This window comes from Diospyros lotus, chromosome 8, assembly GCF_014633365.1.
Source record: "Diospyros lotus cultivar Yz01 chromosome 8, ASM1463336v1, whole genome shotgun sequence".
Lineage (NCBI taxonomy): Eukaryota > Viridiplantae > Streptophyta > Magnoliopsida > Ericales > Ebenaceae > Diospyros > Diospyros lotus.
This window is the reverse complement of record NC_068345.1, coordinates 37,664,251-37,727,901: the sequence shown is the minus strand read 5'-3', so window position 1 is coordinate 37,727,901 and position 63,651 is coordinate 37,664,251. Positions and strand designations below refer to the sequence as shown.

At 35.9% G+C, this 63,651-nt stretch overlaps 6 protein-coding genes across 16 annotated transcripts in view; 4 read left to right on the top strand and 2 right to left on the bottom strand.

The window, feature by feature from the left end:
* Nucleotides 1-53: 53 nt before the first annotated feature.
* Nucleotides 54-1,630, top strand: LOC127808328 (PLASMODESMATA CALLOSE-BINDING PROTEIN 3-like; the record flags this gene model as incomplete). Its single annotated transcript, XM_052346830.1, is given in 3 exon segments — nucleotides 54-533; nucleotides 722-818; nucleotides 915-1,630. Coding segments are annotated over 3 exon segments (734 nt in total), but the record flags the coding sequence as incomplete, so codon positions are not given.
* A 2,267-nt stretch (nucleotides 1,631-3,897) lies between these two features.
* LOC127807977 (pre-mRNA-processing factor 39-2) lies at nucleotides 3,898-21,857 on the top strand. 3 transcript variants are annotated; one of them, XM_052346258.1, is made up of 12 exons: nucleotides 3,898-4,096; nucleotides 4,882-4,979; nucleotides 5,945-6,174; nucleotides 7,113-7,280; nucleotides 9,888-10,248; nucleotides 10,339-10,482; nucleotides 12,784-12,936; nucleotides 13,011-13,127; nucleotides 16,208-16,288; nucleotides 17,095-17,197; nucleotides 19,147-21,183; nucleotides 21,415-21,857. In XM_052346258.1, exons 1-11 carry the CDS (start codon nucleotides 4,036-4,038, stop codon nucleotides 21,159-21,161), a joined length of 3,531 nt encoding a protein of 1,176 aa, XP_052202218.1. In that variant the 5' UTR covers nucleotides 3,898-4,035; the 3' UTR covers nucleotides 21,162-21,183; nucleotides 21,415-21,857. The 3 variants fall into 3 exon arrangements, with proteins under 3 accessions (XP_052202218.1, XP_052202217.1, XP_052202221.1); XM_052346257.1 differs by having other exon boundaries at nucleotides 17,095-17,244; nucleotides 19,125-21,183; XM_052346261.1 differs by lacking the exon at nucleotides 4,882-4,979 and having other exon boundaries at nucleotides 3,963-4,096; nucleotides 17,095-17,244; nucleotides 19,125-21,183.
* Nucleotides 21,858-25,261: 3,404 nt separating this feature from the next.
* LOC127808767 (uncharacterized) lies at nucleotides 25,262-38,253 on the bottom strand. Of its 2 annotated transcripts, none has more exons than XM_052347372.1 (8): nucleotides 38,099-38,253; nucleotides 34,724-34,975; nucleotides 34,471-34,610; nucleotides 32,659-32,761; nucleotides 30,763-31,305; nucleotides 30,240-30,577; nucleotides 29,692-29,836; nucleotides 25,262-25,722 (listed from the first exon to the last, which is right to left on the bottom strand). In XM_052347372.1, the coding sequence occupies exons 2-8, from the start codon at nucleotides 34,890-34,892 to the stop codon at nucleotides 25,616-25,618; spliced, it is 1,545 nt and encodes a 514-aa protein (XP_052203332.1). In that variant the 5' UTR covers nucleotides 34,893-34,975; nucleotides 38,099-38,253; the 3' UTR covers nucleotides 25,262-25,615. The 2 variants fall into 2 exon arrangements, with proteins under 2 accessions (XP_052203332.1, XP_052203333.1); XM_052347373.1 differs by having other exon boundaries at nucleotides 34,724-34,999; nucleotides 38,099-38,243.
* Nucleotides 38,254-40,047: 1,794 nt separating this feature from the next.
* LOC127808764 (phytochrome E) lies at nucleotides 40,048-46,055 on the top strand. 2 transcript variants are annotated; one of them, XM_052347364.1, is made up of 4 exons: nucleotides 40,048-42,649; nucleotides 43,203-44,004; nucleotides 44,376-44,666; nucleotides 44,863-46,055. In XM_052347364.1, the coding sequence occupies exons 1-4, from the start codon at nucleotides 40,627-40,629 to the stop codon at nucleotides 45,086-45,088; spliced, it is 3,342 nt and encodes a 1,113-aa protein (XP_052203324.1). In that variant the 5' UTR covers nucleotides 40,048-40,626; the 3' UTR covers nucleotides 45,089-46,055. The 2 variants fall into 2 exon arrangements, with proteins under 2 accessions (XP_052203324.1, XP_052203323.1); XM_052347363.1 differs by having other exon boundaries at nucleotides 44,373-44,666.
* Nucleotides 46,056-46,164: 109 nt separating this feature from the next.
* On the bottom strand, nucleotides 46,165-55,606 carry LOC127808766 (protein MEI2-like 5). Of its 6 annotated transcripts, none has more exons than XM_052347367.1 (14): nucleotides 55,569-55,606; nucleotides 55,073-55,473; nucleotides 54,086-54,128; nucleotides 53,846-53,983; nucleotides 53,293-53,759; nucleotides 51,732-51,890; nucleotides 51,503-51,619; nucleotides 51,217-51,368; nucleotides 49,004-49,095; nucleotides 47,993-48,902; nucleotides 47,823-47,907; nucleotides 47,686-47,754; nucleotides 47,304-47,483; nucleotides 46,165-46,877 (listed from the first exon to the last, which is right to left on the bottom strand). In XM_052347367.1, exons 3-14 carry the CDS (start codon nucleotides 54,114-54,116, stop codon nucleotides 46,740-46,742), a joined length of 2,538 nt encoding a protein of 845 aa, XP_052203327.1. In that variant the 5' UTR covers nucleotides 54,117-54,128; nucleotides 55,073-55,473; nucleotides 55,569-55,606; the 3' UTR covers nucleotides 46,165-46,739. The 6 variants fall into 6 exon arrangements, with proteins under 6 accessions (XP_052203327.1, XP_052203328.1, XP_052203329.1 ...); XM_052347368.1 differs by having other exon boundaries at nucleotides 55,545-55,605; XM_052347369.1 differs by having other exon boundaries at nucleotides 55,073-55,220; nucleotides 55,474-55,600.
* Nucleotides 55,607-58,370: 2,764 nt separating this feature from the next.
* Nucleotides 58,371-63,651, top strand: part of LOC127808346 (uncharacterized) — a 15,918-nt gene continuing 10,637 nt past the window's right edge. The window contains exons 1-6 of one of the 2 annotated variants that reach the window (XM_052346853.1): nucleotides 58,371-58,532; nucleotides 59,360-59,496; nucleotides 59,598-59,732; nucleotides 60,146-60,256; nucleotides 60,675-60,941; nucleotides 63,253-63,452. In XM_052346853.1, the coding sequence (XP_052202813.1) occupies nucleotides 58,409-58,532; nucleotides 59,360-59,496; nucleotides 59,598-59,732; nucleotides 60,146-60,256; nucleotides 60,675-60,941; nucleotides 63,253-63,452 (974 nt within the window). In that variant the 5' untranslated portion in view covers nucleotides 58,371-58,408. The remainder of the gene's footprint in view (nucleotides 58,533-59,359; nucleotides 59,497-59,597; nucleotides 59,733-60,145; nucleotides 60,257-60,674; nucleotides 60,942-63,252; nucleotides 63,453-63,651) is intronic. The other variant, XM_052346855.1, reaches the window with a different exon arrangement.

Here is a 63,651-nt window from a genome sequence, read left to right as displayed (position 1 = left end):
GTGAAAAAAGCAAAGGGGAGTGAATAACTTATCTCGATTCTGCATTTCTTCAGATTCAAGCGTTGCAGAGAAACTTCCCCTCCAAGCGATCCAGCAATATCAAAAGCAGCCTGTCCCCGCAGAGAGCCAAGTGGATTCCTCACCTTCATTGTATGGTACTGAACTGGATGCCATTCCCATTGTAAACCCCAATTCTCCAACTACAGCAACTCCAATTGTAATACCTGAAAGCCCGCCAGCACCAACCACCACAACTCCGGCAGGTCCAACCACCACGTCCCCAACGTCATCAGGCGGAGCCTGGTGTGTCGCCAACCCAACCGCATCCCCTACAGCTTTGCAGGTGGCTCTGGACTATGCGTGCGGCTACGGAGGAGCAGACTGCTCAGCTATTCAATCAGGTGCAGCTTGTTATAACCCAAATACTGTCAAAGATCACGCCTCATATGCTTTCAACGACTACTACCAGAAGAACCCGATCCCAACTAGCTGTGTTTTCGGGGGAGCAGCACAGCTCACCAACGCTGATCCGAGTAAGAAACGTTCACACTTAAACTCATCAACCTTTAATTTCACAATTTCTCTAGATTAATTCCAATTTTCCTAATGATATATACACACACGCACACGCACACACACACATATATATCCTTGCTAATAAACAGCTTCAAATTTCTTACTCCATGACACAGTAGAAAAACAATGCTCTTGGCAATTGCAGGTTCTGGAAACTGTCATTATGCATCACCTAGGACATCGACACCAACACAGCCACCGCCAACAGCCGTGCCAACGCTGCCATCGCCGCCGCCACCCAGGTTACTTCCACACAAACCACTTCTAATTGAAAAGTTCTCCCGTCAAAAAACGGTGTGGTGATTGACAGAATATATATTTCATGTCTGCCATTACAGCACTACTTCGTCGGTGAATCCTTACACCCCCGGTGCGCCATCAGACTACGGTTTAGAACCAACAGGAAGCCCCAACTCAGCTTATCCCGTGCTACACCACCCCGCACTGCTCTTCGCCACGATTAGTTTCTCGTTTCTTGCATCCAAATATCTCTAGCAAATGAGACCGAAGCTATTGCTATATATGCTCTCTCCACGTCGAGATGGTGATCGATCAATTGCAATTTTCTCGACACCAAGTTCTGAGAGAGCACTGGAATTAAATTTGGGATACAAATCTCAAAGCCTTTTTCTGATAAAAAAAGATCATAGCTATACTTCATCTTTTTCTGCATTTTAGTTCAGCTAAGAAGTGGGAGGAAAGGAACAAGATAGTGGGATCTCTACAGCTACAAGCTATACTCTTTCTACAGTTAGGAAATAAGTATTCAGATGAGAAGAGTTGGTTATAGGACTGTTTCAAACAGAGACATTTATGCTAGCTTTAGATTGACTCGATGTCGACGATCAGAAGAGTAATAATCTACTGTATTCTGCATTCTGCATCAGAAACATAAACACAAACATAGCTTCTTATGATTATATTTATTGTTGCTGATGATTAACCAAACAAGAAACGGTGGTATCCGAATAACTGCAACCGATTTTGACAACTATATCACGTAATGTATAAAGGGTGTCCCGACGTACGGGACTTCTTGGTTTTTGTACACAACTTTATCATGTTCCTATATAGTGCCTGAGGTTGAAACGTAAAAAATGGGCCCGAATCGTAATAGTGTTCATTTAATTTTTTTTTAATAAAATATAAAAAAATATTTATATCATATCAAAATAAAAAAAAAAATTTCTACATGATCAATTAAAAACTACTCTGCTTACAGTTTTGGAGGCAAAATATCAATCAAATTTAATTTTTAAACTTAAGCAATAATAATATTAAACTTAAATTTTAAATTATAATCCAACAAATCAATAAAAATTTACAAATAAATTAGTGATTAATATGGGAGCAAAATGATCAATTTGACAGAGAAACAAAATAGTAATTTTTTTTTCAAATTTATAAGCCCCTAAATTGGCATAATTATAAGTTCTGAGACAATAGACTCTTTGATTTATCTATAGGTCCCGGCCTGTTCCTATAACTCAAAATCATAATCTGTCAGCGCACAAACAAATAATTTTATCTTTATTTATTAAAGCTCCACTTCATAATCGCAAATGCATGAACCTAAAAGATGGAATTTCTGCATCAAGTTAGCACTACAAGACTATAAAAGAAGTGTGAAAACTTCAATCACCACCAAAAAGCTTGACAGTTATTTCCATTTCTTGGGTTTTAATCATTTATTTAAATTTAGAATAAATATTAAAATTGAGATCCAATGGTAATTATTGGAACTTGTTGAGGGGTCTCTCATTGCCATCCCTGCCTCTGGATAAAAGGGATGGTAGAGGGCGATCAACGATAGCCGAGTTTTGAGAAGAAACAAAAGCCATTAATTTTATTGTTTGCAATAAATATAAGATATACCTTATATATATATATATATATTAAGAACAATGGTTAACGATAGTAAGTACATATTATTTTTGTCCTCAAATCATAGGTTGAGCGGTCAGGCAAACAATATGTCGATAGGGATGTGCATTTTTCCGGTTTAACTAAACTGACCAAACTAGTCAGTTCGATTAGGTTAATTAAGTAGTTAAAAGTCGATTCGATTATATTTATAAAAAAATTCAAATATTTCGATTAACCGAAATAACCGAATTTGTTATTTACTGCCCATTGTTTTCCCTTAATTATTGCCCATGGTTTCCCCCACACCCAAATTGTTCTCTCTCTTTCTCTCACGCCACACTGCCCATTGTTTACTCTCCCTTCCCAACACTCACGCGACCTTGGTCTCTAACACTCTGGTTCCCTCAACTCCTTCCCAAAAAAAATTTCTCTCTCCCTTACCCCAAACTTCTCAGCTTTATGACGTCAACAGACGTCCTCTCTCTCTCTTTCTCTCTTGTGCGTGCTAGTTAGTCTGTTGCCCCTTCTCTTCGACCTCACCAGTGATCCATTGCTTCCCTCTTGCCTATCGGCCTCTCAATTCTCATTCTCAAGACCCCTATCTCTTTTTCTTTCTCTCTCTCTCTTGATATCAATCTCACTGCCTTACCTTCGTCGCCTTCCTTTTGCCACCTCATGAACTTCGTCTGCCTCCCACCACCTCACGAACGTCGCCTCCTTCCCACTACCTTATGACAATCTCTCTCTCTATCTCATGGCTACATGACATTTGAAGATGAAGGGCCATTTGGGCCTCTAGCTAAGCGAAGGGCTGAATCGAATAAGGGCTGGTCATGCGTCTTTGTCTCCAGCGTTTCATTTTTTTCCTATGCAGAGGCCGACACCACCCTAGCTACATCTCTCTCCTTCCGATCATGCTTGCCCATTCGGTAAGTTTTAGTGAAGTTCGGTTATACCTCTTATTTCGATTTCGATTTTTTGATTAGTGTATCCTATCGATTTGGTTCGGCTTTGTTAGTGGGCTATGATCAATTCGGTTTGGTTGGTAAAAAAGTTAACAGTTCGGTCGATTATAACTGAATGCTCTCTCCTATATGTCGATATTAATTTGGTGGGTCACGAGTTCGATTCTCACCTTGTGTAGTGAGATGAAATCTCATACTTACAATTTATTTATTTGACGTAATCAATGACACAAGTATCGGAGATCGTGCAATAGCGATCATCCCAAAATACATATTATTTTTAGTTAACGTGTATTTATTATAGTTTATTTTTACTATTTAAATAATTTTATTAGTTGATAATAAATATATTATATTTTAAAATAAATAAATAATTATTTATTTAAATACTACAAATAAAGTACAATATCTTGATTTTCGCATAAAAGTTTTTTAAAAAATAAAATATATTTAAAAATTTTGTACATGTCTCGGGTCTGTCGACTGTCTCTCACTCTCTCCCCAAAGGAAACAAAGAAAGGAAAACCCTTCCTGATTCTCCTGCCAACTCTGTATCTATCTCTCTATCTATCTATCTATCTATACGTATATATTTGTGACGACGCCAAAGGTACTTTGGTTTGTAGCGATGGAGCTGCAGCTGTATCCTGCTGGAACGGGCCGTCGGGCCACAGCAACGACGTCTCAAGGTGAGGGCCACGCTTTCATTGTTTCTACTGATTATGCAGTTCGTTATGCGATTGATTCAGTGAAATTCGATTGCTAGATGAGAACTGAATCTGAACTGCGTTTACTCTCTCCCTCGTTTGATTCGGTACGAAACAATTGCATTGATAATGTTTGCCTCTCTTCTTGTAGAGGATTGATAATAGTTAAAAGCTTGTGGTCACTTGAAATTCGCGTGAAACTCGAGACTAAGATAAGAATTGAATTAGAATCTAGCGATATTTCTCGCTTGGTAGCAAAAAAGAAAAAATAAGTCATTGATAACTAGAGGAAATTGTTTATGCATTGTGTCATGGAAATTTGGTGCGTGTGTGTGAGAAACTGAAGGTGGATGCTTGGATTTTGAATTTAGGGCAAGAAGTGGCTCTGTTTGTCACGCCTTTTGGCAACCGAAGAAGATAACATTGCTTGATAAAAAGAGAAAAGATTACGCGGTGTTTTTTCTTAGAAGGTAGATAGGAAGTTGCAGCTTTGCAGACTAAATTTGCTATTTATTTCGAGTCCAAAAAGTTGGAATGATCTTTGCGTTGCCATTTCATTATAAATTTACAATCTTGCATTCGTTATGGATTGCTCCCCCCAACTCCCCAAAACAGGAGTCACTTCCGGTCTTTTGGGTTTGTTGGTGCTTATAACTTTGATTGTTGATGGAGCTTATTTCTTTTTAATTGTTTTCTGTCTTCTTCACAAAGTGAAATCAGCATCTTTGAAATTAACTAGGATATAATCTGTTGGCACTTTTGAACAGTTGGCTTTGACGAGCTTCTTCAGGAGTTGATTAGTAAGGGCTCATTAGACTTTAATACTTGGACTTCAATTATTTCAAAGATTGAGAAAATATATCCAGTAAGTTTTCATTTCCTTGTGTATTTCATCTTGGAATTTTCATGGCTAATCTTACAAATATGATTGTCTTTTGCTGTTAATGCCACATAGTTCATGTCATTCTGGATCAAATTGGCTGAGTCTTAGATAATGCTCGTCTTTTAAATGTTATTTGCTATTACTAATTAACTACTTTGTGATACTAACAAGAAAAAACTACTTTGTGATTATAGTCTTTTTCTCTGCATTAGCATAAAGGAAAAGAGTTCTTTCAGTCAATTGGAAACCCTAGGGGACACCAGAACGTACAAATTTTTAATATTTCCAGTATGATAATCATTAAAAGTGAGATTTTACTGCACCCCTTGGCCATGTTGTAGTCTGCTATCATTCAATCATTTGAGCTAGCAAGCAGTTCCAAGAAAGGTCTAATCAAGGATATGTTTAACTGAAATAGAGAATTTTTGTCAAGATGGCAAACGATAGGAACTTCTCTACTTGTATTGCTTCTTTGTTCCTATTTTTTTTTTTTATCTAAATGCACATAGGGTTATTATCTAAGAAAAATGAACAGATACTTGGATTTTGTGGTTGGTGCTACCTTGGGATGTGCGGTTTTTGAGCCCAAACTCTTTGCATTTTTTTAAAAGTAATTTGCTTGTTGACTAGAGTCAAGCCAAGCCGGGCCGGGCCGGGCCTTGCCTTGCATTGTTCTTCTTTATGACCATACTGGAATAAGGAATATGTAATGTTAGCCTTTTTGGTAAACGTTCTTTGAATTTGCCTTTGTACACAAGGACTTGACAACAAAGTCTTGTGGCTGCAGACACAATCTGGCAAATTGTCTTTCTTATTTACTGGACATAGACACTGGCAAAATTTGTTTTGCTTATTTACTGCTTGGCCAAATTTTTCTATAAAGTTAATCTTCTAAATTCTGGCAGGTAGATGAGATGCTGACAAACTCTTTGTCGTAATTACTGCAGGATAGTATTGAGAAGATCTGTTCAGTGTATGATTCCTTTTTGTTGGAGTTCCCTTTGTGCCAGGGATACTGGAGAAAGTATGCTGCTCACAAGGCACGTTTATGCACCATTGACAAGGTTGTTGAAGTCTTTGAACGAGCTGTGCAATCTGCTACATTCTGTGTTGGTGTTTGGGTTGATTATTGTACCTTTGCTGTGTCAGCATATGAGGATCCATCTGATGTTAGAAGGTAATTTGTATATTTGAAAGCTAGTTTTTAATACAGAGACAGCACTGTAGTGGTGCCATGCATGCAGGATGGAGACTTCCCTTGTGACTTCTTGTAGCAGGGCTGCGGGACTGGGTCATGGGTCGGGCTTGACAAGAAGCATTAAGTTGGAAATGGATAAGCAACGAACAATAACATATCAAATCTTTATCCACTATGTGGGGTTGACTACATGAATTCTAGCTTGCCTATTGTTTTTTCCTAGAGCCTTATACTCTATAAGAGAGATATAGTTACTTTTAATAATTGCCTTATATAACTATTGTGAAGTGTCCTTTTTCTGGGAAATGCTAGTTGTATGCCGTATAGCATCCTTACAACAAGAACTGTACAAAACTACTTCTACATGGCCAAGTAATACATGTGTAAAAAATAACACCAGCCTCCTTTACTCTTACTAGGTGGAGTTGGATGCATGGATTCTAGCTCACCAGTTTTCTTTTTCTATATATTTTGTATTTATTATATCTGATATCATGGCTAAGACTTTTCCACCAAGTTTTCTATATTTTTCCTTTACATATTTCGCTACAAACTTCTTCCATCCATCCACTCTCCCCACAATTGCACCTATTACTCTTTTTCTCACATGTCCAAACTATTTTAAATGTGTCTCACATACCTTATCTTTGATTGGCAATAGTAATGTATTCAACATCTCATAAAAGAAAAAAAAGAAGTAAAGGCAGCAATTTGATTTGAAAAGATTGCTAATAACTTGACTATCATCTATGCTTGAGTCTTGAACTAATTGGAATGGACCTATTTGTGTTGCATAATTTGTGGATGAAATTTAATTTTCCTTTTCAACATTACTGTTACAAATAATGTGGTGCTTTTGTGGTTGAAGTCTTTCCTGCTTTACCTTAGTCACTAATCCTTCACCAAATATAATACAGGTTGTTTAAAAGAGCAATGTCCTTTGTTGGAAAGGACTACTTATGTTATCACCTGTGGAATAAGTATATTGAGTTTGAGGTTTCTCAGCAGCAATGGACTAACCTTGCTCGGATTTATGTACAAAATATGAAGTTTCCAACCAAAAGTTTGCATCGATACTATGAGAAGTATGTTCCTTCCTGCAAAAATTCATTAGAAGTCTAGCTTTCAGTATGCAGATTGTTTCTTTATTTAGTACTGTTTCTTCTCATTGTTGTCTATTTTTATCTTTTTCCTCCCCCCCCCCCAATATGCTAGGGGAGCTTGCACACTTGATGCATGTGATATCTTTTTTATAGATATTATAATTGAGCTAAAAATTAACTGAGCTGACATTGTAATTGTTAGGAAATATATTAGAATAGTGAGCCTTTTAGTTAATTAAAAATAGAATAGTGTTTGCATGAAGTGTTTTTTGAAATTCAAAAGTTTGATTGGGCTTCTCATACCAAACTTAGAGACTTTTAATAATAAAAAAGGGCGCCCCTAATGCACTAGGGTTGTATTTGTATGTAGCCTCTCCCTTGCTTTTTTTTTTTTTCCTTTTTGGCAAAGAGACTGTTTGCACACATGATGTATTTCTTTTAATAATATAGATATAATATATCTTATATGATAGGATGAAATTTCCATAGAGTTTCTATCTGGTTAGGTAATGAGTGAAGGAAAACCAAAAACAAAGAGACCTTACTAGCACTTCATGAAATGAAAGCCTTGGAACTCTTTCTCACACTTGGTTATTTTGTAAAGTGGGATATTGAAACATACAGCTTAGACTTGTTTCCTTAAGCAATATGATAATCTATCCAAGTGTAGCAGTTGATGTTAAACTTGCAAAGTAATAGAGCATATATTTTTCAAGGTCTTATCATGTACTTAAAGCAGCAGATGACTAAAAGCCTTTATTTTCCAATCAAAATCTTTTCCTAGTAGAATTCAAGCCTATCTCTGCAAGTAATTTAGGTGACTGGATGCCCATTTGTGATCCATGGTCGACATTAGTCCTGCAGTCGCTTATTTGATTTTCTAAGCTTTCTTTAATAAAAAATCTGGCTGTGGTTGGTTTTATTATTGTATAGAATGTAAAATTGATCATTTATTAAAGGTTTTATTATCAGACTAGTTTTAATTTGTTATTGAAGCTGTATTTATTATTTGCAAGTTAATGTTATTTTAGTTATGTAAACGTAACTTACTTTAATCAATGTTGGGGGGGGGGGGGTGAAAATAAGTAATCAAATGCTAGAATGATAAATTTATCTTTTACCAGGATATGTTAGGCAACTAGATCAATTTATTTTTGCTTTCATGAAATCTGTTAGTTCACTAACAAATTATAATTGAAAGGAGAATCTACATGTTCTAAAAAATAAGGATCTCCTATAGTTTTAGAATGCTTGGAGTAATTTCTGATGGAAACTTAAGCCTTAGGGTGGTCTACATAGTTTACCAATTTATATTATTTCAATTTTTGAACACCACGTGATCAACCAAAAGTGCTAGCTGAAGTTAACTTTTGAGTTTATGGGACCAAGTAATATCCCAAGACCTCCCTAGTAGACTACCTTGTGATTGGGTTATAACAACTCCCCTCCTTTGGCAACCTCATTAGGCTAGAAATTCCACTTCTCAATCTGACCTAGGTCATTCTCAAACACTACCCTGAGCTGCATCCATTCAGTAGGGGTCCTAGGTTGGCTTGAACCACTTCTAATACAATGGGTCCTTACCCAAAAATGTTAGCTGAAGTTAACTTTTGGGTGTATGGGACCAAATGATACACCTAAGACCTTCCTAGCAGAATAATTTTATACCTAATCTAGCTCCTCAATATTTGCAACCATCTCGCCATTTGATATCAACTCATTACTTTTTTCCTGATTGGATATAATTTATTGGATTTTCTATCTCTTTTTAGTGCATCAGCAGTGCCAGTGCCAGTGCCATCAGATTTGTCTCCATGAAAATTAATCAAATTCCACCAACTTCTGGTAATATTTTGATCTTTGTTATTAATTAACTGGAAATCTGCCATCAATTGGTGAAACAAAAGCAGCTGCTATGCTCAAGGGACTGAAATTTGGAATCTATTGAATCATCTAGATCTTATTTCCTTTTCAACTTGGTGGACCATTGCCAGGGTGAAGTTGGATGAACAAATTGAAGTGGTTAACCTGTACAGAAGCAAGCTATCTGACTCTTAAGTGAATGTGCCTCACAATGTTGTTCTAAACCTTCTTAGTTGACATTTTGTTTTAACTCCCATCTGGAAGTGGTGCTTCTTTTAAGACATTGACATGGTGCTGCTTGTCAGGTCTATCAGCAAAACCCTGTAGTAGGCCTGTCTTGTTAATTTTAAATTTAATAGTCTGGGAAAGGAAAACCAGGTTGCAGGCGGCGGTGGTGGTAGTTGAACATCCATTGTAAATAGCATCTTGAAAATTGTAATGGAACTGTTTCAACATGTGAAATCCTCCTGCACTTGTTTCTGGCTTTACAATTACATTGAATTTTTGTAATTTCTCACTCACCTTATTCCTCAATATTTTGTTGTTTGTGGACCAGTGTTTTCAAATGAATGGGTATTTCTCACCTCTTGCATAATTGTGTCCATGTGGTAGTGTCTTCAGTTTCATACCATTTGCATGAACTTTGATGCTATTTTTGTTGTCCTTTGACACATGCTTATTGGACATGACTCTAACAAAACGAACTTTAACTACATATGTTTTCAGTTTTAAGAAGTTTGTGGCCATTGCGGACGAAGAGATGAAACAGCATAAAATCAGCATCCCTGAATCAGAGCCAGAATCCGTTACTGATAGAGCAGTCAGAAGGCATGAAGATGAAGTCTCCTGTCTTGTTAATGACTTACTGGATCCTTCAACTGGCTGCTTTAGTTATAAACCTCTGCAAAAGTATAAATGTATTGGGGAAACATTCTACCAGGAAGCTTGTGATTTGGAAAGAAAAATACATTGCTTTGAGACTAACATCAGGAGGTCTTATTTCCATGTAATGCCACTTGATGACAACCAGCTACAAAATTGGCATCAGTACCTGGACTTTGTTGAGAAACAAGATGATTTTGATTGGGTAAGTTGTACTACTCTTGTGGTGCTTGTAAAGGTTTTATATACCTCTTTTTTCTGTTATCTGAATTTCTTAAATTCTTTCAACTTGTAGGCTGTGAAACTTTATGAGAGATGCTTAATTCCCGGTGCTGATTACCCTGAATTCTGGATGCGTTATGTTGAATTCATGGAAATCAAGGGAGGACGAGAGTTAGCAAACCATGCATTAGACCGGGCAACAAAAATATTTCTGAAGGTGCGCTTTACCTTATAACCCCCACCCAGAGGATAATGAAATGATAGTGCTGCAGTAATCATTTTTTTTCTTTTTGGCTATTAATTTTGTACTTGCAAGTTTCCTTTTCTTTTTTTATATTTTCGTGTTTTTAATCCAAAATTCTGTCAATGAAGCAGCAGTCATAACTTGTATAGCAGATCCAAGATTTTTGGCCAATGGGGTCAACTAAAAATAATTAAAAAATAATAGAAAATAATATCTTACTAAAAATCAAAGTAAATTAATAAAAAATAATGATTATAATATAATATTTTAGATATTCAAATTATGCTCACCAAAAATCACATTGGATGTGCCAATCTTCCAAATCTGGGTTCGCCAAACCCACATCCCAGATCCCCTGACACAAATTTGGATTTGTTGAATTGAAACCTATATTCATGAAACCAGTGTGAACCCAAATATTGTGAAAAATAAAAAAATAAACCTTGCTTTGGAAGTTCTTGTTGAGCCTTTGACTGACTTGAGTTGAGATGGGAGATTGTAATTTGTGAGAGAGAGTGCATGACATAGATGACAAACTCTGTTTAAGACTGTAAAGTGTGTTAACTGGTCCGTGTACTTATTTAGTGGGGGTCAAACCATAATAAATGTGAATAACACAGGTCTGTATACTTATTCAGTGGGTCAAATCATAATAAAATTAAAATTTTAGATACATATCATAAAAGGAGTAAAAATTCGGTGGGGTCAATTGCCCCACTGAAGAAAGGCTAGCTCCACCCCTATATCTAATTGAAGCCTTCCCATTTTCAAGTGAAAAAAAAAAAAATTCTGTTGGTTGGTATAGAAAAACACTGGCCCCACCTAGTGGGATTAAGGCTTGATATATTGTTGTTTTATCTTCAAAAGATATACTGCTGTTAAAGAGACTGTTAAATGTAAATTCTAGAAATGTCCAACTTGAAAATTGAAAGGAAAAATGTGATTTTGAATAATACTTTATAAAAAAACCTTGGATTTTGTGGCTAGCTTCAATATTAATCTATTTTCTGTGATTTGAGACTTGGTTCAATCTTTAAATGGTTGGATCATGTAACATGCAGTGTTTGATCTTTTTAAGATTGAGATTGGTTTCCATGATTAAATTTCTACTTATGTACTTCATTCTTGTCCAAGAAACATTGTTTCTGTTATTGTTATGCTGCATATTGGAGTTCTGTAATAGATATTAAGACACCAACAATAACACATGACTACATGAATTCTAGCTCGCCAATCATTTTTATAGATAACTTTATCTTCTAGAATGCCCTTGTAACTCATATTATAAGTGTCTCCCACCAAGATTTTTTTGGTCTTCATCTGTCTCTTGTTAGATGCTTGTTCCACTCCATCCACTTTTCTCAAAAGAGCCTTTATTGGTTTTCTACTTAGATGACCAAACTATCTTAATTGTGTCTCAAACTTCTTATATTTCATAGCCACTCCAACCTTATTATGAATAATTCCATTTGAATTTTATCTTTTCTCGTATAGCTGCATGCCCACACATCCATCTTAACATCCTCATATTCGTTATGCTCAAATTTTTCACATGTTGGTGCTTTATTATCCAACATTTTGTGGCATACAACAAAGCTGGTCTTATAGTTGCTTTATAAATTTTCCTTTTAACTTTAATGGAATCTTATTGTCACAAAATGTTGGATTGCGTGACAAGCTCCATCCTAGATTTCTTCTCTTGATTTTTAGGTTTGGTTCAACTCTTAAAGGGTTGGGTTGTAATTTGTTACGTTCGATCTATTCAGGATTGAGATTGGTTTTTATGAGCAACTGTTTGTCAGGACCCCAGGTTTTGAATCTAGGGTTTCTAGTTGACAGACGTGGAAGAAGAAATAAAGAGAGAGAGAGATTAGGGAAATTAGGGAGAAAATAGAGAGAAAAACTGAGGGAAACAGAGAATGGTTAGAGAGAAAATGAGAGAACTTGAATCAATTCATTTATAATGTCTCAGCACAAGGTGGTATAGCCTTATATATGGCTATCCTCAGCAATTAATTTGTTACATACATTTGTAACTGATTCTATTAACAACTTATAACAGTTGCAGTGGTTTGTTGCCAACTACTGTAACTGTAATAATTGCAGTCGAAACCATTTCAACTGCTTTTTGCTACCTCCTATCTCCTAATTCTGTTAATCATGACACTGTTTTTCTTTATCTATATAATTCTTGGCCAAGAAACATTGTTTTTATTATTAAAGTAAAATAATATGCAACATCTCAACCTCAATATCTGAACATGTTCTTTGCAGAATATGCCAGTAATTCATCTTTTCAATGCCCGTTTTAAGGAGCTAATAGGAGATAGAGATGGTGCACATGCTGCCTTTCTCTGGTCTGATGAAGAATCCAGTTCATTCTTCATTGAGAAAGTTATTAAAGAAGCTAATATGGAAAGAAGATTGGTAAATACTTTACTCTCTTTATTTCTAAATCTGGATTGAGCAATTATATTTTAAATTGCACTGCAATATCTCAGGGAAATTATACAGCAGCTTCTAGCATCTATGAAAAAGCGCTTGAACTGGCAGCTGAAAGGCAGAAGTTGCACAGTATTCCAATTCTTTATATTCATTTTTCTCGTCTTAAATATATGGTAAGCAAATCATGTTACCATCTCTGAAGCGTTGGATAATTATGAATTGCCTTTTTATCACAAATTTTGGTTAGAACCTTTTATTTTGGATCTATTTTATTTTCAAGAATTGGTTTGTGATGATATGTGGTGCATTTGGTTCATTCTAGCTTTTTGTTAACTTTTTCTAGGATTTGATCTCTTGTACTTGCACTGACATGCTTGCCTTTTGGAGTCTTCTCTTTTTTTGTCAACCTTTCTTTCTTATTGTTCACGAGTGCAGTGTGGAAAGGTATGCTGCACTGATGGCTTTCCAGACATACTTTATCCGGGATTATGTTGCATGTCCAAGTTTTTTATTGAACCCACATACCCCTTTGATCAATTTAAATTGCCAAAATGATTATGTTACATTGGACATTTTTTACTCAGTAATATTATGTTATATTGGACATTTCATTCTCATTTTAATGGCCTCTTATGGATTACGTTGTCTTCCCTTCAGCATACACATGTTATGAATGCACCAATGCTTCAATATGTTCAACACTTCATAAGAAAATATGTGATTATTGCATTAAAGGGATATCCTACACGCACAAAATGCATAGTTTGGTCTGCCTCCACAATGACCATACGTACACATCAAGAATCAAAATTATATGTTCCAAAAATAGATAAACACCTTCTTTGCTGCACAAACTACAACATGTGTCCACACCATATCAAAATAAGGTATCAATGCATGCCCTCAAGGTAGCTGTATATCCCTGCATATTAAAATAAGGTATTAATGCATGTCCTCAGTGAATGGTAATGTGGCCTTTTTCTCCAGCAGTCAGGTCATCTGTGGAATGTAATTCATGCAAGCATGAAATACAAAAGCTCAGTAAGATAGCATGCATCCGCAAGACATACTCATGCACCAAAATTCATTTCTCATAATACCAAGTACCTCACACGGCTACAAGGAAGCTCAAAAAGATCTCTGCATGGTGATCAAATCCCCAAGGCAGCACCCTGAGCTTAATGACTAACCATTATTGGGAGAGTCTCATGCTATGCCTTGGTCCTCATGTACATAGGCAAAAAATACCGTTTGCATGCTCAACAATACATATCAATATATATCCTGCAACTAAAGCATATCACAGCCATGCAAACATCATGCCAAATGCTATGCACATATATAAAGATGAGTGGTGCTTACAAACAGATGAAAGTGTAGCCAAATCCTTCAATATCAAGTCACAGTCCCTCCTTGGCTCGCAGCAAGGTCGTCTAACCACCGCAAGCTAGTACTAGCACTAGTAGCAACACTCTGCCATAACTCAACACTGACTCTCAATTGTGGAGTAAAATCTCATGCACCAATGCTTTCACCATAACAAAATTTTTTAGCACTCTCAAGTTCACAAAGAAGGGAGGAAATTCCTCAAATGCTCATTAGAGGGCCTTTCATAGGCAAGAATGCTTGGGTGTGCTTTAAGACTGTTTTGCCCCTTGAGGCAGCTCATTATTCTACCTTTTTCAGCCCGTTCTTGGTCTTCCTACACAACATTCCCTTCTTCAGTAATTACCCCAGCCTTTGTATAGCCATATTGCCTCCCACTTTCAGCTTTTCTGCTGGAGATCCTTGCTCTCATCAAACTTGGCTAGGATTTGCACCCTTCTTTAGCATCCAGCTTCAGCTTTTGGCAGCCATAACTAATCTTTTATTCAGAAAAATCAGCTTTTGTGCATATTCTCTTTTCCTGATATGTTTGTATGCCCCTCATTTGCATATATGCACACATTTATATTCATCCTCAATTCCCCAATTGCATACCCGTTGGATTATCACACATATACATATACCCATTCTCCAGTTTATTTTTAGTCATCATTCTCTCCACATGTTGGTGTGTAAGTTTCCCTTTTTTTTCAGCATAGCCAGTCTGCCAGTTTTATTTGGGGTTGAGAAAATTGTTCCCCTCAACTTTTTTGCTTTATGCCAAACTATTGTCTCCATAACCCTTTTGATCATGTAACACTGCACACACACACACGTATGCATATTCATGCCCCTTATGCTTGTAAAGTCACCCAATAAGTCCCAAAATGCTCCTCATGAAGGCCTGTTAAGTCTCCAACACTTTGGTAGAATTTAGCACATGTTGAACCTCCAAGTAAGCCTCAAAATCTTTCATTTGGTGTTTAATCTACCTTCTACCAAAATTAATGTAAATCATCAACATTTTCTCTTCACAATATGGCCAATAACATATCAAAGCCATGTGTTTAATCCAATTCTCACAGGTCATTAAATGGGCTCTCAAAGTTCATCAGGAGAGTTCTCAAAAATTTGCCAAACAGCTTTGGAAAGCTGACTTTCCCTTTGAGATTCGATCTTGTTTGTTTGTAGCTTTTGAGAGTTGATCTCAAACTTGACTCCCACATGAACTCACGATCCCTCTCTAGCCCACTATTTGGTAGTCAACCCCAAGGTCAACTCTCATTTCAGAAGTGGATCTCTTTTAACTCATTATTTTCAGGTTGACCTCAAAGTTAACTCTTGCATCAACTCTTACTCATTGCTTTTGGAAGTTGATCTCAAAATCAACTCTCACATTGATTTGTCGCTTGCTCTTTTCAGGAGTTGATCTCAAGGTTGACCGTTAGATCGACTTTCTAACCACTATGCCTGAAAATGTTCCTAAAGTCAACATTTCGTGCATAATCATGATCTGTTGCTCAATTATACATAAATGATCATCACCTGCAAAATATGCCTGGTAATTACCTATAATTAGGGAATGAAAATAGGGGTCACTACAGTTTGAGTCATTTCTAAGTATATTACATAGATATACCTATATATCACGGGTTATTAGATGATTTATCTGGCAACATAAGGAGCTGGTTATGTGAATAATGAAAACAATGAGAGTTGGGTTTGATCAAGAACAATGTTACAGCTCAGTTGTTTTCACTATTGGCAGAAGAGAAAGAGTTTTGGGATATGCAATTTCTTACAACATGAAATTAATTTTGTCTTCTGTTTTTCTTGCTACTTTAAAGTTGGTTAAGGATTTTCACTTACCTTGTTTTTTGTTGGTTAGATGACAGGTAGTGTAGATGCTGCCAAAGATGTGATTATAGATGGCATACAACATGTGCCTCATTGCAAGTTACTCCTAGAGGTATCTTTTTTCTTGTTACATGTAAAATATCTTATCCATCCCCAAAAAGACTATCTACTTGCAGTAAGGATTTATCAATCATCAAGTTTAAAGCACCTTAACATGCTTTATCTCAGCCAGTTGCTGGTAGGTTTATTAGATTGTTGAAATGGAGGCATTGGAAGCCTTCCTGTCCATATTATTCCACATGGTTTTGTTTTAACAAATTGTGGGTTTCTTATATAACCTCAATCCTAGTTTTCCTAGTTTTCTATATTGTGGACCTAGTATTTTGCTGCATATAGGTCATGTATTTTAGATGGTGTTGGTCTCCAAACTTTTATGATTGTTCTAAATGGTTGTTGCTTTCTTCTTCTTATTGAACTCCTGGTTTTCTATGTTGGGGACTCACTTTTAATGCTATATAAGTATCTGTGATTTACCTGATGTGGTACGCAGACTTCTATAATTGCTCCCTATGGTGGTTTGGTTCTTGGTTCCAGTTTTCTTAACTGTGGACCAATGTTACCTCATATAAGCTCTGTTACATAGATGGCGCCGGCATTGAACTTACATTCAAAGTATGGCATTCTCAGTTATCTATATAGTTGGCCCGCTGTTACACCATATAAGCTCTGCAGTTTTTATGGTGTTGGTATCAAACTTTTCTGGAACTAATATGCCCTTGTTGCTCTCTTTTGCTGCTGGTGATGGTGCAAAGGCTGGCTTTGGGCTGGGGAGCTATGAATCCCAAGGCCTAGGCACACCACATTCCATCCGAGCCAAAGGCGCCTTCATCAAAATGATTTTGGTTTTTTCTTGTGCAGGGATTGATAAACTTTGTGATGATGCATGGAGGACGAGAACATCTTAATTCTGTGGATAACATCATAGCTGATGCTCTCTTCCCTGCTCCAGATTCATTTCCAGGTTTGAGGCCTAAAGATCAGGAGGATTTATCGATTTTATATTTACAGGTCAAGATTTCTTTTTTTAACTTGCATACCATTTTTGTGAATCATTTTGGTGTTTCCCTTATTGGAAGGCATAATAAACTTATTTTTGATCGAAGATTCCTTTGCATGTCATGCCACTCATGTTATGGTTATATCTATATTCTCTTCCTATCTACTATGTTTCTTAAATGGAGATACTACATAACACTTCAAATGAAACTTTCCAGGGTACTTATTCATAATGTGTGACTATATGCTTTACTTTGATCATCTACCTACTACGATCCTCTTGTTTTCTCTGTGCCTGGAACTTCTTGTACAGAAGGTAAGATGGTAAATCTCAGACTAGCCAACTTCAACCATAGAAATATTTGAAAGGATATCCTGTTTAATGATATTGAATGTATAGGCATTGGAATGGATTAAAAAATATAAATAGGGAAAAAAAAAAGTTAAGAGACGGTTCTAGTATGAAAATTGATAATTACCAATAGACCACATTCACATTTCCCGACATACAAGATGTATTAATTATGGCCTTCTGATCACCAGACCTTGTCTTCATTTTACTTAAGGTGGTTGTCTTCATCAGAAATCTTGGTCAGATCAATTTATGATAAGGACATTTCTTTTAGAGAATGAAAGCAGAGTTTAATTAGAAAATATCTAAGTCTTTCAGGCAGAGAAAACCAATAGAGATCATAAAGTCCAAGTTCTGAAATACTTGAATTTGGATTTTCCCTTGTTTTACCATAAGACTTGATGTAGGAAATATTTCTGGTAGCTTGATGTAGGAAATGCTTTTGAAGGCATGACGTAAACAACCAAAAACCTTGAAACTGCAGGAAAATGTTTAAAATAAACTCAAGACCTATTTGTACATGCAAATGTACGTTCTTACATATATGTGAGAAGAAGACGAACAAAAGCTCCTACAAAGAGAGTGAATGTAATGGAGCATGCCTTTAGCAAAAGAGGTAGAGAAAGATTGAGAAAAACTTGGTGGAAGACTCTTAGGTATGTTAAGAGGGTTTTACAGAAAATATGACTGTAAATAAAAATGTTTGGGGAGCAAGCATTCATGTTGCAACCCCACCTAGGGGATTAAGGCTTGATATCTTCTTCTTGTACTTTTACTCCAAACATGTTGACTACCATTAGTGCTGTAGGATGGCATATGGCATCATTTTCAAGCCTCATCATGCTCACTAGCGTTGCCAATGACCAAACTCTTTTTAAATTAGCATGTATAGAACTTTGAAGTACTAGCTGCTTTTATTTTTCCTGGATAGTCTTTAGAACTGGAGGTGTATAACTTCTTTTAGGTCTTGATTTACTTCTTGCATACTGGTGGATGACGTCCCTTTTCATGCCTTGCATAAATAGCTTTCTTATTGAGAAAAAAGAAATCTTTGTTCATTAAGCATAAATCTAGTTCTTGAATATATAAACTATGAACTCTAATGAAACATATTCTTCAATCAACCATTTTAAACTGCAAACTGATAGACTGACTTAAATAGTCTCCTTTTCTGATCTGGTGATAAATCTGGTTCTTGTAACTTGCTGTAGAGAATTACAAGTCCAAAAGGCAATGCTTTGACTCTCTTTCCCCATGGTTCAACCCTTAGTAGCGAGTCTTTACTATGTTTGGGAGAAAAAGGCAGCCCCTTATACCTTTTCATCGGAATGAAGATTTTTATGAATGCCTTTTTTTGTGCCTTGAGACCTTGTTAAGTTAATTTATTCTTGTGAATATTTTATAGCATGAGGTATAAGAATAATTGCATTGGCGGACCTATTTTTCTTTTCTACTGCTTGGAACGTGATCTTTTTGCATTAATTTTATATGCGGGAAATTTCTTAATATGTATCTCTGAAAATGACTATGTAATGGGCAGTTTGTTGATCAATGTGGAACAGTTGAGGACATAAGGGAGGCCTGGAATCGCCACATAAAATTGTTTCCACATTTGTTGAGGACTACCTCCATGGACAAGTGCTCCAGTGCTGGCAATCAGTTGTTGGACATGTTGGTGGAAGGAAGACAAATGAATACTTTTCCAGACTCTTATAGGCCATCTGAAGGCCATGAATCTGACCATTTTCAGCTTCAAATGCAAGAGCAAAGACTATCATTGCCAGAAAATCATGTTATCCATCCTGATCAGGTCCAACTGGACAACAGTGTACAGGAGACATTGCCACAATTATACCATGGAGCTGCTGAAAAGCCCACGGAAGATGAATCAGGAGTAAATACATCAATTCCCAATTCAGCAGACCAGTGTGGAGATGATGCATCTGGACAGATGGAATCAACTCCTTATCTGGTACATCAGTCTAGGCAAGACGCAGATGTGTCAATGGAGTCAACTCACGGTTCCATACAACAATCTGGAGAAGATGCAAATGGTCCAAGGGAGTCGTCATGTGGCTTAGAACGGCATCCTTCTGAAGAAGCATATGGACCAACTGAGTCAACTCATGATTTAGTTCACCAACCTAGAGAAGATGCATCAACACCAACTAAGCAAAGTCATGATTTGTTACATCCAGTTGCTGGTGGTAATGCAATTTTAGATACCCCACAAGAATACTGTGACTCCATCAATGTTCAGCACAGGCAAAACAATGAGCCTGAACAGCATCTGAAGCTGCTGTCTTCAGATGGTCCGTCCTTGAATTCTCAGGAGATAGATTGTGGCATTTCAGTATCCACGTCTCCTTTTGAGCCGAAAGTTCCTATCTCTAAGGGAATACCAAAGAATTGTCAGAATGCTAACGGAAGCCCTTCTTTAGTCTGCCCAGTAAGCACTCAATCTGTGGTTTCTGCAAAAATCCAAAGTGAGTTGGTATCTCCCTCCCCTATGGAAGATTGCCAAAATCCTCCTCCAGAACCAGCACATCCACAGCCACAGTTGCATATAGACAGTGCTGAAAAATGGCATCACATGGACAACACTGTTCAAGCTTCAGGAGAAGATACAATATCTAGTGTTCGTGGGGATTCACAAGATCAGCAGAATAAAAAATGCCTAGTTTCTCCGCAGCAAGATTGCCCGCCAGCTGAAATTGATGACCAAATGCTTACTGGTCAAGGTTCTCCTGATCATCCCGTGTCTGGGCAGGATCCACAAGTTGAAAAAGGTACCCTTGCTCAAAACAAGGACCATGTAGGTTCTGCTCAGGGGAATACGTTGTCTACTCACTCCTGGCCAGCACAAAATCTGCAGCAGCAAAGCTTTCTACCTGGACACCCATCCCAACCAACTTCCGGACATGCTTCTCACCCTCAAGGACAGATGCCTCAGTATACTACACAAAACAGTGATCAGTTTGGTCATGCACATCAAGCATATAATCAGATGATGGAAAACTATTACCGGCATCAGCAGCTGTATCTTCAACAACAGTATGAGCAGCAACAGCAGTTTAGACAGCAGCAGCAGCATCTTCACCCAAATCAGCAGCATGAACTTTATGTACAGCAGCAACAATCACTTGCACAACTGTACCATCAACAGTCATTGCAGCTGTATGAACAGCAAGCTCAGCTGATGCAGCAGCAATTACTGCAGGCTCATCAGCAACAGAATCAGCTATATCATCAGTACATGCAGCTGCAGGAACAAAATCATCAAGAAGGGAATCAACAAGTGCAGCAGCAACACCAAACAACGCAGCAACAAGGATATCATCATCAGCAGCAGCAAATGACTCAGCAACAAGGATATCAGCAACTCCATTACCACCAAATGACACAGCAGCAAGGATATCAGCAACTGCAGCAGCAGCAGCACCAACTGCTATGGCAACAGGGATATCAGCAAGTCCTGCAGCAGCAGCACCAACAAAATCAGAAACAACAGCCACAAGAAGAGGAAATAACAGCAACAAAACAACCAGAGGTTACTTCAACAAAGGTTCCAACATAGAACTTGGAGCTACCACCAAAAGGTATGATTCTCAACTGCATTATACATCTTCTTCTAAATCTGTAATTAAGTTTTACTCGCTTGTCAGAGATTAGTGTTAGAACTGTTTGCAATTCCTTTTTAGAATTATTTGACAGTTCCTCTATATCTTTCCGAATTATGAGATCAGTCTTTAATTAATTAATGTGTTCAATTGGGAACCTTAAGTAAAATCCAATCTCATCTAAAAAAAAATTGACCTTTTGTTATGCAGGACCAACAGGTTATGCCACGGCATAGCGGCCGGAGTTCATGTGGAATTGCTGAATCTGCAAACCCCAGCAACAGTGTAAAGGTGCGACGCCACCAGCGCCACCACATTCAGCGGTCTCTAAACCTGCTTGTATATCCATATCACCAACAGCAAACTTCCCCCTGGAGCTGCAGCTCAAAATGCCAGTGCACCATAAATGATTTTTGCATCTCCATCTAACCAAAAAGTCACATTCATAAAAGATTTTGATGGTATTCACATAAGTCTAATGGGTTAGAGGCTGAGCCATGATACCAAGAGCGAGGTGATTTCTCTTTGACTAGAACGTTGTGCATTCAAGTTGTAGAAACAGTCTATTTATAAACAACATATCCAGCCTTTATCTCACTATGTGGGGTTGACTGCATGAATTTTAGATTTTTATGTATTTCTATTTTTTGTTATATTTTCATTTAAGCTCATACACTTCATATCAAATTTTAATGTCTTTCCCAAAGTCTTCTTAGATTTACTTCTACCTCTTTTTTTGACTAATTGTTCAATTTTATCAACTCTTCTCACATGAGCGTCTCTTGGTCTTCTTCTCACATGACCAAACCATCTTAGTCTAGTCTCTCTCATTTTCTCCTCGATTGGCACTACTTGTACCTTATTATGAATAACCTCATTTCTAATTATATCTTTTCTTGTATGGCTGCATATCTATTTTAGCATCCTCATATCCGCTACTCTCGTCTTTTGCTCGTACTGGTATTTGACTGCCCAACATTCCGAATCATACAACAAAATTGGTCTTATAGCTATTTTATAGAATTTTTCTCTCAATTTTAATAGGATTTTACCATCACGTAACATCCCAGATGCATTTCTTCATTTAGCCAACCTGCCTTAATTCTATACGTGACATCCTCGTGAATTTTTCCATATTTTTGAATCACTGATCCTAAATATCGAAAATGATATTTTCTTTGTATGATTTGGTCTTCCAATTTTATTATATCATCCTCCATTCTTGTATTTTTACTAAATTTACATTTCATATATTATGTTTTCTTTCTACTTAATTTAAATCTCTTAGATTCTAAATTGTTTCTCCACAACTCAAGTTTAGTGTTCACTCCCTCTTTTGTTTTATCCACCAACACTATGTCATCTACAAATAGCATACACCATGACACCTTTGTCTGAATGTGTTTAGTAAATTCATCAATTACTAAAGCAAATAAGTATAGACTTAATGCAGAATCTTGATGCAGTCCCATTGTAATTTTAAACCGTTTAGTATCCCCTCCGCATGTTCTGACTCTTATCTCTGCATCGTAATATATGTCCTTAAGGGCTTGTATATAGACTATTCGGACTTCTTTTTTCTCTAAAATTCTTCATAATATTTCTCTAGAGACCCTATCATAAGTCTTTTTTAGATCTATAAATATCATATGCAAGTCCTTCTAATGATCCCGATACCTTTCCATTAGGCATCTCAATAGGTATATAGCTTCCATTGTTGACCTATCAGGCATGAAACCAAATTGATTTTTCGAGACATCTGTTTCTTTTTTAAGCCTCTACTCTATTACTCTTTCCCAGAGTTTTATGATATGACTTATTAACTTAATTCCTTTATAATTTTTACAGTTTTGAACATCTTGTTTGTTCTTATATATAGAAACCAAAGTACTATTTCTCTACTCATCTGACATCTTTTTTTTATTTAAGGATCGCATTAAATAATTTCGTTAGTTAGGAGATGTCTGCTTCTCCTATGCATTTTCATGCTTCTATTGGTATATTATCTGGTCTTACCACCTTATGATTTTTCATCTTTTTTAATGTTTGCCTTACTTCTTTTGAATTTATGCGTTGATAAAATGTATAACTCACGTTCCCTTCGAAGTTACTAAGATGTCCCAACCTAACTCTTGTATCCTCACCATCATTGAATAATTTTGTGAAATACTCATTCCATCTCTCGTTAATCGCTCTCTCATTCACTAATACATTTTGATTTTCATCTTTTATCCATTTCACTTGGTCTAGATCCCTTATTTTTCTTTATCTTGTTTTAACTAATTTATATATATCCCTTTCTTTATTTTTTATATCAAGTCGTTTATATAGATTTATATATGCTTTTGACCTTGCTTCACTAATAGCTCTATTTGTTGTCTTTTTCGTTTCTTTATAATTTTTTAGGTTTTTTTCATTGTTGCACTGATATACAGCCTGATAGCAAGTTTTCGTATTTTTAATTTTCAATTGTATCTCTTCATTCCACCACTAAGGCTCCTTAAGATTTAGGGCTCTACCATTTGTCTCTCCAAAGATTACCTTTATCGTGTTTCTCAGGACAATAGTCATTTCCATCCACATTTGGTTTGCCTATCCTTCTCCATTTCATTCCTTCTACTCAATTTTTCTTTGAAAATTAATTGTTTTTCCCCTTTTAAATCTCACCACTTAATTCTTGAATTTTATTTTATGTGATTTTTTCTCTTTCAATTTCTTACTTGGACGTCAAATACCAAAAGTCTATATTGAGTAATCAAACATTTTTCTGGTATCACCTTACAATCCTTACAACATAACAAATCTCTTGTTTCAAGAGGAAGTAATCTATTTGGTTACTTGATGTGACATTTTTATATGTAATTAAGTGTTTGTTTTATTTTTTAAACTTAATATTAGTTATGATGAGTTTATATGCCATAGTAGGATAGATTTATCCTTATTATTAATTTTTTTAAATTTATATTTTCCATCTACCTCTCTATAACAGTAAAAACAGTCTATTTATAAGAAAGAAAAAGTTTATGGATAAAGACAACAGACCCTGCAATCAGGTGGAACCTCTTGTATGGGTTTAAGACTCGTGTGTAATTTGAATGCAAAAGGAACTATAGAATGTTGAAGGATGTGTATTTTAACTTATAATCTGTTTTAGGAAGTAAAACTATATTCTTTTTACTTTTTAATTTTTAATTTTAAATTTTAAATTCATTTTCAATTTTTTATTTTGCTAATCTGTTTTTAGAAAATTAAAAATACATTCTCTTTGTCATTTTGAAAAATTATTTTTTAAAACAGAAAATTAGAAAACGTGTTCTCTTTCAAATTTTGAAAATAATTTTTTTAATAATATTTTATTTAATAAATTTGATTATTTAATAAATTAGAAATGGAGATTGGCCTTTCAAATCCTAATGCTTCAATTAAGTCGCCGAAATGGGGCAGAGAAAACAGGCGTTTCATTGTAGCAGAGAGAACTCTTTTTATCACTTTTTCTGGTTCCATTCTCCTCCTGATTTGTTCGTCAAATTGTATGTCAATTCCTTCAAAAATCAAGGAAGACCTTCTTGCCGCCTCTTGGCTCTTCTCCTTATTCAGAAATTGTTTTCTCCTTCCATTTGCCAACCAAAATTTATATGCCACTCGGAAGCAACTTCAAGAATCGTCAATGGCTTTCAATCTCGATTGACGGAGAGTTATTGGTTTTTGGAATCCTGTCCAACGTTCATTGCTCTATGGCGGTGTTTTAGGGAGGCATATGATCTTGGTCGTTCCATTTATATATAATAATAATTAATCTAATCTCATCATCGCCAATACCACCACCACCACACATGATAACACGAAAATGATCAAGAGAAATATCTGTGGCTAATTCATCGTCTCGTCTCGTCTTTTTATCTGAATTCTTAAAAGCCTAGCTAGCATCCAGCGTCCTGGCTCTTGCTATCGTAAATTAAAGAAAACAAGCAGAGCATTTCGTGGGGGTTAAACCAGGCCAGCCATGCATAGCTCTTTGATTGCAAAGACATGATTCAGCAATGGTATTGTTCAGAGTGAAAAAGAAGGGCAACACCCATAACTTTATTCTGTACATAAATTTATCCTTGCGGAACAACAGGAAGTATGGGTCAATCCCAAGAGACGGCAAACGTTAAATGAGACATACAAGCAGTCACAGCACAAACAAAACATAGATTCAGAAAACATGTCTCTGAAGATCTGAAGGTACAAGAGATCAGACCAACGGAAATAAAACATGTTGCAGCTTGATCCATTAAACGTAATTTCATTACATAAGACTGAATATCGTATAATACTAGTACGCAACAAGAGATAACCTCACCAAACATGCCATACTTGAAATTGACAACTATTAAGTGCTGTCAGTGAAGTTACAGAGGGGAAAATATCAAAGGGAGTGTGGGGTGGTCAATGAAAAAATAGTTGACAATATGAAAACTGCGTACCTATTGTTACTGCAATTGGCAGCAGATCCAAAACAGATCTTCGCACGACCTGCAGATAAGGCAGTCAAAATTTATGGGGGCAAAGAATTTCTATTTCAGCAGAGGATGGATGTCATGAAAAGCAAGCATTGTCAGCGGGTTTGTACAACTCTGTAAACCATTTTCAGCTTTGTCTTCCCAATACTCTAATTCAGAAAATATAGCCATTTGAGTCTTTTCTCCACAATCCTCTCATGAGATCTCTTTACTGAACCTGAAGCAGCCACCTATTCAAGAGGTTGTTCCCAAAGGAAATATTTGCAATCCCTCAATCAATGAGTACCCTACCAAAATGGTAAAATGAGACCTTAATATGAGATCATGATGTTCTGCTCCCCATGTCCTATAATCGGGACCTCAATCATCAGGATTTCCATTTTCCCAAAAGTTACTCCAATCAGGAGTGCAGAACCTATAATCTAATACTTCTTTGATATTTGCAACTCTTAAAACTATTAGGTAACCGTGCGAAAATCCTCAAGAGACTATTTCACCCATTTGACCTCAGTACTTGTTCTCACTTCTTACTACTTGATGACTAATCCCTTTGCATTTTAAGAATACTGCATTAGTCTAAGTTGCTCAGCACCATTTTTTAAGGTTAGAGCATGAATTACTTTAAAAAGTAATGAATGAGAGCTGCAGCTTGTATTGTTGTCATAGATAAGAAGACATAGATCCTATCACAAGATGAAACCTTATTCAGAAATAGCAAAGAGAGGAAAAAACTACCTTGCTCTCTCTATTTCAAAGATGAAATAATAAGTTTGATATCACAAGAAAATAGCAAGGAGACATATGCCTACCCACTAAGATCAGAACATTTTTAAGCTGGACCGCGAAGAGAGCAGCCTTCAAAGTGGCTAAGTGAAGGACAGACAGAAGAGGGCATGAAAAACAATACCCTCTTAACTTTTTGAATTTACCTACCAGGATAAGGAAAATTATATCCATGCACATGGGATTATTGAAAGAAATAAAGGAATATGGGAAAACTACACCTCTCATCAAAGCTAAAGAATGTGTTGTTATAAACTCCTTTTTTGAACTCTGCCCATCCAAACAATACAAGGGGATCTACATCTTGGATTTTCTATACCATTGTAATTTCACTTTGGTGAATCTTGCAAGTAATGGGCTTGCTCTTCTTCTCTTTACTTTCTCTTTAATTACCTAGCAGTAGGAAAATCTGGAAGTTACCAGTTACCATTCTGGAAAATCCTATCAACAAACTTTACAAATATTGATCCATAATCTCCATATATTCTCTTTGAAACATATGAATGCATTTTAATATCCAAACCCCATCCCTCCGCTATTCTTCTTCCTTAACATCCCCATCTCCAAATGAAAAACAAAAGAAGATGGTAATGAAACACCATAAATACAAAGTCTTATTTGCAAGCTGTAATCCCACCTCTTACATGCAAATCTCTAACATGTTTGACCATCTGCATGTCCTACTTCCATAGTTGTTTTTCATCAGAGGCTGCAGCAGGACTCCACAGAGATTGTTACTGTATGTTCCAACCTAATCCTTGTCAACTTCCAAGTCCCAAGAAACTGTATATGTCAACTAGTTAAGTTATTTTATTTTCTTGGAAGTATAGTCCTCAGCCAATTATCACTACAAAGATCTTTATTTTAAGGATAAAGGCTGACACAAGTACTCGGTGTCCTCCAGCTCAGTTAAAAAAAAAATCAACCAGATAATGCAACCAAAGTATTTTAAAGACTTCCATAATCACAGCCAAACCAAATAATAATAATAATAATAAAATGAAATAGAAACAGATTTCTACAAAGTGGGAAAACAGAGATATAAAATTATTAGCTGGAAGTGTCAATAATAAAAGATTGCATCTTCACCCCCATCACCAAAACATACTAAAATTAAAAAACATGATAAAATAAAGAATAAACCCAGAAAATATTAAGATACACATTCTCTGTAATGATTCTTAAAGATAACAATGCAACCTCAGAGAAGCTTGTGATTAATAGATGCAGACAATACCCTTTTATTCATATGCCTTAAACTGATTTCTTTTCAAGGCACCAGGAGCTCTTATTTTGTCTTTTTTCTACCCAATGTTTACACAATACTTTTGTTTCTCTATGTCTAACTTTATTATTAATTATATTTAAACAGACATGATCCTGAGCCACATATTTATTTTCTTGTTCTTTCCTATGCCACAAAGCAATCAATCGCTAGTCCAGTTAGTCTGAACATTTTACACAAAAGTTTCCAGGTTTAAAAAGCTTGACAAATTTAACCATCACTTTCTCTCATTAGCCTTTTTTACTTCTAGCTAAATACAAATTTTTATTCTTCAACACATTATTCAAACAAAAGAACAAAACATTCAGGTAAACTTATCATTTAAAAATGCTTTCTTCATGCAAAGTCAACTAGGGAATAACATAGGACTAAAGAAAATGATTTGAGATCTAGGAAAAAACAAATATTTTTGCGTCTTTCTCCTTTATTTTCTCCCCTTTATCCCTTGGGGGCATAAAAGGTAACAATGATGAAATATCTTACAGAAGACTGAAACACAGTAATTGGAGTAAGGGAGAGAAAAAGAGGCAAATTGCCATCCCTTTTTGACCCTCATAAAGTACAGATGTAGCCACATCAAAATCAAATGTGGCATAATAACAGTACAAAATCATGTTGGCTTTAAATTCTCTGTATGTAACGTACATGAAGCATGCATCTTTTTCTTTTTCTTTTTTCTGAACTATGAGCTTCAAAAGCATTTCACATACATGTTGCATTTCCACACATTTTCTTGTTATAAGTATGTTATAGAACTCTGTATTATTTCTAATAATCTATTCTTCAAATTATCAATGCTTTTATATATAAATTTGTTGAGAATTTACTGTGATGGTATGCATGTTATTTGTATTTTGGCCAAGTAAGCGAATGTATTAAAAGCACCAAAGGTAAGAAAATTAAAGAAATGGGCAAAAGACCAACTATTTACAACTCAAAATATCAACAAAAACAAGAAATTTATCCAGACTAGGAAACAGCATCCCCGGTGCCCAACTAGAAGGTGTATCTCCAAAAAGGAACATTTTGAGCCTATTGTTGGCATGCCTGTCACTAGACTTCGTGTTTCCTTTTGTACAACTAATCAAACGCTAAAACCTGTCTTTTTATGTATATTTTAGTTTACACTAGATTTCAGAAAGTCCAGTATAGCCACATGTCCATGACGTTTCTTGATGTTAATAAAATATATACATATCATCAGACATAGAGAGTGATGATCAGTTCTATAATACATTTCTCAAGCCATCTATTTAGCAGCAAGGATTCAAATCCTCATCCTAGCATGTTTGCTAATTCAAAAAATACATTTAAGACATCTCATAAGCAGTGACATAATGATATGTATCGGGATATATCAGGAGAGGCGAGGAAAGGATTAGTGGCATTATCAACAGTTAAAAAAGGTCTCAGTGCTTCTAGCACAGGAAGTGACTTAAGCTCAAATTTTAGAACACACAGGACTTCATCGAAGTCAAGTTATTATGATCCTCCAGATTACGACCGCATAACAAAAGTTATAATTCATATGTGAAACAAAGATTATGACCGCATAACAAAAGTTATACCAAATCAGTTCACGAAATTATTTCACAACAATATAATTCATATACACGCCCTATGAATATATAAGCACCTATAACTGTACAATGCAAATATACGGAAAGTTTGCCTCGACCACCTATGCCCACAAATTAAATTGAACACCTGAAGAGATTTTCAAGGAGAGAGAAAAGGAAGGAATGAGCACCAATGTGCGATTAAACTTGAGAAACTAACTATACTAGGAGCTCAGGTAGAATGAAATTCGAGCATCTAAATTAAGGATAATTTTTGCTTAAAACAAGATGACTGGACAATAAACTGTTAAATTGAGCAAATTAAGAGAGAACAAGGGCTCTTATTCCTTGTTACCAAATCTCCTAGCAATGATAGGACGGACATCATCGGCATCAACCAGGGTCTCAAGGAAAGGTAGTAGTGAAATTAGTGCAGAGTCTGATGGATCATCAAACCAACTCTTAATAGGAATCCCATTATTCACTTGCAAACGGAAAACCTGAAATCACCCAACGAGAATTCAAAAATAAGTATCTTTCTCCAATAGACTTGGAACTTATGCTTTAACTGTTCCTTTAACATGTGTAAACCAAAAGTTTTATTCACTAAAACAAAAAAAGGACCAATGCTATAGTTCTTCTCATAGTCAGATATATGAAACAATTTAAATTCAGGCAAATAGATGCTGCCAAATAAAGTTCAAAATGAAGGCATCTTTAATTTCCCCCCTGTAACATATCAAGCAAGTCAATAGTTTTTATAAGGTCCTCCAAAAAACATCATCATTCAATATGAAGCTAAAATTATTGACCAAAACAAACATATAATATGATCATCGAACATATCTTGACCTTATGGACAAAAATAGCTGACACATGAAAGCCACTGAGGAGGCATTATACCTGTGGGCAATTATCAATTATAGCAACTTTTGCAAGATCAACACCTAATACTGTTAGGTCCTTAGTGTAAGTTCCATCTGAAAAAATGCATGATTCACGGTAGGCTCGGTGAGAGATAAGCTTTCCATCTGGATCCAATATATCCAGAAGTTTTGCTGCATAAATGCTTTGACTAGCTGTGAACACCACGACTTCAAACATCTCAGCAACCTTTTCCAGGAATGTCCGAAGGTGAGGTCTCTGTTTCACATAAACTGTATGTTCCCTCATGTTGAAAAAAACTGGAAAGGTGAAATCCGCATCATCACAGTGCTCCAATGTAGAGTGAACAAGTGTTTCTGTACAAATGAAAGTCAGTTGACCGACCATTGAAGCATTTACTACCCAAAACATTTAATTTATTTCTCCTTAGATACAAAAGTAAAATGGGAGTATTGATCATAAGGACTTCAACTAGAAAGCACAGCTTATATGCTGACATAATTGTTAATAGGCAGAGAAGTAAAAAGCTCTCATTCATTACCATCCAGATCGAGCACAAGGGTAACAGATCTTGTTTTATGTGTTTCCTTTAGTAAGTTGGTGGGTGGAAAGTTTGCAGCCACATCTGGCAGGTCAGGAAGATTTCTGATAAACATATGTGGATCAAAGCACTCTGACTGATCCAATTCAGAGTACTGATTAACATCAGATTCTTGGTTGCCAGATCTCAATTGATGGATTGCAAAGTACAAGCTTGAATCATGTGCATCAATAAAAGCATCATCATATGTTCTGCCATCTTGATGGCAGCTTGCCTCTATGGTATCCTCAAGGAAAGGCAATATCATGAATTCTTCAGCCATATCAAATAATGTACTTGGCTCATCACATTTGTAATCAGCAAAACAGGTTGCTTCAGTTGTATCTTCATAAACTGAGTTGCTTTCAATTGGTAAGCCTGCAACAATCATATCAGAAATGTAGAAATCCGAGACATTGCAAGTTTGAAGGTCACACGAGCTTCGTCTGTTATCATCACTATCATCAGCTCCCAATAGCCGCTCATCAATAGCTTTCTTACTGCCTACACAGATGTCGGAAGCACTGTCTAGTCAATGTTGATCCATTTTTATCACGCTTAATTAAAAATTGAAAGCCAAGATCCTGATTCATCATGCTCATTCATAGAGATGGTTATATTGCCAACATGTAGGATGAGCTGAAGTACTTAAAAATTAGACAATCCATTCAGTGCAAATCCATGTGATTGACATTTTTCACAAAGATGTTCAGACATATACAACAGCACGTTGATCAATAAAGAGCTAGTCATGCATCAAGTAAAACAGTCATCCTTATTCAGCTAGATGGACTAGTAATTAAGGTGGAATGCATGTATAAAGATATAGGACTTCGTTCATCACTAAAATGAAACATCGATTAATTTTCAAAGCAATGTAGCACACACGGACATAAACGCTTCTAGGTGTGCCTTTCAGAAATGATGTGGTTCTCCCAAAACACAGTTTATGTATACAAACACATTCTGACATTCTTCATACATTTTCTACAGTTCTTGGAGACATTTTCTCTAAATATTCCTAGATAACTAGAAAATTATGCATGTCCAAACCATTAAAACCTTCATCCAAAATCAAAGGAGAAGAACAATGAGAAGATTTTCTTAAAACACAAGGACAACATTCATCTTGAAACAGCCTATTAGTAGCAGAAAAGAATATGAACACACAATTGAGTATCAGGCAGAGCAGATTTTCTTAAAGCACAAAGACAAAATTCATCTTGAAACACCCTATGAGTAGCAGAAAAGAGTACATACACAAAGAGAATCTGGCAAGAAGATGGACTTGTTAAGATGTGTAAACTTCCCTACTTGTCATCAGTGTTGCAACTTCTTTATTTAATTTCTTATTTTGCTTTTCCTTCCTTATTGGTTTGAGTGTCTTCTTCTTTGGGAGGAGAGGTAGGGGCAACGAGTTTTTGTAGGCAATGATGCATCTTCATCATTCTTTTTTAACTTATCCTTTTCTATAAAGACATTTCAGGAAACAACTTCAAAATTAATGTTCATTAGTTATCCTCTTTCATTTCTTTATGTTTTTTTGTTTTTCATTAACTTTTCTACCAGGTAAAGATGCTACAATTTCTCTGTACTAGGAAAATCAAAAAGAGAAAAAAAACAAAAAAAGGCCAACATGTTCAGAGTGGTAAAAAAAACATTATAAAATTCTGGAATATGAAGGAATGACATTTCCATTATCTCTCATAATCTTGCTCAGGAACAGTGAGGAAACTGAAAAACAGAATATCCTTAATATACTATTCTCATGCCAAAATTACACACTCTAGAAAGAAAAATGCATAGTTTAAGCTAGGATTCCTCATCTGAAATAATGTGTACATTGTGAAATTTTACCTGCATTATTGTTGTCCTCTGGTTCAGTTTGATCTTCAATAGATTCCAACATGGGTGAGAAAATCGTCTCTAGGTTTGGTGCAGAGGTGGCTGGAGTAGATTCCTGCAATTGACCATCATTTTTCACTTAGCAAATAGTACTGTCAATGACCATCACCATGATTTAGAAAGGGGTACAATATCTCTGAAAAGAAATTGAGTAGAGCATTAAAAGAAGTCAGATCCTCAGCCCAACTCAATTTGACAGTTTGAATTAGCCACCCAGAAAATTAAGCTTCAAATTTTGCAAAACTGTCCACTAAAACTGAACAAGAAAAGATTGCTATTAAACCTCAGCATCTGGAGCTTCCACTAAAACAAGATGATGGGTCTTCCTCAATTACAAAGACGCGAGGAAAAGTGGAAAAGAGGAAAAAAAAAAGAGGACACACCAAATAAGTAAGCTACACCGGAATCTGTATCAGCTATAACTTATAAACTGGAAAGAATAATAAAAAACAGAGCAGAATGCCTAACCAGTTCAATTTAGATTAATAGATATACTATTTTATCACTTAGTGCACTACCAATCAGACAACTGATAGAAGCATCCTTAAATGTAACTTAATTGCATTGTTCACCTTGTAAATTGCAAAATTTAGAACAACATTAAATCATTACTCTTGAATATTAGGTAAGAAAACCAAGCTTTCATAACTTTTTGATTTGAGTAAAAACCAAACTTCTGTCATTGGTGAGAGGAACCAAAATTAAAGTATTAACCTCATGTTAAACTTAGAATGCAAGATAATGAATATTTACATAACTATACAACTAAATCTCTTACAACTGCACATAGACCCTTAAAAAGCTATTTATCACTTAGAACTCCACAAATAGAAAATCAGTAGCAGCTGAATCAGTTCTCGGGCATTCAATCAGGGCCAAGTAGGACAGGACTTCCCTTATAAACCAGCAGCAAATAATACTACCAACAACAGAGTGCGACTTGAGGTATCATTTGTCATTCAGTAATTCACAAACTTAAGTGTAATGACGGAAGAAATCATAAGCATTGCACAGACCAATCGATAATAGTTAAACTGATGAGACTTCAATTTAAAGCCCAGGCATAAAAGAAAATAAATAAATGTGTAAATATCATAATAAAGAGGATGAAAAACAAATGAGAAGATGACCCAGGATAAATAGGAAAAATAAGAAATTTTAAATAACACCACCATGTACTGTCATGTGCTAACATTCCAGTATTCCACATAATCATAATCAAGGCATTGGAGGCAAAGCAAGGGAAATCTGGCATCAAACAACTGTGCTCTTTCTTTTAACACACGAGAAAATGAAGAAGCACAGTATGAATGCACATCGTGAAACAGTTTTCAAATGATTATATAAAAAGAGGCATTCTCAGGGTAAGAGGCTCCCCCCTTTGCAAGGGTCAAGGGAAGGTCATTTTTGTTGGCAGCCTAAGCCTTGCTACACGAAGGCGTTGCACCAGAACTAAAACCTTTAACCTTTCAATCATAAAGGACCAACCTTATTGTTGCTAGATTTGCCCCTTTTTCAATTGATTACATGCATGAAGATAAAATTCACAACTTTCAAGATACATCTTTTATTTTCTCTTCCTCTAGGTGTGATTTTAGGAGGAGAAAAATAAAAACAAAAAAAGAAAGGATATTAAAGAATATGCAATGAACATTGCAGTAAGTACCATCAAATCACAAGCCATGTGGGGGAAAAAATGGAATTTTTCTGGTAAGCTATTCATAATGTTCACCAAAAATTGAACATTTATGCTTTATTCCTTACCATTCTCCCAACCGTTGTGTAATCAATCAAAGGTGATAGGTGCTTTGGAAAGTGATTGTTTTGTCCATCAACCAAGTCATTATCTTCAATAGCTTTGTTGCCTCCATTCTCCAGATCATGTACTCTATTGCATGCAGAACCTACAAGAACATTGAGGAAACAAAAACCGTTTCAATGGTTCTGTCACCTCTAACAAACAAAAATCCTGTTCTCCAAGAAAGCTTCAAAAGTCATTGTAAGCAATAAAACTTACCATCCTGGCTATTTTGATTACAATAATCAAATTCTGCTGTGTCTCCCAAGATCCTGACACGAGACAAAGAATTCTTGGATATCATACTTGACTTCTGGCATACACGGAGACCATTTTTTTCTCTTAAACACCCTGCAGTTGATTTGGTCTTCATTTTTAGTGATGGCATTTGTTTGGGCCTTTTGATATGCACCACAATCTTGAGCTGAGAACATCAGTGGGGAAACGGAACCCCTCTAAACAATCAAGTCACTGCAACAGATTGCCATGGAACAACTGATCATGTAAGAACTCTAGATCAGACACGGAAAAACAAGCAAGGCAACCATGCAATACTATGTGATTTATGAATCAGTTGTCAAGCATTACAAAGTAAATGGCAATTGTATACAATCCATGTATATTATTTTAAAAGAGAGGTTTCTAAGGAGCTCAGGCAGGATTGTTAGTAACCTGAAACCTCACACCAGCCTAAATTGACTAATAGATAACAGTGCAAAACCTCTAGAAAGGTGCTACATTATCCTGTCAGACACAAGATGCATTAAGGGATACACTACATAATTCACTTATGTAACTTCAAGGACATATATCTACAATTCATTTCATATCTTGAGGCTTCAGGAAGTAAATTTCAGTTGCTGCATGTTGCAGAATATTATAGACAGTCCTTAGGCCGATATTGATATGTTTTGGTAATGTCATAATATAATGAAATAACAAGTCACAATCCAACTGTCAATCACAAGCAAAATGATCATAAACATTTCTGAAATTGCCAACTTAATATGTTGAAGCAACATTGACTGCTGATAAGCACAAGTATGTGATATTGTGTCATGACATAATTCTTTTAATCAATATAGAATGGTTCCATCCAGTTGTCCTTCTGATTTTAAATGTTGTCCATCTACAAGTCAAAAGCGTTCCTCTGTTTTCCAAAAAGTAAACATACACATTAATATGTGTTAAATGTACTGTTAACTGCATGACCAATTTGAGTTATAATTTAATTAGTTCCTCAAAGTTTGTTTGGGGCATTAACAGATGAATTTGACAGTATTTAGATTTGCATTTGGAGTGATTCAAGTTACACTAAAATCATATGGGTTACACTTGAATCAAGAGTGAAACGCAATTTGACAAACCCTATTTGGGTATGACTTTTTTACTCCCATCAGATTGAGGCAACTGTTGAAGCATAAAAAATAAAAGACTTAAGGCACTAAAATTTTGTATTTCATAAAAAACTTGAAATTCCCATGCTTAATGGGCCAAATCTAAACTAGTAAGCAAGCATTTAGTGGCTCTATGCCAGTGAGAGCTAATAACAGACAAATTCACAAAATTTGGAGTTCAAAGGCTCCAAAGTCAAATCTTTGAAGTATCTACTTTATTATTTTCTAAACGTTATGCTTGTCTGATTTGAGTATGTCAGGATGCTATGGTTTTCCTAGGGCTAAAACAGTAATTAGCCTATTTTACTTGTATTTTTCTCTAGTTGTATTTTTTTGTTAGTTTGTTATTTTCTGTGGAGTAGCTATCTACTGACGACTGTTTGTAGGACATGCTTTGAATGATGATTGATTTCCAGATTTCCCTCTCATCAATTCCCTCTCTGATTTCTCTGTTTTCTCTCCCAATCCCTCTGATTTCTCTCTCTTTCTCTGTTCCTGTCTGCATTTCTCCCTATATTCTTGCTGTATTTCCCTCTCCTCAGTCTAATTCCTCCCCCCCCCAAGTCCTTTCCAAATGCCTATTCAAACCCTAGGTAAACCCTATTTACATGACAGAGTAGAATGCATTAAATGTTGAAATCCAGCCAGTAAATTCATGTCTAAAAATTTTAAATTAAAATAGACCCTTTTGATCAACTAATAAGATAGTTTGAGCATGACTGAAAATCTATCACAAATAATTAGCAAGTTCAAATAGTTCGGTTCAATTAGAATATAATTTTAGCTCGTTGGGCAATCTTAAATGCATCAATCATGCAAACTCCACTTGAATATCAATAACAATGTAACTAACGCCCTTGTCAATAGCACAACCAAAAGATGCAATTATAATAATCATCAAATATGGAAGGACAAGCATAACATTGAATGCAGACAAGAGTAGGTCAAATGCCAGGTTATACAATGTTGTTTTCGTTTGTAACTTGATGCCAAATATCCAGTGATGAACTCAAGAGACAGATGGTTTTATTTATTTCAATTTTTTAGTTTAAAAGAAGACAACAAAGATGAAAGAAAAATTTGTTCAATGGATATGATACTACTTCCAATTGTCTCATAAACATAGATCAAGGTGCAAGCTGGATGAAGATTGGATATAGCCTTTTCCAATCGTATCAAAAAACAGAAAGACACAGTAAAACTGTCCTATTTCCCAGAAAAAGAGAAGCAGCCGTGTCTCCCCAAATTAGCTCATGCTGCTCGCTCTTCTATATAATATGCAGATAACTAACATCCAGGCGTTAAATGCCCGAGTACCACAAAATTTTAAACTTACGTGATAAATCAATTGATGATAACACTAGAGAATTTCCTCTCTATTTTGTTGCAACAGGAAAAGGGGACAAAATAAAAAATCCAACATGAACAAAGAAGTTGAAGAATATGGGGCAAAAGAAAAAAAAAATCAGAAGAAAACAAACCAGAGAACATTCAAACCAAATCCTATACACCGTTTGTGAAAATTTATAGGCATACCCATTCAAGGCACAAAAAACGCAGCTAGAAGAAATCGATACACAAACAACAATTCCTTTCAGAGGTTGGCAAAGCCAAATCACAGAATACCAAGAGAATTCCAAGTAAATCCCCCCAAATAAGAAAGTCAACCCTAGTGATAACATCCTACGAGCATAATTACAAACAATCAAACACCACAACGAAAACACAATCGGAAGTGGACATAAACCCCCTGAATCAACAAAACCCAGAACTGAAAAAACAGATTTTCCAGTTGGATATAAGCGTAATAAGCTCATACAGGAAACCAAAAGCAAAAACAGAAAAAGAAAAAGAAATAACCATTTTCAGGCAAACCCGAAGTACAGAATGCGAAAAGAATTGCAAGCAAACCCCCAAACAACAAAGTCAACGTCCCAAGTGATTCCATCTAACAAGCACAATCAACAGCAATCAATCACTGCCGCAACAAAAGAAGGAAAGAGGAACACGACAATCCAAGTCAACAACAATCACAGAACGCACAATCGAAAGAAACCAAAATATAAACTCAAAACCCTAGAAATAACATAATCCAGAAGCGTAAAACAGCTCGTACAGTTGAATTATCAGTTACACAGTACACAAATAAACATACATATAATCAAACACCATAATCAACTCGAAATCAAACACGCACCTATCTAGCAATCAACTCTCTCTGTCCCCCCCTCTCTCTCTCCCCCTCTCTCTCTCTCTGCGTGTATCTGTATATATAGAGGGGCTTTCTCTCTCTAAAAAGCTCCCCCTTTTCTCCCTCTAGAAAGAGTTGTGTTGTGTGAGGGGAGAGACGGTTTTGACCGGGGGCCGATGGGAGAGAGACTTGGGTGGACGGCTGGGATCGAGCCTTCACTGAAACGCTTCTGACCGGTGAGAGCCTGACACGTGTACCATGTCCACGTCATGGTTACGTGAGGACACGTGCAGCTTTGCAGAAAGAGAGGAGCCAGGTGAAGGAAAGACTGGTTCACGCGGTCCACAGTTCGTGCGAGACACGCTCTTATAAATTAATCATTAAAAAATTACTCTAACGACTCCCGATATTTAACTTAATGGCAATAACTACCTTTCAAATTTTAGAAATTTGTCTTTATTTTTTATTTTTTCCTCATGAAAAGATAAAAACATGAGAAATCAAGGAAATGCCTTTAAATTATAAAAATATTTTGGTCATTTTTAATATTTAATTAGAGTTAACTAATAAAAAAAAATAACATTATAACATTAAATGTTACAGGCATTTGTTCTATTTTTTTCAAAAATAATTCTTATAATTGTTTTAAAATTCAAAAATATTACTTGTGATTTTCCCATGAATTGAAAATTTGATGATATTAATGAACAATGAAAAATAAAATTAACTACATAAATAATGAGTTTATGATATATGTACAATTAGTATTTCGATTTCATCAACTCATACACTTGGTTATTTATTTTTACTAAAATTTATCGTTTTTTAAAATATATTTTATTTAATATATTATCAATATTTTTATAATTAGATATATCACTCTTTATATATAAAGAACATGATAAATAAATAAAAATTTAGTTATAGTTTGATTATCTTTATTATATTTTGAATTAAATTATTCAAATATAAATTTAAGATAATCTAAAAGATAAAAGTCAAAATTTGGAACTAAAATTATTCTTAATAAAAAAAAAATTATCCAAGTATGTAAAATTTTCAAAACATAATGTAAAAAAAATATAATATTTTAATATAATTTTACAATAAGATGCATTTTTATATAATTGCAATAACAATTACAAATCTTAATTCTACTCATTACTTAATTACATAAATTCTAAATCTCCTATACTTTATATTAATAGTTAATTTTTTATTGAATAAAAATTTAATTTTTAAAAATGCATGAATTTTATCATGTCAATAATGAATTGAGTTTTTAAATTGAGAACGCGTTTTTTGATATTTTTTAATATTACGAAATGAGTTTAAAATATTTTTAAAATTATAAAAATGGTTCGAAAACGCTAAAATGACATTCCAAAAATATTTTTATGCATCGATAGATTAAGCTTTTTTATGAATAATATTATGTAATGTAACTTTAGGTAAGAACACTCTTAATTAAATTAAAATTTAGCTACAATATTCCAACATCTAAAATCAACTGAGGTAATTCTAAGATGACAATTTAGTACTCCAGCAAGGATGCCATCTAGGTTACTATAAAAAAGAATTTCGTACTAAAAAGAACATATTTGTGGTCTCTATAAAACGGGTAGAAAATGGTATAATTTTTTGTTTTTACATCTTGAAAAATCAATGTTTGGGTGGAGAATTAATGTTTTCCCTGACAAATTTATCTTCTTAATCACATTAAAAAAGTAGAAGTTAATTAAACAGAGAGTACCTTAATATCATCGAAAGTGTTAGTGAAGATGGGATCTCAAGTTGTAATCTGGGAAAATATAATTTTACTTATAAAAAATTATTTTAAAATAATATTATTTTTACTCGTTACACTAATTCTATCAACCAACCGCCACAAATAATAGAAAAAGTCTTATATATGTTGGGAACACAAATAATTTAATATAAATGTAACTCGGAGGTATGGGAACTTCAAGGAGGAGGAGAAGAAGAAGAATCAAGAATGCCCCAACCGAACCCGTAATATCTGCTACAAAAAGCAACGAAACACTATCACAATCGCGGCAATAACAGCCGGATGCTATGAATCAAACCACTGAAATGATGAGAATTGTTGTGCTAAAGATTTGAACTTTAATACGAGGAAAGGGTTTCATACTAGATTAGAATGGATTTGACAGTTGTTGCCTTCTGGGTTCTTTTTCTCCCCCTTGAAAGCAACTGTATGTTCCGAGGAGTGAAGTGACCACGGAGCAAGCTGGACCAGTTTAGACGCAGCTAACTCATGAACTCTGTAGGCCACAGGACAGTGAGATTCGTACGTACGAACACGGCTATCTGGGAGATCAGTTTAAGCCCTCGAAACGCAGTAATCACTGCAATTAACATCGGAAAAAGAAGCATCAGGCCGCCCCACCTGCCGCCGAAAGAGATGTTCCCAATCTACAAGGCTTCTCAAGCAGTGAAGCAGCCGAATCCAGTACAGCTATTATGATAAAGTTCCATTATCCACCACTACTTTTTCCCAGAACAAGCCATCAATGGAGCCCGGGAGAAGAGAAGGGAGCAGTAAAGCGGCCGCCTTGTCATCCTCAGCTGCGAGTAACATGAACCCTAGAAGGAACAGCAAAGCCATGGCTCAGTACAATGCGGATGCTGCGCTGATGGCCGAGTTTGAGCTGTCTGCTGATTCTGGTAAGTCCTTCAACTACTCAAGATCAGTGATGAATGCTCCCCAAACTGTGCCTGAAGAGCAGATTAGTGCCTATCTGTCTAAGATTCAGAGGGGTGGATTAATCCAACCCTTTGGCTGTATGCTAGCAATTGAGGAGCCCAGTTTCAAGATCATAAGTTACAGTGAGAATTGCTTTAAGTTGTTGGGTCTGAACAGTGTTTCTGGGTCAAGCCAGTCTGGTTTGATTGGGGTTGATTTTAGAACGCTTTTCGCCCCTGCTTCAGCAGTTTCTTTGGTGAAATCTGTTGAGTCTAGGGAAATTTCACTGTTGAACCCAATTTGGGTCAATTCTAGGAGTACCCAGAAGCCATTTTATGCCATTCTACATAGGATTGATGTGGGGATTGTGATTGATTTGGAGCCTGCTCGCTCGGATGATTCCGCATTGACCCATTCGGGTGCAGTGCACTCGCAGAAACTCGCTGTAAGAGCGATTTCTAGGCTGCAATCTGTCCCTGGGGGGGATATTGGTGTTCTGTGTGATACTGTTGTGGAAGATGTTCAGAAGCTGACTGGATATGACAGGGTTATGGTTTATAAGTTTCATGAGGATGAGCACGGTGAAGTTGTATCAGAAATTAGGAGGTCTGATCTAGAGCCCTACTTGGGTTTGCATTATCCAGCGACCGATGTCCCTCAAGCTGCTCGTTTTTTGTTCAAGCAGAATCGAGCTAGAATCATATGTGATTGTCATGCAAGCCCAGTTAGAGTAATCCAAAGTAAAGAACTAAGGCCACCTATTTGCCTGGTTAATTCAACCCTTCGAGCACCCTATGGCTGCCACACACAGTACATGGCCAACATGGGCTCTATTGCCTCGTTGGTTTTGGCAGTTATTGTCAACGACAATGACTCGATGAAACTTTGGGGTCTGGTGGTGTGCCACCATACATCTCCTCGGTATGTTCCTTTTCCACTTCGATATGCTTGTGAATTCCTGATGCAGGCATTCGGGCTGCAGCTCTACATGGAACTTCAATTGGCATCGCAATTTGCAGAGAAGAAGACACTCCGGATGCAAACTTTACTATGTGACATGCTCCTCCGAGATGCCCCATTTGGCATTGTGACTCAATCCCCTAGTATCATGGATCTTGTTAAGTGTGATGGTGCTGCATTGTACTATGATGGGAAATATTGGTTGCTGGGTGTAACCCCAACTGAATCACAAATCAAAGATATTGCAGACTGGCTTCTTAAGAATCACGGGGACTCCACTGGATTAAGTACAGATAGTCTGGCCAATGCTGGTTTCCCTGGTGCATCTTTACTTGGTGATGAAGTTTGTGGTATAGCAGCTGCAAGAATTACGTCAAAGGATTTCTTGTTTTGGTTTAGGTCTCACACTGCAAAGGAAGTCAAATGGGGAGGAGCTATGCACCATCCCAATGATGAGGATGATGGAGAAAGGATGCATCCAAGATCTTCATTCAACACTTTTCTTGAAGTGGTTAAGAATAGAAGTTTGCCATGGGAGATACCAGAGATTAATGCTATTCATTCTTTGCAGCTTATAATGAGAGACTCATTATGTCGGGTGGAACACAGTGGTCCTAAGGTAACAATACCTGCCCAACAGAGTGACTCTGAGGATCAGAGGTTGGATGAACTTAGTTCAGTAGCAAGTGAATTTGTTAGAATGATTGAAACCGCATCTGCTCCAATTTTTGGTGTTGATTCAGCTGGTTTCATCAATGGATGGAATGCAAAAATTGCTGAATTGACAGGATTACAAACTAGTGAAGCCATGGGGAAGTCCTTGCTTAATGAAGTTGTTCAGGAGGACTCACGTGTAAGCGCTAAGAATCTGCTGGAAAGAGGTTTACGTGGTAATCCTTCTCTTTCATATTAATGATAAAGAAGACTGTCATATTTAGCACCTATATATCTTATAGTATATCTAATTCATATGCAGATACTATTTTCTGTCCAATTTACATGAACATCAACCTAATTCTTTCACTCCCACTTTTACATCCAATAACACTATTATTCTCTCAGAAATGTGATCGAAAGCAACTGTCTTATTGTATTTGTGTAGAACTTTCCAGCTGCATTTTAAGATTATCATGAAATTTGTTGCCTACCATCTAAGAACAAAACCCTTGTTCTTCTAACTACCTGAATTGTTTATGGTGTTATTCCGGTTGCATGCTTGCTTCTTTTTTACCTTTCTTTCAGTTTTGTTAAATGCAGTGCCTCACATCTTTACATCTCCAAGAATGCTGGCATGTAAAACTGAAACCAAAGTTGATGCAAATAAGTCTTAAGAGTAACTTGAGAAGGCACACACTTAAGCGGCTCTCTCTCTCGATCTCTCGATATATATATATATATATAAATCTGCCAAACACTAGCTCTAACTTTAGTTTAACTATCCAGGTGAGGAGGAAAAAAATGTTGAATTAAAACTGCGGAAGTTTGAGCAAGATGAACAAAACACTGTTTTATACATTATGGTCAATGCCTGTACAAGTAGGGATTACATGCAGAACATAGTTGGGGTGTGCTTCGTGGGTCAAGACATGACAGCTGAGAAAGTTTTCAGGGATAAATTCATCCGCCTGCAAGGAGATTATAGGGCAATCATACAAAGTGTTAACCCACTGATTCCACCAATATTTGCTTCAGATGAAAATGCCTGCTGTTCCGAATGGAATGCTGTCATGGAAAAGTTAACTGGTTGGATGAGACACGAGGTTATTGGAAAAATGCTTCCTGGGGAAGTTTTTGGGGACTTGTGCCAGTTGAAGAATCAAGATACACTTACTAAATTTATGGTTCTCCTGTACAAAGTGATTAGTGGACGTGAATCTGAGCAGTGTTCATTCGGGTTTTTTGATAGGAAGGGGATATATGTGGATGTGCTCCTGGTGGCAAATAAGAGAACCGATGAGGCTGGGAATGTAATTGGGTGCTTTTGCTTCTTGCAGGCTGTTGCATCGGACATGCAGGTCTCTGGAAACAAAAGAGAGAGTGCAAAGTGCCGTTCAGAACTGAGAGAATTGGCTTACATTCGACAAGAAATGAAAAATCCATTGAATGGAATACGGTTCATCCACAATCTCCTGGAAGGCACCGCTACTTCAGAAGACCAGAAGCAATTTCTTGGGACTAGTGATGCATGCGAAAGACAGCTAACGTCAATCATACAGGATACGGATTTTACAAGTATAGAGGAGGGGTAAGTTCTTTTCTCGCAATTAAGCCAAGCAGCATCATTGTTTGATTTCACAGTGCTCTTTGATTATGTCAATGCGTGTGAATTATATGAAAACTTCTAAGGTAAATTATGTCTGTTTCTAATGGAAAGAGGGCCCATGTTAGTTTGAGTCGATTTAATGTTTTTCCTTGTTTACTTGTTGCCCATGTTTCTTTTTTTTCCTTTTTAGGTTTTCTTACCATTAAGAGTCGAAGGGGTTTAATTTTAACTGTTAATTGTTGAATGTCTCAAAGACATCTTCCTAGTCGTCTTTCGAAACAATTAATAGAAACACTAGTATTTGTTATTGGCTTTCTTGGTATGAACCTTGATTTGTATTCTGGTTCTAGCAGCAGGATGGAGCTAAACATGGAAGAGTTTCTCCTGGGCAATGTTGTAGATGCAGTTGTTAGCCAAGTCATGATTCTACTGAAGGAGAAAAAGTTACAACTCCTCCACGAGATTCCTGACAAAGTCAAAACGCAATATCTGTTTGGTGACCAAATTAGACTTCAGCTGGTCTTATCTGATTTCTTGCGTAGCATAACACGTTTTGCGCCTGCAAATGCTTGGGTAGAGATCAAGATATCAACTGGTTTGAAGCCGGTGAAACATGGGGATGAATTGCTCCATCTACAGTTCAGGTACAGTTGCCATTAATAATACATTCCGTTACGAAAAGGAGAGTTGTATTATGTACCCGAGACCCAATGTAAAACTGCTTGGTTTGGATCAAAACATGATGAATCCTGATCTAGACTCCGAAGATGCTATGTGTTACAGCCTGTTTTGACTAATAGTTCCACATTGTTAATACTTGTTTCATTTCCTCTTCTTAAGAATGGCTCATCCTGGCATGGGCATTCCTCCTGCTATCATCCAAGATATGCTTGAAGGAGGAAACCAGTGGACGACAGAGGAAGGACTCGGTCTGAACCTGTCTCGAAAACTTCTTAGCATGATGAACGGCCATGTCCATTATGCCAGAGAGAAGGATAGATGTTTTTTCCTCATCGAGCTCGAACTCAGAACAACATATCCAGATAAAGGGAGTGGTAAAAAATGAACAGGGGCAAAATAACCCAATTTTGGATATATGGTTCTTCTCCAGCCAGTTCCTCTTGGTGTACATATCCATGTTCGAGCACTGAGGCATCCATCTTTCATGGCTTGAACTCTCCAAATATTTCCCGGTGAAGCCTTGCACTCTATACCTGGGCTCCATATCCATCTACTTTTCGCTAAACATGTTTCAACAGATGCTTATCTGCACCTCATACGATATTAGTCCTTGTCTAGTTTATCATAATACCGGCTTCACCCATTCTGGTCTTGCACATGACCGAGGTAAACTTTGTGCTGGAAGATGTAAATATCTACTGTTCCTGACATATATATATATATATATATATATGTTGAAGACTGTATTTGAGTTCAAGGAGCATGACATGAATGTTTCAGTTTTCTTATGTTAGTTCAAAGTATAAGAAAGCTGTCTGTTGGTGTTTGAAGTATAGGAGTGTTGAATGTTTTTCCTTTAGCATGACAACCAACCCATGTAGAACCTATGTACCATCCTTTGGCATGGACCATAAAACGATTGGGAAAATTGCTTTAATACCAACTAGTCAAGTCAAGAAAGCCATCCCATTCATCTAAGTGAAAAGTTCATCATTCAACCGTTACTAACAAAAACTAGTCATGTAGCTTTCCATTCATCTAATAAGAATGGAATCATCATTCAGCAGACATCCTGTTGCTAATACCAACTAGTCGATAAGGAAAAAAACATTCCTAATGCACGGGGTTCCTTGTTTTATAAGGGACAAGAAAAATCACGTGTGAAGTCCTACCCTTGCTTTTTGAAAAAATGTTGTTTCTGCAACTCAAATCCATAATTTTTTAATTATAAAGGAATCACCTCATCATTGCTGTCAAGCATTTCGTTTACTCAAATAAAAATAAAAAAACAAACGAAAGAAGAAAAAGAAGATAGCATTCTATTCGTCTCATGAATGGAAGCATCATTCAACAGGCATCCTGTTACTAACACTAACTAATCAAGAAGCATTCCATTCACTCAGCAAGCAAAAGAAAAATAAGAAGCAGCACAGTTCCATTCATCTCAAGAGAATGGAGTCATTAGTCAACAGAAATCTGTCATTTTCATTCGGAGCATTCAAGAAAACACTTCATTTTAGCGGTTGCCTGGAGGCTTTCATGCCTGCAGAATGTTATCTACAATCTGATGTCTAAAAACTACGCATTTGTCAATGAATGACAAAAAGCATCCCTTTCCCTTTTCCCCCACTATACAGTTTGCTAATGGTAAAAAAAAAAAAAAAAAATCAAGCCCTCAAAACCTTTCAACCCCGCATGCTTGCACATATATTGTAAATCCAAACAAACATTCAGGTATGCAAATTAATTTTTACCCAAGTCTAGTCAAAATATATCAAAAACACTTGAAACTGAGAACAGGAAGAGGAGAACACGCATACAGGCCACCAATGCATAGGGCGACACTTGATCTGCATATCAGTCGAAATACTCCTGCTGCCGCTCCCAGCAGTTTATCTGATTCATCCAAGCTATAGCTTCTATACGCAAAGTCTACGGTCTCTTTGTCTGATTCACCTCCTATATCTTATGAACTTACATAGGCAACAGTACTCACAGCCAACACTGATTGGGACTGCAGGCCATCTGCTTCCATCTTACAACTGTTGACTCTTATCTGGGTTCTCATCTGGACAGCCCTCGGAGGTACTTGCTGGAGAATCCTTTGAGTGCGACATGTTTGATTGAAGGATTTGGATATTCAAACCATGAAAGGTATGATGTTCTTGGATAATCTACACAGAAGTTTAGACAGCAAGTTACATTAAATCTGATCTGAACCAATTGGGGCCCCAGATCTATCTCTATGATGGCCATAACCACAAAATATCACCATCATCAACTTCACCTTATCCTAACCAAGTTAGGATTGGTGATATGCATTCATAATATCAATTGACTTCTAAAAATAATATTGACAATACAAATCCGTGCAAAATAATAATAATAATAATAATGTGGCAAAATTTTATGCTGGATGTCCTTCTTGACATAATGCTCTAGTGAGGATAATCAAACAGAGCATGGATAATTCTTTTGACCACATTCCTCAAATATGAAAGCTGAAAATGAGGATATACTCTGATTAGATCTAAGCAACAGAAAGAAACAGGCATGCCCTATTATAAACGTAATTTTGACCACATAATTAACATTGTCACCTGATCACCAGCCTCCAAGCGATCTGAGTGGAAGATAATTGGTCGGCAACGCCTATCTTCATTCATCACACCTGAATTCTGGAAGTGGTGGACAAGGGCTGCCAATCCCTGAATTCGGGCATATGCCAATAAAGCAACTTTCTCACTGTTAAACTTCTCCCATTTCTTTCCATTAAATGCCTGCACAAAATAGGTAAATTAGTAGATAAGACAAGTTGCTTCTAGAACTTCATTCCCCATACGTTTCTTATATTTTCAATAAAAAAAAATATAAGATTCTAGTGGTTGGTGGTCTAAGAGCAAAATACACGGCATAAAAAAACAGGAAAGGCTAACTGGTTCGTAACAGAGAGTTATTTAAGGTATAACACATCCAAAATACCTCATAAAACGGAATAATATGTGAAGGAGACAGCATATTGATAAATGCATAGCCCACATTGCATTTGTTCTGCGTAGGAAACATGTCAGTTGCAATGGATTCACAAAAATGGTAAAATACCCCCAAAACAGAAGTACCTTGAAATCAATGGGAAGATAAAAGAAATTGTAGGTTCCCCTGTGATTTGCATCAATCGCAGCTAATAACATTTTTGATGTGTACCTAGATGAAGACAATGGTGAATATCATGATGACACCCACTAACACTGAACTTTTTCACTAATCTGAAGGATTAAGGAATGCATACTTATTTGGGATGTTTTTAATCATTATAGTCGTCCGAGTATCTTCTCCACTTTGAATCCTGTCCAAGTCAAGCTGAAACTGTTTCTTGCTACCCACCAGGTTGCCATTTTTTGCAACGAGTTGCCTCCACCTACGCTCGAAGCCCTCCAAGCTGGCTGGTATGTGTCCTGGGTAATCACTGTTACCTGGGAATAGAGGATCAAGCCTTGGAGATGATGTCATCCTGAAACCAGGAGAAGCAGATTCTGACATATTTCCTGTAACAGCAGCACTAGTATTCATGGCAGCATGAGCACCAGCATTCACTCCAAAGGCAGGTGGATGCAGAAATGATGTTTCAGGCAACTGTTGATAAAAACCAAAGTGCCTTCTCGCAGGAAACCCTGGTGGAGCAGATCCAACATTATGATGATGGTGTTGAGTTGAACCAAGGCAAGATCCTTGGTGACCAGTGAAAGGGAAACCATGGTCCTGCCAATTTGATGGAAAAGGATGCCCCACTGATGATGTTCCCCTGGCAGAATTATTTTGTTCTGGGTATGCATTGGGACTACCCCAAAGAAATTGTGGCCCAGACAATGTCTCAAAACCAGAATCATTAGAACTTGAAGCACCAAAAGAAGACATGGCCCCAGTATGTTGATTTGGTATTTGCTCTGGAAATGAATGAGATTGCTGGAAAACACCTCCACTGTTTGAATCAGCATTAGTGAATTTGTGCTCTGACTTGCCAAATCTTCCATAGCCAATAGGTGCAATCCTTTTAGCGTTTGACATCTGAGGATGCAGAATTGAAGCTAATCCTGGCAAATTACTACCAATTGGAGAACTCCCACGCCTCAGACCCAGGGAATTACCAAGCTTTTGAAGTGGAGTATGATCTATAGGGCTGCCAAACTGCGGCCAACTACCTGCAAGGAATGTGCATATTAACCCTACTTGCAACAATTGTTAAAAGTACAGGATGAACAAGATTCATGAACAATGTGCGAAAACAATCACAGGCAGCTACCTGGAGGAGAGTTCATTGTTGAGGAACCAGTTTGGTGTCGGAAACTCCCAGATTCATCTTGTTCACCCTCTTGGTTCATGTTCAACATATGGCTAAAAGCAAAACATGAAATAAACCAGCATTTGGTTAAACTATGTGTGTGTGCGTGTGTGTGCGCGCGAGAGAGAGAGAGAGAAACATATTCTAGTTATCAAACTGCAGCAATCAGAATGGCTTGGATTTAAAAATACATTTTTTAAGAAATAACCCTATTAAATTTAACAACTTGCAGCAAATTTGAGATAAAAATCAATAATGGGGCTTGGCAAGAGCACAAAAAACTTAGGTACTCATCATTGATACTACTGGATGTAGGGAATTTCTGAAGACATATAGACACCAAGTTACCAGCAACCAAATGCAAGAAGAGCAAAAACCACACCAAGAAAAAAAAAAAGATCATCGAAAAACCACGATAGCAGGGGAATTTATTGTTTGTTTTTCTACATTGAACATGGTGTAAATTATAGTAGAAACACAAAGTAACAGATCCACTAATATCATGTTTGTTAAGTCCAAGTTTTAGTTGGTTTCTAAAACTTCTGACAATAGATTTTTTCAACATTGGACATGGTGGAAACTGTAGAAGGAATAATGCTAGATGCACTCCACTTAACCATCCTGCCTTGATTCTATAATACCCTCAAGAAATCGCTTAGTCCTTTGAAAAATTGATCCAAGATATGTAAATTGACATTTTCTAGGAATAACATAATCTCCAAACATGACATCCTCCACACTTTTATTTTTATCAAATTTACAATTCATATATTTAGTTCTTGACATGCATAGCTTGAAGTTTTTGAAGTTAAGACATCCTTAGCTTGAAGTTTTTGAAGTTAAGGTATCCCTCTATAATTTGGCTGTCTTCTTTTGTCTTATCTGCTAAAACAATATCATCTCCACATAACGTGCACCAAACCATATTGTCTTGGATGTACTTTATGAGTTCATCCATCACAAGGGAAAAAAGATAAAAATTCAAAATAGATTCTTGATATCATCCAATGGTAATTAGAAAAACCTCAATATCTTCTCCAGAGGTCTTAACACACATTTCTGCTTGAAGATACATGTCTTAATAACCTATATATAAGCAATCCAAACTCTTTTCTTCTCTAAAACCCTCCATAAAACTTCTTTGGGAACTTTGCCATAATCTTTTTTCCAAATTTATAAACACCATTTACAAATCCTTGTGTTTACCTCCATACCTTTCTATCAGAAGCCTAAGTAAATAGCTTCTATTGTTAGTAGGCATGAAACCAAATTAATTTTCAAAGAAATTGGTTTATCTTCTCAATATTTTCTCTTTCCACTTTATTCACAAATTATCATGACAACTCACAATGTCAAAAGAGTTTTGTCACTTTGAAAGGACTAAAGGCCACTAGAAGACTTGCAGAGGGCCATTCCCTAATGGGACACATTCCCTAAGTAGACAAGCTAAGACCCTATATAAAGAAACACCACTCTCTCCACAAAGGAAAACTAATCCAAGTAGGCAATCTCCTGTCTCTACCTCTCTTTCATTAGATGACCTCAGTCCCCCCTCTCATATCATTTATCTCCAACCAAAAATCCTTAAAACAGGCAGCCAACTGCATCTAAGATTGCTAATTTCCTTAACTATAGTTTTTACAAATGCATAGGTGATATTTTCACCATCTCATACTTGCAGGGTTCCAACTCATGCTTCCTAACCATTTGGTTAATATACTTCTGTTTGAGTCATAATGGCAGGAATCTCCAAACCCAAAGAGAAACAACTGTTATAGTAAAAAAGCACCTATAGATCAAATATGTATTTTTTTGGGTAAGTAGTAGACTAAATATGTTTTTCATTAAAACCACAAAGAACTTACCAAATTTGTTAAACAATAGTCCTTCAGCAATATTTATAACCACCAAATTCAGTGCTTAATGCAGCAGTCTCATTAGAACTAAAGAGACATTAATTTAGCTAACAAAGGAAAGGACCAAGTACAATCAGAATTAATGCAAAATAGAAAATGCATTAAATAAGCAAATAAAAGTGCAAAGCAGTTAATAATGATAAAATGAGATGGGTCAACTTTTCAGGAGGGAAAGAAGAAGCTGATAAAAATGAGGCAAGTACTAAACTAGGAAACCTCACAAAACCAAAAAGATAAAAATAGGGTCAGCATACACACTTTCGACGTGCTCCCCCAGGGCGACTAGGTTCAAGCTTTATGCGTTTTCCGTTTATGTCACTCTTATTTAAGGCCTTAAGTGCTGCTTCAGCAGCTCTTACGTCATAAAATTCAATGAACTTATGGTGCCTCTTGTGAGGTGTCTCCCTTATCTGTTTGGACATTGAAGAACAATTTAACTCAGATTGACAGAAGTCACTATGCTAGTAGAAAACATATCCAGAAAGAAAAAGTGAGTGATGAAAACACACACACACAGAGAGAGAGAGAGAGAGAGACTTATCACCTCTTTGACCTCACCATAAGCCCCAAATATTTGATGAACCTCATCATTGGAAACTGATGGATCCAAATTAAAGACTACAAGAGTTCCTTGATTAATGTCTTTATCTGATGGGTTATCCTGTTGAGGAGACAAAAAAGTGGAAACAAAGGAAAGAAACAGATCAGATAAAAAAGATGATAAGATAAACTTTTACAAATGAATTACATGAAGCTGATCACTTGCTGTGCACCTTGGGAATTGAGAAGTGAATGTCCAGTTTCCTCCGCCTTAGTGGCTTGTTTTGCAAAGCCCGCATAGCAGTTCGAGCAGCTCGAATATCATAATAAGATATCATCACAAAGCCCCTATGTTTGCATGCAGTATATAGGTTTCTGATGTCTCCATATTGCTAAAGGTAGAATATCAAATTATGTGTAGCAAATAACATCTGTTAGTAAATAGTTATCGAATCATAAATATAGGTACAATTTAGGGCCTGTAAATAGTTGTTGTATCCTTCCTAGGATATAGTTTAAACTAAAGCAATATAAGGACAAAGAAGAGAACAGACCACACATACAAAGAACATAATAAATAAGGCCTGGAGCATGTAAGCCACTTTTTTTCCTTGTTATGGATGTAAATTTTTTTAATAGCAGAAAATCACGTCGTCAAACCAGAGGAACCAGATCAGAATAATCAAAATATGAAAACCAAATGCAAGGTTGATATCTAGCCCAAAAAACATGGTTGATGTGTTTCATGCCAAATTTTCATTGAAGTGCATATGAAACTCTACTGTGACAACCCACAGGTCAATCTGAAGTGAACAAGGGAAATTTTAAATTAACATTTTTTTTTTTAATTTCTGATGCAAGCATCCGGTGCTACCTGAGCTTAAGTTAAGAAAGAGTCGCCAGTTCAACTGGCGGGTCTAAGGCTACCAACACTGAATAAAATTTGGCTACGTGCTTAGGAGCCGAGACCTGCCAGTTGGACTGGTGGGTCTAGGCTGAGAGAGACCCGCCAGAGCAACAGATGGGTCTTCCTCTGCTTCAAAGTTCTCTTTTTTATCAAGACATGTTAATTAGTACAGAGAACTGTCTCTCTAAGAAAGACATTAACTAGTGTCTGATGATTGCTCCTGTAATAAGCATCAAACACCAGATGCCAGTTTGGTAAAACACTAGCATCTGATGCTAGCATCATAAATAAAAAAATAATAATAATGTTAATTTAAAAAAAAAAGATTATTTGCACAAAGCGATGGCAAACAGACCTACCACATGCAGTCCAAGCTTAAACCAAACTAGCAAAATATGATAGATACAGGAAAGAAAAGTTTATGGGTTGAATACAATAGCAAAAGAACTTGCAACTAGTTAGTTCAATAAACCTGTCCCAAGAAAACCTCTTTTCTTGATGGTATGGATGACAATGAGAGAACAATAGAATGCATATAACAGAAGCAAAGGACTACTAAATTGAAACAACATAGAACATCATGAAGATCAAAATCACTCTCCAAGCACTACTGCAGGAATGGCTAATCTTATTGAACAAAAGTGTTAGAACAACAAATTCAAGCCCAAAATCCAGCCAAAAAAGTTATGAAAGCAAAATTGAGGCTTTCCATGAAAACAACGTGTGAAATTAAATTTTAAAAAGAATAGTAAAGATCCAGCTAACATATCACCAGAAGTAGCACAAGATATGAAATAAGATAATTCAGTAAAATGCAAATAGATGGCAACAGGCATGCTATATTAACCCACACATAACTGCAAGGAGATACAACTGGCTTGAATTACCTGAAAGAGTGCTCTCAGCTCTGAGTCCTCGACATTACTATTAATATTTCGAACAAACAAGGTTCTGGAAGGATGCTCTCCATAAGGATGTTCTCCAGAAACAGTTCCCACACCATTTGGAAAACCATAATGAGGACTGCCATGTCCAACAATACCCTCAGTCAGATTTATCTTTGACATACCCTTGCACAAGCTCTCCTGTGGATCGCATTCCAATTCCAAGCCACCTCCACTACCAAAGAAATCAAACTCTTCCAAATCATCCACATTATTAGGCAACCAACTTAAGTCAAAATCATTTGTTGCGCCAGCTAAAAGGTCACCCTCGTCATCAGGAAGCAGGCTTCTTATTGCAAGATTTTCAAAGCCTGCTAGTTCATTACCTTCCACATCTGAATGGAATTTATTCAAGCAAGACGAGATATCGTTAATGGATTGAATAATATGACCTCTATTGCCTAAGTTCACTGCCAAGAAAAGAAAGAGATAATTATTTCTCAAAAATGAAGATGGCACAGGGAATCTAAAGCAATAACTGTTGGCCAGTACATACACTTTTCATGGGAAAAAACCGGTAATGAAGTAGAAAACAGTGTAGCGTCAGTTGAGATGCGACAAACATTGGATGCTGACAAATTCCATGCTCCACTTCCCATTCCCTCGAGAACACGTAAGGGAACCTCTGAATGACCTAGAGAACATGATCCACGTGAGTCTACAATAAAACAAAAAATCAACTTTCTGTTTTTGTGTATCTGAAAAAAAAAATAAAAGGGATGGTTTTTCCTGTTACCGAAATAAGTTTCTTCTGAATACTGCTGCATTGCATTAGCTTTCTGGCAAAACTAAGAAACCTTCAGTAATGTAGGACTTAAACCCATCAATACAGGATAGTTAAAGAGAAATGCTTTAAATAACTATAGCTTGAAAGCTATTTGATACTAATAACCTTGACCAAATAGAACTTGTGGCAATAAAAATACAAAGTCTTTTCAAGGGAAATAACTTAAAAACTGGGAAAACCTCATATTTGCACCGGCATGTAATATAATGGATATATATATTTTTTGCAAATTATAGCAAAATTAAAAGAAAGGAATAAACTTTGAGGCGTGAAATACATTAACAACAGTCACATAGAAAGCTAAACAAACTTAACTAATAGAACCCATCGACTTGCAGAATGATGAACAGCAAGTCAATGTGAAGACAGACACCATATCATTCTAACCAAACCACATATCCATAACAAAGAAGCAACACCTTTTTTGAACCATCTTTTGAAGAGATTGAAACATTAGAAAATAAAACTCCAGTTTTCACATTTTATTAGATGAAAGAGAATGAAACATTAGAAAATAAAACACCAGTTTTCACATTTTATTAGATGAAAGAGATTGAAACATTAGAAAATAAAACACCAGTTTTCACATTTTATTGGATGAACCTTACAAATCAAATACACTACGTATATTTAACACTGACTACCAATTTCATCGAGATTCAAAACCGTGAGAAGAGAGTCTTTTCCCGTCAGAAAATGCAAGATGACGATAACTCTCCGTGTTTAAAAGTAAAACAACCAAACAAGCTTCTCTGACTACAATTTGCCATACCATCTTTGCGATTAAATAATGCACACTGAATCTTCCTCCAGAAATAATCTTTACGATATTAACTAGCCAAAAATTCAAGATATTAAGCGTGCACACTGAATCTTCCTCAAGAAGTGATTTATGTGATTAATTAGCCAACAATTCATGAGATTAAACATACATACCGAATCTTCGCCGGAAAGCAATGCTTCGAAACCAGAAAAAAACCGACGACCCGTCCCGCAAACTCTCTCCAGAAAACTTCTCCAAACACCCAAATTCTAATGAACTCCAGCGACGAAGCCCGAGTTTTAAACTCGAAAACCAGCTAACCTACAAAAAGATTACCAAAGCTTTCGACAGAAATGACACATTGGTTTCCCAAGATACAAATTACCATACGTCAACTAAACCCTCAGTTTTTGTAACCGTTCACCAGTACGCAACCCACGCTCGGCTCACCAAGCTGTCTCCAATTACACCGCCCAATAGGCCAAACAATTCACACCATCGACGCTTCACATTTCGAAAATTGAGCACAGGAAATCACCCACAGAAACAGCGGGGCTTAAGGCTTACGGCTTACCTGTGAGAAGTAGGACCAGAAAAAGCTCAGTTTCGCACAGATATATATAATGCGAATACATACATACATACATATATATATATATGCAAATGTACTTGTAGAGAGAGAAAGTGAGGAGAGAGGGGTGCTGAGATGGCGAGTATAACTCTGACTGAGAGGGAAAGCTGTTTTTATTTTGGAGGAGTTCTGCTTTATTTAAATTTTTTTTGGCGTCCGTTAAATTTACCATTTTCGCCCTGCTTCTTCCTTATTGTAATCTTCATTAATGATCTATTTATCATTTAAGGGTTGAGTTGAGGCTCTTAATAATCTCTTATTTTAATGTCGTGTGCTAATAAATTTAGAATGAAGGTTAATTTAGGAATAATTATATATTGGGAATTTTATAGGAAACATTTTTTTAAAAGGTATATTTGTTAGGTTAAATTGGTTAATTTCTTTAAAATTTTAAACATAAAAGGTGACATCTTATTTAGAGCTAATTTTAAATTTGAAAAATGAGAAAATTTATATGTAATGGTGAATGCATCGTGGTGGGGCCCAAGCGTTACAACAATAGCTATTACCAAAAATGAAAATGTGAGTGAAATATGGATAAATAAGAATATTTGAATAAAAAACAACTGACGAAAATAATAAAATAAAAAATATAAAAGAAGTATGTAATGGTGTGTGCATCATGGTGGGACCCATGCATTCCAACAGTTATTAATTTTCTAAAATGAGAAAATGTAGTAATTTGTAAGTGATTTGTCACTAATTTCTAAGTCTGAATAAATATGAAGATTTGAATTTGGTAACTAATGAAGCATGAAAAATTAAAATGCGAAGTATGCAGTGGTGCATGCATAGTGGTGGGACCCATGCGTTATAGCAATGGCTAGTTACCAAAAATGAAAACGTAATCATGTGAATGTGGTTAATTTAAAGCTGGCTTTGAATATAAATAAATAAGAAATTTTGAATGAAGTAACTCGTGAATAAAACAAAATTAAAATATGAAATAAGTATACAAAGGTGCTTGCATTATGGTGGGACCCAAACGTTACAATAGTAACTAGTTGCCTAAATTGAGAAAACATAATCACGTGAAAAAGATTTGTCGCTAGTCTTGAATTTTAATGAATATGAAAATTTGAAATAAGTTACTGACAAAATATGCAATATTATGAAATTTGAAATCTACAATGGTGCATGCATCTTGGTGAGAACCATGTGTTATACCAACAATTAGTTACCAAAAATGAAAATGCAATCACGTGAATGTGATTATTTACGGCTAGTCTCAAATCTAAATAAATAAGAACATTTGAATGTAATAACTAATAAGTAAACTAAAATTTTAACATTTGAATTAAATAAGCAATGGTACGTGCATCACGACAAGACCCATGCGTTACAATAGTAGCCCGTTGTCTAAAATGAAAATGTAGTCATGCGCAATAGTATTCTATAGTTAGCTTCAAGTTTGAATAAATAAGAATATTTAGAATTAAGTAATCGACAAAAACCACATAATTAGAATGTGGAGTATGCAATAGTGAATAGATTGGACGATTAGTTATAGGATGAACTAGTTATCTAAAATTAAAATATAGTAATATAAAAGTAATTAATAACTAGTCTCAAGTTTGAATGGATAAAAAGATTTAAATAAATAATTGATGAGTATGATAAAATTAAAATATGAAAAAGTATGTGATTGTGAATACATTGTGGTGAGACCATGAATTACAATAGTAACTAATTATCTAAAATTGAAATGTTAAGAGGTATGCGATCACACATGTATTATGGTGACATCCTATGCATTACAATAGTTACTTGTTATTTAACATGAAAATATAGTTATGACAAAATGGTTTATGATCAGTCTTAAGTATTAATAAATAATGAAATTTGAGTTAATTCACTAGTGTGACACAATAGTAGCTAATTATCTAAAATAAAAATACAATTGTGTGAAAATGATTTATAATCTTTAAGGTTAGATAAATAAGAATATTTAATTTAAATAACCAATGAGTAATTCAAGATTAAATTGTAAGGGATTGATGATACACACGTCATAGGTAAAATTTACGTGGTATTATAAACTTAACGAAGTTAATATCACATGCGGTCTCTAATTATCTTAATTTTATCTGTTTATATCAAATAATTTTGTTTATTTTATTTGATGGAAAAAGTATTATTCATTTAAAATATAATATAAATATAAAACACAAATATTTAATTTAACTATCTAGTGCATAATAGCACCCATGAATTTTGTCACGTGTTGCCAAAAGCACCTAACTAATATTGGGTTTTTAAAGCTATTTCTTCAAACTCACTGAATCTTTTCTTGAAAGGCTAAGCTTCGAAGGAGTGCCCTTAGCCTTGAAGACTGTGTTGTTGAATTGCCTCAAACTTAAAGGTCTGTCCTAATTTGAGATTGAAGATGCAAGTCATCAACTTTGCTCTCATCACAAGATTGAAGTTTTTTTTTTTTCAATAATATGGGGAGATGTAAATAGATAAATGACCATGTTATTAATATCTTATGAGTATATTTTGAACTTTATAATATATCATAAATGACAAAAATATCCTTGCACCTCACCGTCTTGTCTCACTATCTTAAATGAGAAGTATTTTAGTCATGTGTATTACTGTCTGACATCACCTATCGCTTTGAGTGAATGATATTTTAAATATTTTAGTTATATTAGGTAATTTAAGTTAAAGTCATAATACACTAATAGCATTTTGAATAGATAAAACTAAAAAATATAGTCATAATAATGAATAAAGTGACAATTTCATAAAAGCATGAGGAGATAAAAGTAAAACAAAAAAATCAAGATTTTTATTAGATTTGCTTATTTTATCAGATTAATAAAATTTTGCAAATCTCCAACCATCCAAAATCCCACTCCTCAGAAACGGCGCGATGCAGGCCCCTTCTCTCCTCTGTTCATCTCATCGATTCCCCGTGCCCTTTCAAAATCGATGCCTTGTTTCCGTGAATTGCTTGCGAACTCGCCAACTCAGCCTCGTTCCTCTGCATAGTGCGGGTAGGCAAATCTCCACTTTCGTGATTGTTTTTTCGTGGAAATTTTTGGGATTTTGTGAAGTGGGGTTTGTATCGTTGCTTGTTCATTTCGAAATTGGGCTTGAGCTACCTACTGAAGAAAATGCTTGAATCTGGTTTTACTGTTATTGTCGTCACAAGCCTGTAACTTTGCCAATATATCATCAGTTCGTTTGGCTCTCTATGTACGTAGCTTTAGTCAGAAATGGATGGCAAAGATCACTTGTAGATTTTTACGGAGTAACTTGTTATTTATTTTCTAATTTCTGTAGTGGGCTTGCGCATTAGTTGGTATTGCTTCTCCTTAGTAACTCTCTGGAAAAGAAATTCAACCAAAGTCATATAACTTATTGGGAAGATCAACTAATGAGATTGAAGAGTTTATTTGAAGCATTTTCTTCTAGTTTAGCTGTATGGATTTGGTCGTTGATTAGATCATCGGCCAATGGTTTTATTGGAAGAAATTCTCCTCGGATTCAATATGGATGTACCAGAGGTGTTGAACAATTATTTATTGTACATTATGTGCTTGAGTTCATTTATGTTCGTGGATGAAGCATGTACAATATAATAGTCCTGAGTAGGGTTTGGTTACTTTTGAATCTCTCTGTGAACGTATGGTTTTGTTTTATTGTTTGTTCAGCCTGCCCAAAAGGACAAGATTGCATTATTATTTACCGTTATCGTATATTTCCTGTTCATAAATATCATTTGATGCGTTAAGATTCTATGATCGTTTTGTGCTAGGGGGAAATTTATCATTATACAAACCAAAAGAGAATCTTGTGTTTGTTTTTTAATTCCTTACAGCTTTACGACAAATACTTGAAACCAGTAAGGCTGAACCCCAATTTGTTGAAATTGGGTACATATGTGGTGTTCATGGGCTTCAAGGAGAGGTTCGTGTAAAGCCCAATACTGACTTTCCTGAATTGCGGTTTTCCAAGGTAAAATACTATGAGAAGCATTGATACAGTAACAAAACCTTATGAGTTGGTCTCTGTTCTTGAACTAGCGGTGTTTTCTTTGTGGAACTAATCCTTTATAGCCAGGAAGAAGATGGTTGAGACAACAAGTTTCAGGAAGAGAAGCAATTCAGGAAGTTGAACTATTAGATGGAAGAGGGCACCCAGGACAGAAGAGTTGGATTGTTAAATTCAGTGAAATTCACAATGTAGATCAGGTAAGATTAGTAGAACAAATTTATTTTGCTCTGTCTTTGCAGTCCATTTCAGTGCACATGCAGAATGAATAACCTAGCGGAGGATTGCATTGATCATATTTGACATGTCTTAAATTTTGTCAATGAACTATGTGTTTTAGTTGATGCCGGCTGTCCTAGACTGGCAGTCCACTTTGCACAGCGAACCCAGTCAATTAGTTGTATGTCTGAGAGTGTGTTTTTGGTAAACTTGTCTTTGTACTATTAGGGTAAGCTTGTTTTAGTTGCATAAACCCTTTCTAAGATACCTCATTCTGGCCTTTACTTGAATTTTTTAACAGGTATTTAATGATTTTGACCTAACAAGAGTGCCATGTCCTATTTGTAGTCTTTCTACTAGTGTACATGGTAACATCTTCTTCTTATTTTCTCAGGCACAGTTGTTGATAGGATCAAGTATACTTGTAACTGAAGAAGATAAACCTGAATTGGAGGAAGGCGAGTTTTACTCTCATGATCTTGTTGGCATGAAAGTTATCCTCAAGGTTTGTACTGCTTGGAGGTTGAGGAAGTTCATATTTATGCTACAGATTTTGTTCAGAAATTCAATTTGTTATTTTATTTTCAAGCTTCATGCTTCTATTTTGCTTTGGCAGCCGAGGGCAGAATTCTTGCCTACTATTTCATTTTGAAATCCACCTTTAATTTTTCTATAAGCATGCCCTTTATTGCTATTAAAGACAAACTAACTCTAAAATTTTGGTAGCGGAAGGATGGTTTTCTCAGTTGCACATGTAGTCTTTATTAGCAATATCTTTAATCATCATTGTATTTTTACTTACGGTAATAAATTTATATCTACTGGGGTCTCTGATGCGTCGACTTCCATTTTATCATTGAATACCCATTTTGTTGTGATTGGAAATGCAAGCTTTAATTGTTATCTATTATTCTTCCTTTCAGGAAACTGGCAAGCCAGTGGGTACTGTGGTTAATGTTTTCAATAGTGGAGCAAATGATCTTCTACATGTCATGCTGAATTTGTCCACTGAGGGAAATCCAAATTCTGGACCAGCTGCTACTCATCCCCTTGTGTGGGTCCCATTTGTTGAAGCAATTGTACCAAATATTGACATAAATAAAAGAGAAATGTTCATTACACCTCCAAAGGGACTCCTTGAGCTAAATATACGCACAGATGACCGGTCCAAGAAAGAAAGGCGCCAGCTTGTGAGGCATATTCTTTTGTACTATGCTACTGTTTCATTACTTTGGTTAATGTTTTACTGTTCTTTGAAGATTGGAAACTCAAGCATTCTTTGGTTTTGCATGGTACCTAACCGGTAGTTGTTCTCCTGTTGGGCATTATTTGTTTTTGATAACTAAGCCTGAGTATAAAAAGTGCCAAGAATGTGGTGACCCCATACAAACAAATGATGGGGAACTCAAAGATCATACTATTCAAAACTAGAAGTCGAGCGTCATCTATATTAACTGCGCAAAGGAGGACAAATAAAAGGAAGAATCTGTCTTCAATCACACAAAAAGGGTAGCCGCAATGTGATCCTTCTGACAAGAAATGGAACTTGCTGCTACTTAAAAGGCTCTCCTCTTTCTTTTATGCCATGTTATAATTGGGAGCACTGGCAACCTTGTAATCCTTCAAGAAACCAATCAAACACCCCTCATAATCACTCACAACTCACCGGTCAACAAACCACAACACATCAGATAATAAAGAATAGAATTTAAAGGCATAAAACAGAACAAGAAAGACAATCAAACCACATAAGGAGACACTGGTTTTTATCTTGGTTCATACCACGTAAATGACACTACATCCAGCCTTGAAACCACCACCGAGTAGCCTTCTTTATTGATGGAGAACAGTACAGGACTTTCCCCCTTTCGCTCTCCCACGATACAAGCTTTCCCAAGAATGTACAAGATTATTCTAACTCACATCATTCTCACTCTTTTGGCTCTCGTGAAAACATAAAGAGAACATGCGATTCTTAGACTCTCAACCCCCCTGCCCTATTTATAGAAAATAGGGTGATATTTCCTAGGTCCAGTTATGACAGTACCGGATTTGCCACTAATAACTAATATTATAAGAGTGTCACCCGCCTATCAACTACCCCATAACCTCATGCAAAACATTACACATAATCCTATCACTAACTCGAGACAATCTTCAACATGCCATATACACCAAAATTATAAAAAAATAAAATGTGTATGCTGCTGGATAGCCTGTGTCAGCTCCACCTCCAGAAACACAAAAAATTCAAGACCACCCCTTGGTGCATTTTGGTGGGCTTGAAGGCAGTTTTAATTAATTAACCATAATTGGGAACACTCCCTTGATTCATTCTTAGATTTTTGGATTTTGATGTGCTATGTAGTTGATTTTTGGGTTCCCCCTTGGTGGTTTTTGACTGTATTATTCTTTCAATTTTCACTTTTTGTTGATAAGTTATTTTTATATATTATTTTTCATGAGAAAGCCTTTCCTAGGTTGGTAACTACCAGTGTGTACCTATATATATCTATATGTATGTATGTTACATGTATTTCAGTTAATGAACTACTGGTGATGATTCATTTTTATGGAGAGTTATCTATATTTAGGTTCTATATATGTAGGTACGGGTATACCCTATATTTGCATACAAAGCAGTCTTGTCAAACAGATTTATGATAACTGCTGTCCACAATTTCTATTTATATATAGGCAAAACATCTCATCCAGAATGAAACAAGCCATTCTTAATACATTTATTATGATAGGAATTTATCTGATTCAATGTTAGAATTTCTATTTTTATTATAAATATTAAATCATATTTATAATAAACAAGATAATATTAATTTTTCCCTTATTCATGCTTTGAGCTATATGATTTTGGCAGCAAACTTGGCAGGTATATTATTGGTTAAACTGTTTGGAGTGCCATCATGTTATATGTTTGGATCACTCTTGCTGACAGGACTACTCCTAATCAGACTTGCAGAAATGATTGGGGTGTAGGGAAGTACACCATAGGTCTCTCTCAGTCGTGCCACTGATGGATATGTCTCTCCATAATCACTATATATGTATCTTTTTTGACAGATCCATAAATACAGGCTGCTTATATTGTACCTTATAATATATAATATATAATATATATTTTCTCTTGTCCTTCAAAATGAAACGTATTACCCAAACTTGATGTTTATATGAGCAATTTGGGCTGTGACATCAAAGACGAAGGACCAACGAGACTTATCTTTTATTTTCAAGAGTCTGTCATCAGCATGCATGGTTGGGAAAATTCAGATAAAATTATGGAAGATAATGTGTGCGTGCGTGTATATATATATATTCTTGTGTGCTTGAAAATGTAATGTATTATTTAAATCTAGTGTTTGTATGTCCACTTTGGCATGTGAACAGTAAAAACTCAGACCTACATGACCTATCTTTTATTTCCAAGAGCCTGTTATCAGCGTGTTTGAGCAAATTCAAATCAAATTGTGGATGTATACATGCCAGGAATGGAAGGAAAGGAAAAAGTTTCAACAACGCCTCATAGCAGCAAAGAAGAGATTGTCTGGGATGGAACAACAACATGTTTTTCATGGATTTAGATTTGGAGGAAAGGCTGAAACGAGGTTACTTTCTGAGCAGATCATTTCTGTAAATTCCAAATTGCTTCAACAAGTACAGCAAAATATTGAGAAGCCTGCAAAGAGGTGAAATCCATAATCTGAATCCATTTTACTCTTTTGATTATTTGATTCATGTGGAGACTGGAGATGCAATGTGCCATGTAATAATTTATTCACGCCTGCCTTTGATGTTTGATCTATAAGAATCTATTCCTGTATATGCAAGGCAATCCTACTATTAGCTTACGTCATGTGTAATGGAAAATTCTTAGTTGCCTAGGCT

Excerpts from the sequence above, each read along its gene's own strand:
- LOC127808767 (XM_052347372.1), bottom strand. The coding sequence starts at position 34,892 with ATGCCATCACTAAAAATGAAGACCAAATCAACTGCAGGGTGTTTAAGA. Across the intron at positions 30,578-30,762 it reads CCTTGTGCTCGATCTGGATG|AAACACTTGTTCACTCTACA; the intron begins GTAATGAATGAG and ends TCATTTGTACAG. Across the intron at positions 29,837-30,239 it reads TAATTGATAATTGCCCACAG|GTTTTCCGTTTGCAAGTGAA; the intron begins GTATAATGCCTC and ends GGGTGATTTCAG.
- LOC127808766 (XM_052347367.1), bottom strand. The coding sequence starts at position 54,116 with ATGCAGCAGTATTCAGAAGAAACTTATTTCG. Across the intron at positions 53,984-54,085 it reads TTCAGAAGAAACTTATTTCG|GTCATTCAGAGGTTCCCTTA; the intron begins GTAACAGGAAAA and ends CATGTTCTCTAG. Across the intron at positions 51,620-51,731 it reads TTCACTTCTCAATTCCCAAG|GATAACCCATCAGATAAAGA; the intron begins GTGCACAGCAAG and ends TCTCCTCAACAG.
- LOC127807977 (XM_052346257.1), top strand. The coding sequence starts at position 4,036 with ATGGAGCTGCAGCTGTATCCTGCTGGAACGGGCCGTCGGGCCACAGCA. Across the intron at positions 4,097-4,881 it reads CACAGCAACGACGTCTCAAG|TTGGCTTTGACGAGCTTCTT; the intron begins GTGAGGGCCACG and ends ACTTTTGAACAG. Across the intron at positions 10,483-12,783 it reads CAACAAAAATATTTCTGAAG|AATATGCCAGTAATTCATCT; the intron begins GTGCGCTTTACC and ends TGTTCTTTGCAG.
- LOC127808764 (XM_052347363.1), top strand. The coding sequence starts at position 40,627 with ATGGAGCCCGGGAGAAGAGAAGGGAGCAGTAAAGCGGCCGCCTTGTCA. Across the intron at positions 42,650-43,202 it reads GCTGGAAAGAGGTTTACGTG|GTGAGGAGGAAAAAAATGTT; the intron begins GTAATCCTTCTC and ends TTAACTATCCAG. Across the intron at positions 44,667-44,862 it reads TTGCTCCATCTACAGTTCAG|AATGGCTCATCCTGGCATGG; the intron begins GTACAGTTGCCA and ends CCTCTTCTTAAG.